The sequence below is a fragment of the Phoca vitulina genome, unplaced genomic scaffold (assembly GCF_004348235.1).
Source record: "Phoca vitulina isolate PV1807 unplaced genomic scaffold, GSC_HSeal_1.0 scaffold13, whole genome shotgun sequence".
NCBI lineage: Eukaryota > Metazoa > Chordata > Mammalia > Carnivora > Phocidae > Phoca > Phoca vitulina.
The window spans coordinates 30,398,567-30,470,655 of NW_022589716.1; the positions used below are offsets into that span (position 1 = coordinate 30,398,567).

The following is a 72,089-nucleotide window of genomic DNA, read 5'->3' on the forward strand; positions in this document are numbered from 1 at the left end:
GCCTGGTGATGGGTATTAAAGAGGGCACATTCTGCATGGAGCACTGGGTGTTATACGCAAACAATGAATCATGGAACACTACATCAAAAACTAATGATGTAAGGTATGGTGGTTAACGTAACATAATAAAAATAAATAAATAAATAAGAAATAAAACCAGACTGCCTAGGTTCAAATCCTCCTCTCACCATTTAATAGCATTACCAGTGGGGAGGATTGCTTAAGGATTTGAATGTTTCCATTTTCTTATCTATAAAATTGAGATAATAATAATAATAATAATACCTATTCCATGGGTTATGGCAAGGAACAAATGATCACTACATTTAAGAAGCTTAGGATAGTGATGGCTTTGTACATCCTACATTAGTGTTAACTTTTTCTTTGTTTTTGTCTTTGAGTGCAGTTTTGAGGTAGTCTTCAGGGTGAAAATCTTCACATCAATAGACCTTATATTCTAGTGAGAGGAGATAAGGCGGTACACAATACACATAGTACATCAGTAATTTGTAATAAAAATATACGAACCAGTAAGTAATAGAGTATATTCTCAAATGACACATGCTCTACGGAAAGAGCGACATTAGAAAAAAGACCTGGCTTGGAACACTGAGAATGCTGGTAACAAAGAGGGTTTTGCAATAGAGAAGTATTTAATTCTCACAGCAGACCCATGAGGTAGTTATTGTTATTCCCCAAAACACAGAGAGATTCAGCAGTGTCCCCAAGGTCACCAGCTAGTATGTGAATTCTGACTCCAGAAACCGTGATCATTGTCAGCTGGTGGGCCATGGTGCATCTCACAGAGGTTTGCCATTTGGAGGAGGTAGAATGACCAATGCACATCAGGAGGGAAAGCATACCAGGTGGAAGGGACAAGAAGGTGGGGCCATCATGGCATGTTGGAGGAAGTGAGGGGAGTCTGTTTTGACCAGAGTCAAGTTAAAGGGGGGGGGGGGGGGGGGTGCGGGGATGGGATAGTTGGGTCAGATAGATAATGAGATGATGCAATTCATGGAGATTATTGTAGGAATTTGGAGATGTGAGTTGTGATTTTTTAAATTGTTTTTAACAAATAATTATCATAGGAAAATATTCAAATATACTAAGTGTAAAAAGGGCACATGATAATATAAGCAATATAATTCTAGAAAATAAATTCTAGACAGAAATACGATAACATAGTAACAGTAATAAATATCCTGTGTTTAGAACATGGCTGGCTTTTATCTTTGCACAATTCAGTGTTTTACAAATTATATAAAACAGTGTGTATCCCGTTTGCAGTCAAAGAAATAGAAAATTCTAAAATATAGGTGGTAGCTAAGCAACTTGAAGTGAAATATTAACATCTGGTAATTTACTTATCAAGCACTTAGTCACTTTAGGCAATGTGTATACATTACTAATGGTCACCGAGGGAAACTTTTCAGTGAGTCAAGGCAACCTGATTAAGTGATAGAAATAAGTTTCCTTTACTCAATTACAAACAAATACTTTGCCTGTCTTATCTGGACAAATAGATTAATGCAGACCTGACTTCAGGACAGACATACTTCATTCCCTCTGTTATCAGAGGTATTTTTGTGTCTTGTTTATAAACCTGGGATTAAAACTTGTTCATTTTAAATTTAGTAGAGTTTTAGATAGTCTGTTATATTTCATGTGAAGTTGGGGAAATGATAAATTTAGTCTGAATTGATAAAATATTTTGTCCTGTAGGAAAAATGTTATAATTCTATTATATCTTTGAAATGTTAATTTCATGTTGGGATTTGGATAAACTATAATTATGTTATAATGATACTCAATTTTACAAGAAAATTATATGAATAGAAGGAGATTTAAGCATCTACTTTGCATATGCTTTTATAATTGTTCTCTTTCTAGACTGAATTCTTCTTTCTATACACATTATATATATAATATATATTATTATATTAATTATACACATAATCATTATTATTATTATTATATTCTTTCTATACACATTACAGAATTGCTGAGTGTTTCAGTTTGAACAAAAGAAACTTGCATTTTAAAAAATATATTTTCTCTATTTCCTGTCCTTTAAATTGAAATAAGTGATGATATATCCATTAAGAATCTCTCTGTGGTCAGAGGCTGATAACTCAATTCAAATTATATTAAGGAATCACTAATTATCAACACATAAAAAAAATACAAAGCTAGATTTTTCTTCAGGTGTAGTTGGGCCCCGGTACTGGGCCACGTCTTCAGAATATGTTTCCCTCTAGTAGTTTCCTCTACTTTCAACTTTGTTGAATTAAGTGTTGAATTAAGTGTTGGTAATTCTGGGCTTCTCTTATGTGGGCAAGATGTCTGCATAGCCTCAACTTCCCATTCTTCTAGTAAAAGACTAGGAGGAAACAGTAAAATTATTTTTTGGTAGGTCTTCCAAAAGTTCTGAAATGTTTTCTCATTGGCCCTTCTAAAATCATGCATCCATGGTGCAAATCAAATCACAGCACCCAGAGGAATGCCAACACCTGCTTCACCCCAGCACTTCTTGCTAAACTGTGTGGACTGAAGGTGGGTGTCCACTTGAAAATCAGGGAAACAAATGCTGGGGGGGTGGTAAGCATCAAACATCCACAGTATAAACATTGCTAGAGAAGTCTTTAGTAAGTGTAATAGTCAGTTTTTGCTGTAACAACCAACCTCAAAAATCTCATTGGCTTACAGCAACAAATATTTTTTCTGGTTTCCAAGTCTGTGGGTCAGCCCTACATGTCTCTAATTAATTAGTTAATAGCTGTGTGAGGCATATTTCTCTAATGGTAAGCAATGTAAAAACAAAAAAGTGAGCAGAATTATGAAATGCCTTCTATGGCTTCAACTTATAGCTCGGACTTGGTCACTTTAGCCCATATCCTATTGGGCAAAGCAAGTCATGTGTTTAAACCCAGCATCAGCTGAGTGAGGAAATATACTCACTCACATTGCAAGGTCATATGACAAAGGGCATAGCATCTATAATTCTAATATAGGACAGGAATGAAAAATTGAGAGCAATGATCCAACTTACCAGAGTGTGTTTCTAGTGCTTACTTGATGACAAAGTCAGCTATCAGATTTTTCTCCATTTCTCTTTGTAGAGTTTATTTTTAAGATCCAAAAAGGTAAATTTCTGTTCAAATTAAATTACACACTAATATTGGTATGTAATTTGTTTTATAATAGTAACAATGCAGTAACAAATTTAATTCATGTTTAAAATTATTACTGGCATTTTCCCATATTACAGTTTTTGAGTACCAAACTTTATTGAAATCTTTATAGTAGTTCTGAAAAAATTCAGATGTCAATTTTCAGTTTCCAGTTGAGGTTTTTATAATACCTTTGATTTATTTCCTTGGAGTATATTTTCTAAAACCCACAAAGGAAGTTTGGTCAAATCACCATTAATTCTGAGTATATGGGGTTTTGATTGGTTTAGTGTCATAACTGTAATATAAACTGTGTATTTTTATTCAGTAATTTGGTAAATCATCTCAGTAGATCCTAGCAAATTACCCACCTTTGTTCTGCCTGATAGATAATATGTTCTAGATGAGCAATTAGGTATTAGTTATACAGCATTGCGCTTGTTTGACAAATACCTTTAAGATCACCATTTCTCTCTCTCTTTGTGGATAAATTGGCAACATGCCTCATATAGGTCTTTATTGTACTGTTTTTATGTAGTTCCAGGCTGCTGGTCCAAAGGGTATTTGTACACTGTCATACATGTGTGTAATGCCATCTTTTAAAAGGAGGGCCAGTTTTCATTGAGCATTATACTTGGTGATACTGATATAATACATTATCTTTTTCTTTGAATCATCCCTATTTAATTTTTCCATTTAGGCTATCCTTCCCAACTTTGACAATTTAAGAATTATACTTCATGACTTTGCCAATAATGGTTGCCCATGTGTAATTAGTATGTTTGGAATATTGGTGACTATGTCATTGACTGAAATGCCAATGTGCCACATGGTGTTCCTCTGAAGCAGGATTTTTCCTGGGCACTAGTGACATTCTAGGCCAGAAGATTCTTTGGTGGGGGGACCATCCTCCATCCCGTGCACTGTGGGATGTGTAATAGCACCTCTTGGCCTCTGCCCACTAGATACTAGTAGCATTTTCCTCTGTCCCAGGTTGTGACAACCAAAATTATCTTCAGTCATTGCCAAATGTCCCTAGAGGGGCAAGATGATCCCCACTGAGTGTTACTGCTTTAGGGTGATTTGTAATGAATGGTGACATATATGATAGCAGCCCTCTCCCTCTGCCTGCTAATCTTACCTAAAATTGTGGGTCAGAAATTTGACAAAGAAATGGGGAAAAAGTGAAACTGATGTCTCCTATAACATAAGACTATGAATTTGAGAAATACTCAATCACATATTAGGAAAACATGTTCATATCCTTTTTTTAAAAAAAATTATTTGTTTGAGAGCAAAAAAGAGAGAGAGTGAGACAGAGAGAGAGCACGAGCAGGAGCAGAGGGAGAGGGAGAAGCAGATTCCCTGCTGAGTGTGGAGCCTGATGGGGGCTCGATCCCAGGACTCTGAGATCATGACCTGAGCCGAAGGCAGACGCTTAACAGACTGAGGAACCCAGGTGCCCCTGGTCATATCCTTTTATTCAGGTTTTTCATGTAAAGCTTTATAAGATAGGTAGGTTCAGGTCTACCAGGTCTCTCTGTTCCTTTTCTTAGAAAAGCTTCCCTCCCCCTATTGTTATTGTTGTTATTATTGTTCCCTTAATAGCTATTAATTTAAAAGATTGCATTTATTCATTGTCTTTGCTTTGCAAAATATTTTAAAACAGATGCTATTGTAAGTGAACTCCATTATGTCTCCAAAACTTACTCTGAGTAGGCAGTTTCAGAAAATTAGAAGGGTCTGGGGAGTAAGAATCCTTTATATTTGGAGAGAGAATGATTTTGGATTAATCGAACATAGTTATTAAATGATCTCACTGTTAGTGTACCTGTCAGCAGGGATAACAGATGAGGTTTCAAGATGTCATTTTCACTGCAAGAATACTTTGCCTTCTAAGTTCACAAGTTTTAGAATCTAAGACAATTTCATGGGTCTTATATTCTAGGGAAAAATACAGTCCAGCAGAAAGAATGTGAATTTTGATTAAATAGTAATTAGATTCCAGTTCTGGTCCCTATCTACTTGCTGTGCAACTTTGGCCAAGTTGTTAGAAATCTCTGAATCACTGCTTCTTCATCTGTAAATGGAGGTAATACATTTTAATGGTGGCGATTGGGGCAAGGGCGAGTTGGTGATGGGAAGGTAAATATATCTTGAAAGACTTGGCTGCATTTAGTCTCTACATTTCCTTTTATCCTGTTCTTCAAGTTTAGCACCAACTGTTTCACTGAAAACTGTTCTCGGAATCACCAAAGCCTACTTACTGATAAATCCAGAGGACACCTGATCCTTTTCTTGATCAACTGTGACTTTGCTTTAAACAAAGGATCGGCAAACACTTTCTATGAAGAGCCAGATAGTAGATATGTTTGATTTTGTGGGATAGAGGGTATCTGTCTCAATTAAACTCTGCTATCATAGGTAAAAATGGCCACAGACAATATATAAATAGATGGATGCAGCTGTGTTCCAATAATACTTTATTTACAATGGCAGGTAGTGGGCTGGATTTGGCTCACACGTGTAGTTTGCTGACCCCTACTCTAAACTCCTTGTTGGTTTCCTACTGCATTTGGTGGCCTTCAGCTTTTTGCCTACAAGGATTCGTTTACTGTCATTGACCACTCCTCCTCTGTCTCTTTCTTGGGTTTTCTTTTCCTGCTCACACATTAATTGTCTAAATTAAGATAGTGCCAGTTGGGAAGAAGAAGTAGGTATATTTCCAAATGAGACCATCATTTCTATCTCAAGCCTTTACCGTCTGGATGAAGGCCAAATCTCAACAAGGCACGCAAGGCCCTTTGTTATTTGATTTCTCCTCACCTTCCCATCTTCTCCTCCTCAAATTCCTCATTGTCTGCTAACATCCCAAGCTATTTGCATTTTCCCAGTTTGTCTGGTGCTCCCCTTTATTCCTGGGCATGGCAATGTGACTTCTTCTTGCAAGAGTTTTCTTTCATCTTTTCTCCTGAATGGGTTGTATTCATTCTTTATATTCCACCTAATTAGCTTCTTCTCTCAGTAGACTTCTTTAAATCCCCACTCAAGATTGAATTAGAAGCTTTGTCTACATGTTTTCTTTGAACCCTATCTTTATTTCTACCTTAGCATTCCTTTTTTTTTTTTTTAAATAGGCTCCATCTGGAGCTTGAACTCACGACCCTGAGATCAAGACCTGAGCTGAGATCAAGAGTCACACACTTAACTGACTGAGGCACCCGGTCGCCCCCTACCTTAGCATTTCTTATATTGTACTCTGATTAGTCTGTTTACATTATTTTTTGTTTTGTTTTGTTTTTTTAGCCAGAATGACTAAAAATAAACAATGGTGCCAACACCAAATGCTGAGAAGAATGCAGAGGAACCTGGAGCATTCATGCATTGCTAATGCGGATGTAAAATGATATGGCCACTCTAGAAAACAACTTCGCAGCTTCTTAAATACATAAATGAAACTACCATATGACCCAGCAAGTGCACTTTTGAGCATTTATTCCAGAGAATGAAAATTTAGGTTCATACAAAAACCTGCACATGAATGTTTATAGCAGTTTTATTCCTAGTAGTCAAAAACTGGAAATAACCCAGATGTCTTTCAAAAGGTGAATGATTAAACAAACAATAGTACAGCCATATTATTGGTACACATACAACCTGCATGACTTTCCAGGGAAACATGCTTAGTTAAAAAGCAATCCCAAAAGATTACATACTTCATTATCCATTTTTATATATCCACTTATGTATTATCTATACATGTATTTGTTATAAATATATAACAATATGTTATAGATATACTATATATTATATAGATGTATAATAAAATAGATACATAATATAATTGATTACAGTATTTGTATATTATCTATAATGTATCTATATATTACATATATGATGCTATATGTCCATTTATATAGCATTGAAATGACAAAATTATAGAAATGGAGTGGGAGAGAATGAAGATGTAGGTGGCATACAGATGTGGTTGGATGTATAAAGCATCCTTCTGTTGATGGAAATGTTCTACATCTTGACTGTATCAATGTCAACATTCTGGTTGTGATATTGTAGCATAGTAAGAGACTGCCATTGAAGGAAATTGAGTAAAGAGTACATGGGAGTTCTCTGTGTTATTTCTTATAACTGCATATGTATTTAAAATTATCTAAAAAAATTTAAAATATCAACTTGGTCTCTTCCATGATAGAGTTGCAGTTGGACTGCTATGGAGAGGAAGAGAAAGGGTACCATATGCCTTTTTTTTGGAGACCAAACTGCTGTCGAAAGCGTCAAAGGAAGTAATTTTTGAGTTGGGTCTTAAAGTTAGAGTAAATATCGCACCAAGAAACAGGAGAAGAATGTTCTGCCAAGGTGATGGAATGTCAAAAATCAAGACTGTGAGACACTGGGCAGGCCATGAAACAGTGCATTTTCTGGAAGACATTCGGTGATTCATGTCTCTATTCTCCACAGGAAAGCCTCACTCATATATGATGCTCAGTAAAGGTTTGTGGGTGGTCAGATGACAAGCTGGACTTCTTATTTTAAAGCAGGCATATATTTTTGATGAATCTTAATATATTCATCAATTAAGGTAATTTAAAACACATTGACCTTTAATTGCAGTACTCTGGGTGGAGATTCACAGATGTATGTATGGCCAGTCAGTCTCCCCTCCATCAGTACCCAACACACTGCACGGAGAAGGCCTCCATAAATAAGTCTCACATGAAAGAATAAACCTATGAACGTTGCAAGTAGGTGGCACTGGATAAAAGGCAGAGAGTAAATAATTTGCCAACCTCAATAACGTATATATGCAAGGCATAAAATAGGTCTTAAGTACTACTTGTTTATAACAAAATAATTACCTTTTAATCATAAAATGTATAAGCAACTAGAATATTAAGCAAATGAGAAATACAATAAAGAAAAATGATCATGCAAATCTTAAACTCTGAGTTAAGCCCTATAATAACATTCCATTTTAACTAAGGCAGTCAGGCAATATTCATCCTTTTCTCTTGACATTCATTCATTCATGCATTCAAAAAATAGCCGCAGAATGCTATTTATGCATAAAGCACTAATGCGGGCTTTCATTACCCTTCTGGTTAAAATCTGAAAACTTGGTATAGGCTATGCATATATTTACATACACACAGGATTATGAATACACATGTGCATGCACATACATGCATCCAGTTTCTTCACAAAATTGTCTGTTCAGGATGGGATTGTTTTCTCAACACCTGCAATTAGCATGACTCCTATGTGGTATATTCTTTGGTTGCATCTTGCAATGGCCTTGAATTTCAAGCTAAATTCTTCTAAAAGCTCTCAACATATTTATGCTGGGAATAAAGTTTATGGAAGAAAAATAGCATTTGAAAAGTATTTTTACTGCAGTGTGACCACAATCTAGGAAAAGAAAAAAGAGGAAAGCTGGATTTACTTGCAGATCTATTCTACTTTAATCTCAGTAGAGGAATTTAGAGATACAACTTATGGAGAATGTACACAGTTGTGCAGGTCCCTAGAGGGGTAGAACCAACTTCCCATTTCATTGGGGGGAACCATCTGTCCCTGCCCTATGGGCAGAGCCAGTTTCTTCTCCAGATGTCTCCCTGCTATTTCATGCCTCATGAACCTTGGCTGCATCCATTCAACTTTAAGGCAAAAAGATTAAATCTAGTTAAATATCTTGTGCTATATTTCCCAAAAGAATATTCTGAGAAAACAATGCATATCATATATTCATAACCTATTAAAGAATTTGTCACAGAATAGTTAGTTGCTGATTAAATGTTTTCTAAGAATGAAAGAATGCATTATAACTATATAAATACAGATGATTTGTCAAAATCCACAAATGAAGTGGGAAATCATCACTGTTTATAGACATTGAAAATACTGTGTAGCTATTGACAACTTCTTGATAATTCATAGGTCTCTCAGGTCTCGGGAAATAATAAGGGAGTACCTATAGTATGGTTCTGATTTGGGGTGATTTGAAAAATGAGAATGTTCTATCCCTGGTAGATGAAGTAGTGGGACTCTATGTCTAATGTCAAATAGTTCTGCCAACTAACTGTAGTCTCTCTGAAAAGAGAAATAATAGTTTCCTTAAAAGTTTTTAGTGAAATTTAAGGGAAACAAAGCAAGTAATGCACTTGCTTAAATTCTTATCACATTGTAGAATCTTTTGATATAAGAGAGATACTAAGATGAAATCATAAAATCAAAATCTAATAAAAATAAGTGTCCATCTTCCATCTCTGAGCATATTACAATTTTATTTCTAGTAATTTTTTTATAAAATAAATTTTTGCTAATGGTTATCATTTTTGCAGTGGTCTGCTACTCTAGAGATGTAATAGTAACTATATAATTGGAAAAAAAAAAGACAGTATTGGTTGTGGCCTTTTCTATGGCTGTTTCTTTACTTCAATCTCGAGACCCATGAAGAGTGAGAATAAGGAGCAAATAAAATCTCTAAAGTGTCAGTGTCATTAGCTCAAAGGTTTTCTGTTTTCATATATCCCTTCAGCACCCTAAGTGATCAGTGCTAGGGAGGGGGTCATGGTTGGGAAATGGATTATTTTTATGACTGTGGGGAGAAATTCATTTGAATTAAGCTATATAGCAGACTGATGAAAGGAATTCCTTGAATATGTGAATATTTACTGTATATATATATTTTGAACCATTCTTTTCTCTTTTCTTAATTTTAAAAGGAATGGTAAAATATCATGCTATGTTTTCTTTATTTCTTGTTCTAATCTTACCCTTTCTCACTTCTCACTTCCCACCACCCCATCACCATAAGCACACACATACACACACATACACACACAAAGAAGTCAGACTTTGTTACCATTGTCCAAGAAGGGAGTTAGTTATCACAACTTCTTTTCTTTTTATTGCACTACTAGTTATTTAAAATTTCTGTTGGAACCAGAGAGACTACTTTATTCTAGGATCTCCCCTAAGACAAAAACCCTGGTAACCATAGCAGCCTTGCCATCCAATCTCTTGAATCCACAACAAAATGCGGCTAGAAATGCTTAGCACAGTCTCCCAAGGCAAATACCGCTGTGATGAGTGACAAACTGAAACAATAGGAACTGCTCCTGTTGCCATGGAAACAGGCCTTTCCGTCTGAGCGGCTCCCAACCAGGATTCACAATCTAAAGCCTTGCAAAGGAATGCTGGTCTTAACTTCCCTACTGGTTAGCACTCACCAGCAGACTAACACTGCCTAGACAGAAAGTATGTAAGATCATTTAGAAAGGGGAAAGGTTGAACTCCTTCAGCTTACTGTCATTGAAGAGGTATTTACAGCGGATGGTATGCACGTGATCTTCAGATTTTATTTTTTAGTGTGTCGACAGTAGCAGCTCCTTCCCTCCTTTCCTTTTACTTCCCAGTATTACTGTTGCGAGTTGCAAGGAGCACTAGAGCAAACACCATCAAATGAGTAGAGTGAGGCATGTGGAAGTCAGCCTTGGTATTAATTAGGCAACTTTGAAGGCAAGGCAATGTGGAATGTGAAATGCAGCAAGTAGTAATTACTAGCCTTAATAAACATCAAACTTTAAGTTAGGAACTCAGGTGGTTTAAAGCCTGCAGGAGAGGCAATGAAAACATTTGTCCTTAACACACCTCCAAATAGTATGGAATAATACTAGAAAAAAAAAAAAATCTGTGTGTTCTGTTTTGATCTCTTTTTTTCCAACCTTATTTCCTGCTGTTTTTCTGAACACACTCTGATCTCACTACTCTTCAAAAATGCCCAGGCTTTGCTGCCTTTATTCCATTGTTTATGCTTTTTTATCACCAAAAATGCCAACCCTCCTGAAAAAAAAAAAATTGTTAAAATGTTACTTTTCTTTTAATGCCACTCTCAAAAGGTTGCTTCTTTATGAATGATCCTTGATACCCGCACTTGAGTGTGCTCTCCCCTGACTTTCTTGTAGCTCCTCAGATTTCACCTTGGAGTTCCAGAGTAAACTGTAGTGCACACAATGGGGAGACGCGGAGAGAGAAGGAAAGAGAGAAATCAGCAGAGAGAAGCTGAAGAAAAACCCACCATGTAAATTGTGTGGGTGATTCTGCCTACCATTTCAGCTGATAAGTGTATGAGCTAAAGGAGGCGGAGATGTGGGGTATCTGTTGCTCCCTAAAGTGATCAGGTTTCTTGCGTGTGTAGCTTGGTTTGACTATTCACCCTGTTGTATTTAATTCTAGTATTTAAGATAAATATATGTATCTTATATATTATATATATATATGTATGGAGAGAGAGAGAAAGATATGTGCACAGGGAAAGGAAATAAACATTGCACTTTAAAAGCACTGTATTGTTAAGTGGAAAATGCAATGTCTTAAATAAAACCGTATTTAAAACTGGCACCATAAAAAAAATAAATAAAAAATAGATATATCTATATATCTATATATTTATATCTATAGTTTACTACATGGCTCTCAAACTCAATGTAAATTGCACATAAAGTGTTCAGCTGAAAAACAGTGACTTCTGTGGTGGTCATTATTGTTCTTCCTGATGTTGGCTACGTTGGACTCAATGCTGATTTACTTTTAAAGCAAGCTGTTTTCAGGCTTTGGAGTTATTAAAAGACCTCTGAAAATATTTGAACCTTGAATTAAAATATATTGACTTCAAAATACAGTAAGGTGAAAAATTAAAAAGTCAATATTTAATTAAATACATGAACTCCTTTTTAAACTGTAAAATTAATATTTGTACTCAATTTTCAAATTGAAAATAATTTTATAATGCATTTTTATCTATTTGCAACAATTCCTGAATATGCACGATCCAAAAAAAAAACCCAAAGAAAATTTGAAATTTAATTAGTCACTTGTAGCCACATTCTACCAAATGCAAAAGTGCAATTTTTCTCATTTAAAAAATTTTCTCTCAAGATATTTAGTATGGAAATTGAGTGTTTTATAATGTCTTTGATAATCGGTGGGCTAGGGATTCTAGCAGCTAGAGTCTTAGAACTCGATAAGACATCCTTGAATTGTCCTTATTGAGAGATGACGCAGGAGCACCACAATGCCTTCCCAAGGATTTTTAGGAGTAAATTTGACTCCCCTTCATTTGCATCTCACTTGACTTTGTAAGACATGACTCAGCTCCTTCTCTCTTATGATATGCTTGTTTCTCCCACTATCAGTATTTGTTCACCATGACATTTTCATATCCTTTCCTTTTCCTCGTATTTCATTCCTCCTCTTATAAATTATGTTTACTTTTTGTACTTTAGATCCAGGTTGTTAGGCTTTTATCACTGTTACTGGATTGTAAAAGTGTACATACACTCAGGTGTGCACAAAAATCATAGCTAAATTATTTTATGTAACTTATCTAAACTTTTTCATAGATTGTTATCCTTCTAGGCGGTGGGGAGAAACATTTGTTTATCAGCAATATCTGAGCACCTTCCGGTTTAACAGTACCTTCCAGTTCTAAATAGACTCTCTCTGTTAAATATTTATCCAGGTTAGAAGTCAGGTTCCTATTAGGCCTGCTTCATCCAAGCTGAGATAACATGAATAGTACAAGCAAAGTAAAACTCAAATCTGTTTTCCTTTTTTATATTTTTATGAAGGTTGAGCTTACCAGATAATAAAGTTCTCTGCATTTAAATTACTTTTGCTTTCATTATCCCTAGTAAGTGTAGAAAAATGAGTTAATAGTGTATTTATGTTTTTAGCACCAAGTTTCTGGGTTGGAAAATGATCTGAGTCCAATAACTTTCCAGTTGTTGAACTCCCACCTACACATCTCTGTTAAATATTTGCCAGGACTATTCTTAAATTCCTTTGGAGACAAGGAATTGGAATCAGCACATTTTCTTTTCTAGCAGTATTTGATTCATGGCGACTCTTTCCTTTTGTTGAGTAGAAATATGCACTACGCAGGTTCTTTCCTTTGATATGAGTCCAATTCTGTGGAATTGGTAAGGTTTAAAGTTTAAAGATAGTTTTATTATTTCCTCCCTGATAGCTTTTCCAGTTTACTCATCCCAATTTTGAATGACAGATTTATAGTCAAGTTTTTAAACCTTAATCATTTGTGGGATATCTTCATAGTTTTTTCCATATCAACTGAACTACCATTTATTCAATAACTTCCTAATGTGACTCATCTTTTTACTTAAATAATTCTAGTTTTACCCTAAGCAGCAATAGACATTAAATATTAATTTGATTTTCTAGTGATATTTTTCTAGTAGGCATTTTAATAAGTAAATATTAAAATAAAAATGTTCATATTTAGCCTAAATAACTTGTACATCACATGTTGAGAAACACTACATAATAGTTTCCTATCAAGATTTTTGTCTGTCTGATTTTTCCAAAGAAGACATGAAAAACTCAGAAAAAATGCTCAACATCACTCATCATCAGGGAAATACAAATCAAAACCACAGTAAAATACCACTCACACCTGTCAGAATGGCTAAAATTAACAACAAAGGAAACAACAGATGTTGGTGAGGATGCAGAAGTGGAACCCTCTTACACTATTGGTGGGAATGCAAACTGGTGCCGCCACTCTAGAAAACAGTATGGAGTTGCCTCAAAAAGTTAAAAATAGAACTACCCTACAACCCAGTAATTGCGCTACTAAGTATTTACCCAAAGGATACAAAAATGCAGATTTGAAGGGACACATGCTCCCTGATGATTATAGCAGCATTATCTATAATATCCAATTATGGAAAGAGCCCAAATCAATTGATTGATGAATAGATAAAGATGTGGTATATACACACACACACACACACACACACACACACACACACACACAATGGAATATTACTTAGCCATCAAAAAGAATGAAATCTTGCCATTTGCAATAACGTGGATGGAGCTAGAGTGTATTATACTAAGCTAAATAAGTCAGTCAGAGAAAGACAAATACCATATGATTTTACTCATATGTGGAATTTAAGAAACAAAACAGATGAACATATGGGAAGGGGGAAAGAAAACAAACCAGAAAACAAATTCTTAACTGTGGAGAACAAACTGAGGGTTCCTGGGGGGGGGGGGGGGGGGGGGCATTAGGGAGGGCACTTGTGATGAGCACTGGGAGTTATATATAAGTGATGAATCACTAAATTCTACTCCTGAAACCAATATTACACTTTATGTTAACTAACTGGAATTTAAATAAAAACTCGTGAATAACTAACTAAATAAACCTTAAAAAATAATAAAAATTGCAAAAACAATGGAAAACCTTTCTACTTTCCATACAGACTATGTCAAAACCAGCTTTTCTGCCTGCCTGACTTCCTTCCTTCTTTCCTTCCTTCCACCTTCCCTTCCTTCCTTCCTTCCTTTCTTCCTTCCTTTTTGTGACAAGATAAATGAAACTTCATTTGACATGAAACTAAAAAGTGTAATGAGTTTGAATCTTTCCATTTAGAAATCTATTTTGTCTTTTAATTCCAGTATAGTTAACATACAGCATAATAGTGTAACATTAGTTTCAGGTGTACAATATAGTGATTCAACACTTCCATAGACACCCAGTGCTCCTCACAAGTGCACTCCTTAATCCCCATCACCTGTTTCACTCATCCCCGCCCTCCTCCCACGCACCTCCCCTGTGGTAACCGTTAGATTGTTCTCTATAGTTAAGTGTCTGTTTCTTGGTTTCTCTCTCTCTCTTCTATTTTTTTCCCTTTGCTCATTTGTTTTCTTTCTTAAATTCCACATGAGTGAGATCATATGGTATTTGTGTTTCTCTGACTGACTTATTTAGCTTCGCATAGCTCTCCAGATCCATCCATGTCATTGCAAATGGCAAGATTTCATTCTTTTTTATGGCCGAGTAACATTCCATTGTGTATATATACCATATCTTCTTTATCTCTTCATCAATTGATGGACACTGGGCTGCTTCCATAATTTGGCTATTGTAAATAATGCTGCTACAAACATTGGGGTGCATGTATCCCTTTGAATTGGTATTTAGAAATCTATTATTTCATCACAGATTATTTCTTCCCGGAGGTACCATAGTAAAACTCAGATTCTCTGTATCTGTTGAGGGATGTGCCCTTCAGGTCAGACATGAACATTTTTTTTTATTAAAAATTAAGAAGATAAGCAAGAAAAATTATTTTATCCATATATTATTTAAGTTAATGTAGGAATACCTCAATTGGAAGGATAGTTATTTTAATCATAGAAATTCATCCTACTTTTAATGACTATAAGAAGACAGACTTGATTACAGTTATTTTCTAGGAAAAATTTTTGGTTACATCAAGGCAATTAAATAAATCTTAATGTAATGTTTTTTAAATAAATATCACTGAACATTTTTAGTGTGAGATAAATGAGAAAATCATTCTCTGATGAGAAGTAATACACAGTAATGCAAAAAAGTTAAGAATTTTATAAAGACTGATAAATTGGCATAAAGTAAGGAAATTTTTTTTAAAAAATAGCTTTATATGAAAATTACAATATGCAGTTACAATGAAGAGAAAGAAACCTACATGAATAAACAGTGAATTGGTTTGGGTGCAAATATTTCAATTAGAGGACACAGTTTCTTAGATAAAAATATATTTGATCCTAATTTATACTCATTTTACAGGGGAGAATATTTGGATATAAAATAAATTGAGACAACTCATGTTCAGCTTATATAGTTAAGATACATGGATTAGCCTCAAATTTTTATTCCTTTCATCTAGATCTGTTGTGGAAGGTAAATAACTATTCACATGCCTGAATAATCAGATTTTAAGTCAACAGTTTCTTTTGATACCACTTATTCTCCAAAAGCCCAACCTGCTTATGAAATTTCAAAACAAAACAAAACCCTTAACACTTATAAGTTGCTAACACAAGGAAACTCTATGGAGTTTTTAAAGATGGAGGTAACATGGTTCATCATAAAAAGCAGATTCTTCAAATTACACATTATTTTTCATGATTGGTGTTTAAACTTAAGCTGTTGGCTTAGGTTGACTCGTGGGACAATCCCACCTTATCCTATTGGCTTTTATTTAAAGTAATACAAGAGATTTTCTGGTTGAATCTTGTTGGGTTTTTTTGTTGTTGTTGTTGTTGGATCTTGTTTTCGTAGGTCTAAATCCCCCCATTTAATCAATTTCACAGTAGCTTCTGTGTGCTGGTGAGAAACATGTGGTTTTTTTTTTTTCGCTCCTCTGTTTTCATTTGTCTCCCCTGTTTAAGTGAAGGATTTGTGAACCTTATTAAAGAAGGATTTATCCATTTGCCTCTGCTTTATTCAACTAAATTACCTATGCTACTTTGTGATATGGAATTTGCTTAGTTGCTCTTATACTTTGGATGCAAGTATCATATTTAAGATCATAGAAAGATGTGTTAAGCCATTTGCTTAGTGTTCCATGGAATAAATTCTCCTTCAAGAAATCAGAAATAAATGCAACTATTATCAGTATAAGTTCTCTGCCAAGAAACAGCAAAGATTTCTTGAATAAGAAACAAAATGTTTTGAGAAGGCCATATAACATGGACCTATGATACATATTCGTGCTGAATTAGAGGTTGCTGATGCTCTAAATCAAACAGGTTTTCAGCAGATCTAATATCTAAATTGCCTTTTTCTTTTCAATAATAAAGACTTATTTACATTGATTTCTTTATATTCTCTTATTAAATCATCCCAATGGCCATGATCTATACTTGAGAATCAAAGTTAAAAGTGAAAACATAAGCCAAAAAGTAAAACAGGAAGAGGAAAACTTATCTGTTACTTCATTAACCCCATGATAGAACCATCTAAGTTAAAGGTTTAAACATTATTACTAAGTTGGGCTTAAATTTCCCCTTTTGCTAAATCAGTTTCTTTCATGGCTTTTATCACAGTCTGTGCTTACTGTGTTAATTTATATGTTTATCTCTGTAGGATGTGTTGTTGGTCTTCTATAAGATAGTTTTCAAAAGGACATACACTTTGTCTCTTGTTTCTCTGATGCACCACTGACATTGAGCACAATGCCTGGCACCTGGCAAATGTTTGAGTGAGTGCCCAAATGGCCTAGAATAATTATGCTGTAAACCAAGCACTGTCTGTGTTTCCAGGCCATGTCCCAAAGTCTTAGTTTGGACAGACCTTTAAGCTCATCAGTCAAATTCCCAATGAAGAAATTCTACCCATTGCATAATCAATGTATTCTCATATAGTTTTTGCCACTTAGAACAACAGAAGTGAAGGTCTACCTCAACTGGTTGAAAATGACCATCACTAGTCTCCCTCTGTCTCCTATTTTCTCTCTGGACTAAGGCACTAAATAAAATGACAGTTTGCTCACTATCTCTTGAGATCTCTAATGTAATATTCTGGTGTTTCAGTGCTTGATTGTGAAGGGAAAAGAGGTAAGGGTTCTTGTTTTTGGATGCACTATGCGGCTACATTCAATTAATATAGGTGACTGGTTTGGAATTTCAAAGCAACTAAATCTAGCCAGTTTCAGACACGGAAAATCTTAAAAATCTTCAGCAAGTTTCCAGAATGGAGAAACACTAACTTTGAACCGCTTTAAAATGTTATAAATGCAGGTAATGGAAACAAAAGACATTATTAAAAGGAGTCACAGAAGTTTTCCATTTTTACCAAGACAATACTCTGGTTTCTCTTCAGATCGTATAAATCTTTCGCCTTTTACCAAGACATCTAAATTCCCAATTCCTTTGGCTCTCTGAAGAGGTTAGGAAAAGTGCTTCTTTACGTATTTATTTTAAAAATATGAATACGATTTGTCTATAAAGTTCTCATAGTTATTTGTAATTTGAAAGAAAAAAAGTATTTATTAATCCAAATGCATCTCTCTTTTTTTTTTCCTGAATGCCTCTCTTAATGGTTGACTTTTAGACTGAGAAAATTCCTCAAAAAATTAAAAATAGAACTACCATATGATCAAGCAATTCCACTTCTGGACATTTATCCAAGGAAAACAAAAACAGTAACTCAAGAAGATATCTGAACTCCCATGTAATGGCAGCATTATTTGCAATAGCCAAGATATGGAAGCAGCCCAGGTGTCCAGAAATGGATGAATGAATAAAGAAGATGTGGTCTAGGGGAGCCTGGGTGGCTCAGTTGGTTAAGCAGACGACTCTGAATTTCGATTCAGGTCATGATCCCAGGGTCCTGGGATTGAGCCCTGCCTCAGGCCCCGCACTCAGCATGGAGTTTGCTTGAGATTCTCTCTCTCCCTCTCCCTCTTCCCCTCCCCTGGCACGTGCACGCTCTCTCTCTCTCTCTGTCTCTTGCAAATAAATAAATAAATAAATCTTCAAAAAAAAAAAAAAAAGATGTGGTCTAGGTATACAATGGAATACAATTCAGCCATAAAAATAATTAAATCTTGCCATTTGCGACAACATGGATGGATCTTGAGGACATAAATCTAAGTGAACAATACGTTGGACAGAGAAACACTAATACCATATGTTGTAGATACAGAGAAAATATTAGTGGTTGCCAGAGGTAGGGTGTAGGGGTTGGGAGAAACAGGTGAAAAGGGTCAAAATGTGCAGACTTCTAATTACAAAATAAGTAAGTCAAGAGGATGTAATGTATAGCATGGGGACCATAGTGAATAATACTTAAAAATTCTCATCACAAGAAAAAAAATTGTAATTATGTATATGACAGATGTCAACTGGACTTATTGTGTTGATCATTTCACAATATATATACAAATAATGCATCATTATTTTGTATACCTGAAATTAATATAATGTGTGTCAACTATACCTCAATAAAAAAATGTCTTCAATAATTTTTTTTAAAAGACTGAAGAAAAAGTGAAAAATTAGGGAAATTAAGTTGGGGCAAGTAATTTAGAGAGAATGTACTTAGTGTTTTAAAGTAGGATACACAGGATGTAATAAGATTGATTTGCTTCTCAAAAAGGTAGTACAAAGTTTAGATAGACTAATTAGGAAGGCAAGGATGTTGTGGACTTTTATTTTTTTAAGTAAGAGGCAGGAGAGAGGAATTCATCTTGAAAAGTCATCTACTTAAGACAACTATAAGGAGTGAAAATAAACTTCTTTAAAGTAAATATGGTTAGGAGACAACAAATAAAAAATCCATCCAGAGATTATTTACGCTAATGATAGATCAGTCACCCAAGGGTAGTGGCTTCTAAATAAAATGTGGATGATGGTCCATGGTGGAATGTATTGTAGAATGCCAAAGAAGGTGTAAAGGAGAAAAAACAAAACAAAACAAAACATTGCATTTGGCAAGAAAACTAAATTACTTTGAGATTATACAACTATTGAGTATCGGAACCAGAATACGTTTTGAAAAAAACTTAAAATAGTGGGTGCGCACGAGTAGCTCAGTCAGTTAAGTGTCCAACTCTTGATTTTGGCTCAGGTCATGATCTCAGGGTCATGGGATTGAGTCCCATGTCATGCTGAGACTGCTTGGGATTCTCTCTCTCCCTCTCCCTCTGTCCTCTCTCTCCTCTCTCTGTCTCTCTCAAGTAAATAAATAAAATCTTTAAAAAAATGATAATTCAGTATGTGTGTGTAGAGGGGAGAGGGGACTGATCAGAATTTTTTAAGTAATAAAGAACAGTGATATGGATCTATAACCAGGAATGATTATAATTATTCCTATAACCAGGAATCACTATGATTATATACTGATCAAGTAGTGAGACATAAAAAGTAAGAGTTTACATTTATATTCAGCAAAAGAATGTAAGCTTGGTACTTCTTTCCTGAAATAGGCACATGGAACTTGACACTGGAATATCAGGCTGCTCTTCAAGTGCAGAGAAGGGAAAGAAATGAGAGTATACAAGTGGTCTAGGGAGGACAGTGAAACAACCCTGACTTGTTACCTACCTTGACCTATGTAGAAAGGTACTTCCACGAAAGACAGAGAAGAATCCAGAAAACATACTTTCTATCATACTTTTTGGGTCAGTGGTTCTCGAGGGTTAATACACCTATGAATCAACTGGAGAAATTGGTTAATAGATCACTTCTGATACAGTACATCTGGAATGGGGTCTGGAATTCTGTATATGCAATAGCTCCAAGGTGATACCTATACTGCTGATAGTGATCACAATTGGAGTAGCAATGTCTATAGAGCAGACATTCTCAAAGCCTAATGTGTATTTAAATCACCTGGAAGGCTGTTTCAAACAGGCAGCACTGCACTCCACCACCAGAGTTTCTGATTCAGGAGGTCAGGGGTTGGGCCTGCTAATTTGCCTTTTTTTTTTAAATTTAATTTTATTATGTTATGTTAATCACCATACATTACATCATTAGTTTTTGATATAGTGTTCTATAATTCATTGTTTGCGGATAACACCCAGTGCTCCATTCAGTACGTGCCCTCTTTAATACCCATCACCAGGCTAACCCATACCCCTCCCCTCTAGAACCCTCAGTTTGTTTCTCAGAGTCCATAGTCTCTCATGGTTCGTCTCCCCCTCCTATTTCCCCCCTCTTCATTTTTCCCTTCCTACTCTCTTCTTCTTTTTTTTTTTTTTAACATATAATGTATTACTTGTTTCAGAGGTCCAGGTCTGTGATTCAACAGTCTTACACAATTCACAGCGCTCACCATAGCACATACCCTCCCCAATGTCTATCACCCAGCCACCCCATCCCTCCCACCCCCCACCACTCCAGCAACCCTCAGTTTCTTTCCTGAGATTAAGAATTCCTCATATCAGTGAGATCATATGATACATGTCTTTCTCTGATTGACTTATTTCACTCAGCATAATACCCTCTAGTTCCATCCACATCGTTGCAAATGGCAAGATTTGGGGGTTTTTTGATGGCTGCATAATATTCCATTGTATATATATACCACATCTTCTTTATCCATTCATCTGTCAATGGACATCTTGGCTCTTTCCATAGTTTGGCTATTGTGGACATTGTTGCTATAAACATCGGGGTGAACGTACCCCTTCTGATCACTACATTTGTATCTTTGGGGTAAATACCCAGTAGTGCAATTGCTGGGTCGTAGGGTAGCTCTATTTTCAACTTTTTGAGGAACCTCCCTACTGTTTTCCAGAGTGGCTGCACCAACCTGCATTCCCACCAACAGCGTAAGAGGGTTCCCCTTTCTCCGCATCCTCGCCAGCATCTGTCATTTCCTGACTTGTTAATTTTAGCCATTCTGACTGGTGTGAGGTGGTATCTCATTGAGGTTTTGATTTGGATTTCCCTGATGCTGAGCGATGTTGAGCACTTTTTCATGTGTCTGTTGGCCGTTTGGTTGTCTTCTTTGGAAAAATGTCTGTTCATGTCTTCTGCCCATTTCTTGATTGGATCATTTGTTCTTTGGGTGTTGAGTTTGATAAGTTCTTTATAGATTTTGGATACTAGCCCTTTATCTGATATGTCATTTGCAAATATCTTTTCCCATTCTATCGGTTGTCTTTTGGTTTTTTTGACTGTTTCCTTTGGGTGCCTGGGTGGCTCAGTTGGTTAATTTGCTTTTCTAAGGAGTTCCTGGGTGAAGCTAATGCTGTTGGTCCAGGGACCACACTTTGAGAACCACTTGTGGAGACTATCATTTTGGACTGTGTTTTGTTTGTTTGTTTTGACTTAGAGAGTGGACCTTCTTTCATTTTTTTCTCCCTTGGTCTATTTGGTTTCTTGGCCAGGACTATCATCTAGGGTGGAACTTTCTAGAGCTGATTGCTCTAACTACATGAAATATTTGAAATTTAACACCAACTGTATACATATTAGTTGTGCTAAGTAAAATTTGATCTGTAGAAAAATGGGTTTAATCTTATACACTGCTTTTATTTTTTGTCTTTTGATTAAAATAAAACTACAACACAAAAGCAGTGCGCTCTCACTTACAGGGAAAATTTAAATATTTGCTATGCAATGTCTTCTGCTATCTTTTTAACCCCTTCCCCCCCTATATTTTTCCTTGCCAACACTAGTTAAACTGTTACACCTAGATTCCCCAAAAGAAATGGTTTCTTTTTCCATGACATCTCATTCTCCAAGTCCAATATTGCTTCTACCATCTTTCCAGGTCAAAATTATACACATCTTCAAAATTTATCTCAATTTTTTGCTTTAGAAAGATCCTTAAGTAGCTGGTTTCAAATATGCTTCATCTTTTCTCTGAATACTTTATATGTTACTGTGTCTGTTATTTACAACATTGTATGTGAAAATTTAAAATATTGGAATTAAGAGATGAGATATTAGAATATTTCATTTTCCCCAGGATACATAGCCCAGTGTCTTACAGTGTTCAAAGGAATGAGTTCAGGAATCAGACTATCTGGGTTCATATCTGTCACTCTCACATCTCTTCAGTTGGGGCCACAGACAGTGTCTCTAAACCACAGTGTTAATTTCTGAAATTGGGGTGTTGTGGCTACTCAGAGCTTTAATTAGCTTTTACATAAAATGTTTGGAATTGTACATACTTCATAGTACTCAATAAACAAAAACTGTTTAATGAACAAATATTGAGTAAATAACTTGGCATTGTGACCTAGGTAACTGGGTGTTTAAATTTGGACAAGAGAGTGCACATTGAAAACAATAGGATTTTGATAATGAATTTTGGGTAATCTGTGAATTAACGTATCTATAATGGCTATAGAGATAGAGGGACTATAAATTACAAGCTCCGAATTGAAGCAAGGCATGGAGGCCAAACCAGGTGCAGAACTTTTGAAATCGTGATGTCCTGGAAAATCAACAACATATGGACACTACATGCATAGCGTGAGTTCAGATTTATTGAATTAATGCCTTAAACACTGTTGGAAGCCTACTGAGAGTTAGTTGGACTACTCAGGTACACTAAATGTGTAGACTTAGTGATTTAAATATGACACTGTGGGAAATCATAAAATGCTATGCCAGAGTTTGAACACTTTTGCAATGAGGAAGAGAAGAGTGGCCCCGGACATCCAATAGTTGGCCTGGTACTATTAGCTCACATTTGGTATTATTACAAGCTGGCCTGATGCTCACAATCAGACATCACTGTTCCCTTGTTGAACATAAACAATCTCAGAGAAAGTCAACATCAGACAAGGCAAGTCTATGAGCATGATGGATCAAGACAAAAATAAGAACACTCTATAATCATGCCTGAACAGACTAAACATGAACATTATCCAAACCATTATATACCAAACACCCCTGTCTCCCATGTGGTATGAGTGCTGTTTTTTTACTCATTATCGCTAAAGGATCTAGTCTTCCCTACTTTTAGATAACATGTATTAATATATCCAGTAAAAGAGTTACGTTACCCCTATTTCCTGAGAGTAGTCAATACAGAGCAAAGCCCTGCTTCCTTGAACTCTCCCTCAAGTCACTTCACACAATCCCAAATATTATAACAAGTCCTTTCTAACACCCTCTTACTGAGCCATTCTGTGGTTCCTCATGACGGGTGTCATCCCTCACTGTCATCGCTGATAAACCCAACTTGTTCACTACAGCCATGATACTCATGTGCTTTGGCGGGGCGGGGTGGGGGTGTTTTGCACTGGGAGCAGATCCCTTTGGACAGTTTTGTGGATGATGGTGTAGGAGGTGGGGGTGAATAAACCTCTTACAATTTTTTAACTGACATTATCGTCCTAGATCACATTGAAAGATATTGGAGCATTTGTTTTGTCCAAGGGCTCCACACTTTAAGCAGATTTGGTAAGTGTAGAGGCAGATTTATGTAATAGTTAAAGCAGTTAAAGATTGTGTGTTACCTCCAAGGATTATTACTTCTGCAGTTCACTCTGGGAGAGTCCTTTAAATAACAAATTCTCCTAGTGCGTTTAAAGTGTGATTGATTATCAGAAATTTGATTTAGGAAGAATTTCTCATGAACACATTGAAAGTGGGATACAGCTGTAAGGGGAGATACTAGAACTTGTTGGTCTAGACAGTAATTTGATTTACATTCATTTTTTAGTTTCTAGGTACACTATTCTAAACTTAATTAAAGCCAACTGGGAAAAAATTTTGTTTGAAGAAAGGATGTTTCTTAAGGGCTCATATGAAGTATGAAAACATTTCTGGTTTTTCAGATGAACATTTTATCACCTGAGGTGGAGAGAAAAATGCACCTTTTCTATATTTTCCAGGGAATAAATTGGCACCAAACACTTTTAGTAATTCAATTTTTAAAAATAAATAGCTTCTATTTTCTTTACTATCTATCTTATTCTCTCCTTCTTTTTCAATGTTTTGTAACAATAAGATACTCTCCACAGCACATACCTTGTATGAACCCAGCTTTATTTCAAAAGCTTTATTAGATCTTTTTTTTTTTTTTGGCAAAGATTTCATTGGAAATATATATATTTTTAATATTGCTGAAAATGAATTATTGCTATGGAATGGTTCCCTTCCAAATCGTTCCCATTGTTTCTGGCAGAAAGTCACCAGCCAGAAGTAGCCACAATGATCCCTTTTTTGTTATTATATACCTGATAAGAAGTGCATTCTTAGGGAGTCTGTGTACCACTTGGTCATCAGATTTCATTCATTATAGGAATAAGACAAACTACATATTTTGGAGAGGAATGATGGGCAGATCTATTGTTTTAGAATTTTAATCATAATTTTTAACTGCCTTTAATGTCACATGAATAACCATACAGTTCATTTGGGTGAGCCTTTAGTGTGGGAATGGAAATAGCAAAGTGAAAACCCAAGTTTCAACTCTGTTTAGGGTCAGCCAGGTCAGTGCTGGGTTCTGAGGATGTGGCTGAAGGTAGTGAGGGAAGCCTGGGGTGGCCAGGATGGAGACATAATCTTTGCTAGAAGTAGCTGGTATGTGGTGCACAAATGCCTGATGGGAAGCATAACTTGGTTCTCACATACAAACATTTGTGCATTGAACCTTCTCTACCTTTTTAAGTCCTCATCTTTTTCAGATAAAGTGGTCTGATTTTTTTAAAAGTGAGTTAAACTAATGATTTAACTAAAATGATTAAGCTAGAGATTGAATCATATTACAACACCTGGATCTTATCATTTCCAGTTCATTTATTTCATCTTAAGAAAATGATGACAAATTTAATCTTAGTTTTGACGAACATGGTTTCTTAAAATGCTGTTTGGAAATGGATTCCTCAGATCAGCTAGCCCAATGTTTACAAAGTTCTTCTTTTTTTTAAAAAAACATTTTATTTATTTATTTTAGAGAGAGAGTGTGAGCAGGGGCCTAGGGGAAGAGGGAGAGAGAGAATCCTAAGCAGGCTCCGTGCCCAGCGCAGAGCCCATGGCGGGGCTCGATTTCACGACCCTGAGATCATGACCTGATTCGGAACCAAGAGCTGGATGTTCAACCAACTAAACTACCCTAGCCCCCTACAAAGTTGTTTTATGCACAGAACTGATTCTTCACATTAAATCTCACTCAGTATCCCAATATATAAAATATATAATATCAGAACTTATTTTATTAAAGTGGGAGAAGGAGGCAAAAGCTCTTCCTGCTCCAGTATCCCTTTCACCACCTTTCCCCTTCCCAAATGGGTGATCCTTGAGACACTGTGAAATCCTAAGGTCTTCAGGAGTGAGGATGGAAAACTTCAGAGGATCAAGCTCCCCATTGTATCAGGGAGGAGTTTCAGTTTCAGTTTTTGAGAACCGATTGCCATTGAATGATAAAGACTAAACAAGAATACAAATGCCTTCACTCCAAGCCCAGTTATTTTTTTATGAATGTCACTGTACTTTAGTGTGATCCTTTAATCATTAGGTTTTTTTTTTTTTTTTTTTTTTTTTTTTTGAGAAAATAAGATGCATGCCAGAAGGAATTGGAAAGTACTGGGGAAGAACCAGAGGTTTAAGTAGAAAAAGGAAAGTATGAGGCATAATGACTTATATCTTGCTCTTAAAATCTTATATTCCTTCTTAATATTGATTTCTATAATTACTTTGATAAACACCAAATAATCAGCTGCTCATATTACAGAATCATCTTGCTGAAGAGGCTTTGATTTGGAACCACAAAAATAAATTATATATATATAAAATAAAATTTTTATTTCTTGTCTCACCATAACTCTTACTGACATATTTAGTAAAGAAAATACTAAATGGGTCTCTGCATGGCCATTTCCTTCTCATCCCTCAGGGATCAAGTTAAATTTCATTTCCTCAGAGAGGATTTTCAGCAGGCTCTGCTTGTCATTTTCTTTCTTTTCTTTTCTTTTTTTTTTTTTTGTTTGTCATTTTCTAGGATGACACTTGTTTACCTCTTATAAATGAAATAATCCAGATTTGTCCTTTCTGTATTTATTTCTTTACAATTTCTGTTTCTGCACATCTGAACTGTAAGCTCCATCATGCCAGAGTTCATGTCCTTCTTTCTTGGTCACTATTGTATCTCTAGCAACTAGTACATTTGTCACATGGCAGGTGCTCCACATATAATTATTGGACAAATAAATGAATATATTCTATAAATAGCTATTTTAAGTATATCTCAGTATCAGTCATATATAAATACTTTCTAAGATGCATATCATAAATATTTATATAAACACATTCCTAAATTGATACTCAGTTCTGAAAAGTTAGACCTCTACATATTCCTACAATTGTTAATGGTAAGTATTGGGTGACATCTTGATGTGCATTTGTGGTGCTTATATTAGGTTGCGGAGTTCAGTGAGCAAACTTCATGAGGAAATATTTAGCCATATGCTTCTTCAGAATTGCAGTAAGAGTGTGACTAATCTCCGCAGGTTTTGCTTTCAATAATTTTGAATCTCCAAATGGTTAAGTTACTTTCATTTTAAGTTTCATCTTTGGCTTTCTCTCCAATTGGTACAAAATTAAAGTAAAAAATACAGGGAAAGATTAGACAACATAAATGGAATGTTTTCTATCCCCTAGAGTACTTATAACTTTGGATATAATAATGTACCGAAATTACTGAATTGTGTTTAATAAATAGCTTAGAGTATTCTAATCAATCAATAATCAATTGACCATCTCTTTAATGAGAGCCTAAGGCAGCATTGTGATACATATAAATATATAAGAAAAGGCCCATTCCTTTAGAGAATATAATGTCTATTAATGATGAAAATGTTACCCTGCAAACCAGTTATTTAATTGCTTAAACCAAGTAGCATTAATTATATATGTGATCAAGGTAACTAAGAAATGAATCACTGCGAGCGAGGATAATGATGGATGTTTAATGGAAGAGTTTGGATTTAATCTTAGTTTTGAGGAATAGGTAGTATTTACAGAGGTTATGGCATTTTTTAGGAGCCGGTGGAGGTTGGAGGGGCAGTGCACAAAAGTTCAGGCTTCAAAGGAGCAAGACAACTTAAAGACATTTGGTTGAACCTGGTAGAGCCAGACTTCTAAGAAGTAGAAAGAAATGAAGTATTGTTTTTTGGGTAAGAAAAGTTGATGGAAGACATAAGTTTGAAGCAGTTTCATGCAGTATGTAATATGGAAGCATCTTTTGTCCTTAAGTAATTCAATGGTGTGAGGCAACATGTATTTTTAGAAAAATTAATCTGGCAGTGATATGCAGAATTCATTTTTTTTTTAAGATTTTATTTATTTATTTGACAGAGAGAGACACAGCGAGAGAGGGAACACAAGCAGACGGAGTGGGAGAGGGAGAAGCAGGCTTCCTGCCGAGCAGGGAGCCCGATGTGGGGCTTGATCCCAGGACCCTGGGATCATGACCTGAGCCGAAGGCAGATGCTTAACAACTGAGCCACCGAGGCACCCCACAGAATTCATTTAAAAAGGAAAAAAAGAGTTAGGGAAAGGGAAGTAAAAACATATGTTTAACTCTTCTTTTCTCAAGGATTTCTAGCTTTTTAAAAACACTCTTATGTCATCTGAAACATAGTTTCCAACTAGAACAATACGTGAATCACTCATAGCTTAAGTATGACAAGGTGTGTACTAAATGCATGCCAAATTACAGATGTATGATTTAGAGACATTTTTGTTTATGAACATATATGCAGTTAAGCACTTCTTACTTACTGTTACATTGAAACAAAACACTCATAGGCATCTCTGTGACAGCTCCATGTAGATGAAATGTTTTCATTAGGTTTATGATAAACCAAACCCAGAACAAATTTATAGAGTGTGTGTAATGGTAGGAAATGAAATGAGAAGAAATTCATAATGATATCTCAATAGCATTCAAATTGATCAGTAGATAGTGAGTGCGTGATTACCATTGATCTATTTCATATGCACATACAACAGAGGTTATCTTTAAACACCTCCAAAAATATGTTTCATACTGAAATCCACAATCAATAGTCTTTGAAAAGACAGAAGACTTGAGATGGATGCCAGGAATGAAAAAAGCTGGCAGCATCTGGGACCATATCAGGAGAATCAGCATTTCCAGAGGTGATAAAAGACACACAGTTCAGTTTGTTCTTGAATTTAATTTCAGGATTTAAATGTAGTTTTTTGGTTTTGGTTTTGGTTTTGGTTTGTTTGTTTTTCAAAAAGCTATATTAGATTTAGCTGTATCAACAGCTAGAATGATTTTACTCCTAGAATTAACCTGTTAGTTATCTATCTGGTTGAGCAAGCCAGAAGCCTGGGAGTCATCTTTGATGTGTTCTTTATTAACATGGCCCCCACTTAATCCATGACCAAGTGCTGTTGATTTCACTCACTACATATCACTGTAGCAGCCAGCTCTTCATCATCTCCGCTGCCATCATCCTTGTTGAAAATGATATCACCTCTCCTGTGATTATGCACCCTGCATTCGGGCTGGCCCTTGTGCAGTCTATTTTCTACATAGCAGCCAGTATGATTTTTTCTGTACCTCTCCTCATCCCACATGCAAACCTTTCCATGACTTCTTATTCTTAGGAAACTATTCCAAATCCTTAATGACTAAAGGCCAAGTATGTCCTCATCGCTACCTATCTTTTAAGACTGATGGCATCACCCCCCCCAGGTCTTCCCGTAAGAGCCATTCTCTTCACCAGCATGTATTCAGTGCATATACTGCCTCTTAAGTCCGGAAGGCCCTCTGCTGCCTGTTTTCCTACTTAACTATTATTTGTTCCTTGAATATTAGCTTCAACTTGCTTCCTGAGGGAAGACTTCTTTGAACTACTAGTTTAGAGCCTGTGATACTGTCATATGGGGTCTTAGGATCATGTTCCTTTTATTCAGAGCACTCAAATCTTTTATAATTATAAACTCATCATTTTGACTTTTTATTTTATATTTGTCTCCATGTACTAGATTTTGTGTTCTGTGAAAGCAGAAGTCATGGCTCCTTTATCTTGCCATTTTTTTTAAATTTATTTTCTTATTTTGTTGGGGGGGAGTGGCAACGGGCAGAGGGCAAGAGAAAATCTTAGGCAAACTCAGTGCTCAGCGAGGCACCTAAGGGTCCATCTCATGACCCTGGGATCATGACCTGAGCCAAAATCAGGAGGTGGACACTTAACCGACTGAGCCACCCAGGCGCCCCTCTCTTGCCATTTTATCCTTAACACTGCACATGCTGGACACGTAGTGGGTTTTTGATCTTCTTTTACTCCCACACTTTTGACTAGTACTTCTTAGACCCATTGACAAGTCCCTTAACCACACAGGCCACTGGTTTCCCATCTGAAAAATGGTAATCACTAAGTTCCTTTTCCAGTAAAATATATTCCTTTTGGCAGTATTTCTTTAAACTACATAAATGCAGTTTGACTCAGAAATTCCCTAAGACCCTCTGACTCAGGAATTCCACTCAGTTCCACTCCTCAGTATAAACCCAACAGAAGTGCATATATACGTCTCCTAGAAAATAGGTATAGGAATGTTCATAGCAGCATTATCATAACAGCCAAATTCGGAAAACAACTCAAATTTGCATCAAGAACAGAATGAATAAATAAATCAGAACGCATTCATGCAATGAAATACTACCCACAATGAAAATGAAGAGAACGTAGTAGATGAACCTCACCAACATAATATCAAGCAAGAAAAGCCAGAAACAAAAGAGTAGATACTTTGTGCTTTCACTTTCATAAATTTGAAAAATATGGAAAACTAATTGCTCTCAATAGGAGTCAGAAAAGTGATTAATTTTAGGGGCTACTGACCAGGAAGTGGTGTGATAGGAGCCACCGGAGTGCTGGTAAAATTCTCTTTCTGGATCTGATTGATTGGTAGTTATATGGGGGTATTCACTCTAGAAAAATCAATGAGCTGAACACTTACCAATTTGTCCATTTTCTGCATGCGTATTATACTCTACTAAAAAGTTGGATGTATACATTCTATGACTATAAATAATTTCAAGTCCTGATATAATGATGAATATGAGAAAACAGGTTTTATCTAAGGTATGCCAGATGTATGTGAAGTTGTTTTAAAGTAATTTTGTCAAGAAGAAGATATGAGACTGAAAGGTTGATAAGATATTTGAAAAATAAACAAGTTATTGTTTCTGACAGAGTAGGTTATTTAAATTTTTGATCATTTTCATTTTGTTGTCTTGTGTTTACTAGAAAATGATAGTTTGTATTTTCAAGATATTCAGTTATGTACATCCTTCTGATTATTAACTGATGAGACAGATATTTTCATTATTCTGCATTTGGACATTGACTAAAGTCTGTAATAATATCTGACATTAAATGAGCACTTATTCTATGCCAGACACTAGGCCAAATACCTTATATATAATACAATAACTCATTTAATCTCCATAACAACCTTGTACACTTGATACTCTTATTTTCATCACCTTATGAATGAGGATGCTGAAGTTTGGAACTTAAAATGCCTTGAGGAAGGTCACAGGATGTATAAGTGACGGAGCACTGAATTGAACTGAAATTGAGAATTTTAGCCCCAAAGATGCTCAATAAATCCATTAATATTTGTTTAATATAAGAATTTAACAGAAAACATTTTTGCATAAGTCTATTTATTAATGATTTTCTAGTACTGCCTGAGACAAGGGCCTCACATTATAAATGTTCATATGATTAGGCCACATATGAATTTTAGGGAATTAATGTAATTTTTTGTTCATCCAGAATAGAATAGCTAGAGGGGGAAAGGTCTTTAAGAATATGGGCAAAGCTATAAATTAAACTCAATATTTTCTAAAAATGAAAAATAATATTTATCTGATTAAGGTTGTCACATTTTATGAACAGAATTAGATAATAAATTACATATTTAAATAAAGATAAAGTGTAATTTACCAAATTTCCTTATTTCTATAGACTGTTATAGAATTAATAGCCTAGTTTTCAAGGCAAGTACTTTATGTCAATGAATGTCCTCATTATATAAATGTTATATACTCCCATCAAAAAATTTTTATAAGGATACATTTGAAATATATAAAATATATAGTTAATACTCCTCAATAATTTTTACAGCTAAGGCAAACTATTTAAAATCTCTGTGTAATCTACAAGTGACTTTTGAAATGTATGGGTAGGAGACAACAAGACACAGAGCTGATAACACTGTTCCATTAGCAAAACATTTGTTAGCACTAACATTACAATCAGTCATATTTTTTATCCCGGGGAACATCCTAAAATAGAGTAAAATAATGAGTTAGGTTTTTAACTGTAAGTAGTCATTTATAACTGCTTGTATTAAAAAATAACTATAAATGATTTATTAAAAGGTGAAGACTGCCAACAGTTATAGTACAATGATCAGTGTTGATATAAATGCAAAGATAATAGTAGCTGGCTATTCAGTTGAAAGTTTTCTCCTGTAAATAGGAAAAAAAATCACATGAGCTAAAATAGTTACAGATAATGCCCTGCAGACATTGAAGGCAATAACAGTTAATGTGACTTTAAGAAACAAATCTCCTAAGTCTGATACTTCTCCAGTTTGCTATTGATCTAAACCCAGAAGTCCCCTTGGGTTTAATGAACAACCGGTATTCATGCTGAGAATCAACATATTTCTGTCATTATCTCTAAGAAGTGAACTAGCCCGATCATCCTTTCATTGATAATAGAATATATCATATATTCTATGTGTACATATATATGATATATTCTTCTGAAAAATTATTTCATTATTTCCTTGACTATATTAATAAATTAGGAAGCTAAACTCTTCAAACACAATGGCACTATTTTTATTTCATTATATTACAGGCTTGGTTTCATATCAGGGATAGTGTTACTCAGATTTTTGCTCTGGCAAAAACATTTCAATGAAATTATTTTTACTTTGCTTTAACTTACTTTCCTGGGATTGATGATGTCTGCTGGATGGTAAATACATTTCAGTGACCACAAGTTAAATGAATAAAATAAATGCTTCAAGAATTTATCAAAGGGAAATTGGGACAAGTATTGTAATCCCTAAAGAATGGGATAACCCATCATTCATCTATCTCCTAGGACAGAGACAAAACAAAGGGACAGTGTGTCCTGCCTTCTTTTTCTTCTTGTAGGTATTTTGTCTGGAAATAACCACCACGTTATTTGATCTAGCATCTCAATGTTAAAACAAAAAAATTCTTGTCATTGATTTACCTCATTCTGAGAGCTTACAGTAAAGAGGAAAGATTTTCTTCTGAGCATAGCAGTAGCTAGTAGAGAGGGTCTCCAGAGACCCCTGTTCTACCATTCTGGATCTGGCCAGTCCCTTCTTTCTTTTCTTTTTTTTTTTTTTTTTTTCAAGTTTTTACTTAAATTCCAGTTAGTTAACATACAGTGTAATACCCTTTAGTAGAAACTGAGCATAGCAGTAGCTAGTAGAGAGGGTCTCCAGAGACCCCTGTTCTGCCATTCTGGATCTGGCCAGTCCCTTCTTTTTTTTTTCAAGTTTTTACTTAAATTCCAGTTAGTTAACATACAGTGTAATATTAGTTTCGGGTGTAGAATTTAGAGATTCATCACTTACATACAATACCCAGTGCTCGTTACAAGTACCCTCCTTAACACCTATCACCTATTTAATCCATCCCCCCACCCACTTTCCATCCAGTAACCCTCAGTTTGTTCTCTATAGTTAGGAGTCTGTTTCCTGGTTTGCCTCTCTTTTTTCCTCCCTCTGTTCATCTGTTTTGTTTCTTAAATTCCACATATGAGTGAAATCATATGGTATTTGTCTATGTCTGACTGACTTATTTCACTTAGCATAATACACTCTAGTTCCATCCCATCTTTGCAAATGGCAAGATTTCATTCCTTTTGATGGCCGAGTGATATTCCATTATATATACACATACCCCCTCTTCTTTATTCATTTATCAGTTGATGGACATTTGGGCTCTTTCCATAATTTGGCTATTATTGATAATGCTTCTGTGAACATCAGGGTGCATATGTCTCTTCGAATCAGTGTTTTTGTATCCTTTGGGTAAATACCTAGTAGTGCTGGCCAGTCCCTTCTTATTCATTATATGACCTCAGTTAGCTGGAGACAATTTGCACAGGAGAGTCTTGGCCCTTATTATTTTTCCTCCTGGCATAACTGTAACCAGCTCCTATCCGCACATCTCTAGCTGATGCCTTTTTGCCCTGCTCCAAGCTCTCAGATCACATTTAGAGGAGTGTCTGCCAAAGGCTTCCATTCACCTTCTTGTTCACAGTATTGCCCTTGGGCAGTAGAAGCTGCTTTCCTGCCAGTAATTTGGGAACAAAGGCCCCCCCCAACCCCACCCACGCCCCCAGTTGACACAAAGCCAATGACTACTCAGAGCAAGAGATGCAAAGCTTAGCCATTTGCCTTACAGGCAAAAGAGATTTCATGTGTGATTTGTATTTCCTTGCTTCCTGTGGGAGCAGACTGAAGCTAGCCATCACTTGAAACCACATTATTACTTAGCTTCTCCTTTTCTCTGGAGAACACTCCCTTAATGAATTTCTTGCATGAAAATCCTCATCTTGGGCTTTGCTTTTAGGGAATCTGACCTAAGACAATACGTAAATTTTATTTGTATGTTTAAAACCCAGAACAAATGGTACTTTGTCAGCAAATCTTCCACTAATCTCAGAAAGAAATAATTGATTTCTCTCTCTGAACCCTGTACGCTCCTTAGGGTGTTTATTATTGCCTACCATGAATTAGAGCTATTAATATGTGGTTTTGCTCCTCACTAGCATGGATGCTTCTTGGAGTAAGAAATAGTTGGTATCACCTGTCCCGTGTTCACTTCTTCTGCCTCTTCTTTTCATGTATCTCAACCTCTTGGTCCCTCTGTTGGTCTCTCCTCCAGCCCCACTGCTCTCCTATAAATTCCTCAAGCTCTTTTCTGATTCTGGACCTTTGTTCTTGCTATTTCCTGTGGTTGGCATGCTTTTCCCCTCTGTCTTTGTCACAGTGCTGGTTATACTTCAGGTCTTGCCTTAAAAATCAACCTCTCATAGATGCACTTTCCCTGAACACCTGAACCTAACAGCACTTGCCACACTGATACTATGTTCATCAGTTCATTTCCTTCATGCCTTCTCTTTTCCATGACTGCTATAACAAGTACCATGAACTGGTGGCTTAAAACATCAGAAATTAATACTCTCACAGTTCTGGAACCTAGAACTCTCAAATCGAGGGGATGGCAGGGCTATGTTCCCCCCAAGGGAGAGTCCTTCCTTTGCCTCTTCCTGATGGCTAGCTTCTGGTGGCTGTTGGCAATCCTAGACAGTCCTTGGCTAGTGGACAAGTCACTCAAATCTCTGCCTCTGTCTTGCATGGTCTCCTTCCCTGTGTGTCTGTATCTCTTTATCCAAATTACTCTCTTTTTATAAAAAAATAGCAGAAATAGTGGATTTGGGGTCTACCCTAACCCAGTGTAATTAGGTTAGGTGCTGCTCAATCAGGTGTAAAGACCCCACTTCCAAATAAGATCACATTCATAGGTTCCAGATGGACATGAATTTATACTTTTCAACCCAGGATCTCTTCATAACATTTAACACAGTCTCTGTTTGTGGGGATTATTCTTTTGTTTAATTGTTTGTTGCTAGTCTCTTGGCTGTGTCCGCTATGTCCACAGCTGTTATCACTAGTCCCGAGATGAGTACCAGACCCATAGTAGGCAGTCAGTAAATGCCGATTGAATGAATGAAAGAAAACATTCTTCAAGCATCAAGCACAGATTCATGTTAAACATGCATGTAGTTGATAATTCCATGCCTTCGTAATGATGAATAACCTTATGCAGCATGAGTTTTGTCTACTAGCTTTTAGAGAAAGGAGGGTCAGTTTCAATCATAAAACACTGAAACTTAAATGATGTTTATGACTCATTTATCAGCTTACTGTTAAATCACATACAAAAAGGTGGATCTTTTGCTTGGAACTGAAGATTTTATTGCATGCATTAAGTACACTTATTTATATGTCTATATAGATAATGGGATTTAACCGGTAGAAGTAAAGACAGCTCAAATAATCAGAACTTGTATTCTGGATGGGTTATCAGACATGTGATTATTAGTTGCCCATAACCTTCATACTCAGTCTACTCTGGGTATGAACTTTTTTGGAGAATGTGTCTTTTTCTTTCGACACAGTGAATGATTTCATAATAGACAAGGGCTGTAATTCGCAAAAACAATGAGATGTATTCAGAAGCTCAATGAGGCTGGTACTAATGAGAGAGAAAAAAAACAAACGTAAACAAAAACCTTTGCATATAAATGATGTTTCAGATATTAATTTTAATTAACTTGCTAGCGTTCAATATATGGTACACTGGTCTCTTATGATTATTTTCTTTCTTTTTTTTTTAAAACAATTCTGACCCCAAAAGATATATTCAAGTTAGTACCATCAGGGTCATTGGGTATGTGCAACATGGAATTAGCCTGAATAAAATACTTTGGTTCTATTTACAGAGCCCAGGAGACCTACTGCATGAGTATTTTTTTGGTCCTTTGGAGTGATGGGACAGCTGTTCAGCTGCAGAACCCGGAGTACAGCCGTTGTGACCATTGACAAGTCACATCACCTCTAAGTCACTTTCTCCTTTTTCAAACTGGAAATAACAGTGGTATTTCCCTCATAGGGTTGTTGTGAGGTTTTAAAAAATCACTCCATGTAAAATACTAAAAGCTGTGCCAAGTAGTCGCCAGAGCACCAGAAGACTGTTTTAACCATTACATACATGGCAATGATGATAAACAGAATTAGAATTTATTTCCACAAGTGCAAAAATTTTCTGTCTCGAGGCAGAATAGCTTTTAGATGTCCATGTGGATAAGATCTTTCATTTACTTATAATTATTTTTCTTTTTTTTTTTCCCAACGAATTGACATTATTTCTCTTTAGTAAACATGATTTCAGACCGTTAGTCTGTTTTAGTCCTTGGTAAATAATGGTTTTCGTGGAGTGGGAGGAGTGAATAGTAACTGTTTTCCCTTCCTGGTATACAACTATCAAGAATTTGAGCTTTTTGAGGTTTGCTTGGGACACTGATGGAATATCAAATGACAGGATATGAGCTAGAAAACAAACGTGAAGGTTCAAATCTCATGCTGTGGATGGATGTGGCAGTATGCAATGAATACGATTTGAAGTGAGTGTATTTAGGAAGTTCTAAATCTGGAGCTTATTAATCTTTGTGAAAAACTTTTTTTTTTCTGAGTCACATTTCGTCTGCAGTGGCATGGGATATAATCCGTTTCTGACAATTCACCCTAAAACTTGGTGGCCAACCCTCTGTCCTCAGTGACATTATTCTGAGATTCCTCAACTCTGAGCAAGAGGCTTGGGAGGAAAGCAGAAAATATCTTACAGTGTGATCAGTTCTGTTCTCTCCATCTGGAGCTAGCCTACAGGTTGATTATATTTGAATATTTTTAACATAACATTAACATGGCACACATCATTTTGATTGGAAGTTTTACTCTTTTGCCAGCTATCATATTTACTCCTGTATTCTTCCCTTTTAGTTCTATTCTCTTCAGCTATAAAGATGAAATGTTTAATCCTAAATGTGGAAAACAATGAGTCATTATTAATCTATTTCTTCCTGCCCCCCATTGCTTTTCTTTTTTAAAAAAGTATTTTTGCATTTTCTTTTGCCTCTATTCTTGTAACAATATATTGTCCCTAAGCTCTAATGCCATGTTACATTGTCTGTCTTTATATCATTTTAGATTTGCTCCCAAGAACAAATTTACTTGTTTATTTTATGGCATTTGCAATAGCAACTTATTACATTTATCCATTCCATTTTTAAACAGTTCCTATTAGTGAAGAATTCTTAAACATAATCTTCATGTTTTGAGGAACTTCCGGGTCTGCTCACAATGCAGACTATCATAGACAAAGAAGTTAATTTATTTGACTCATCTAATGTAGAAAGCCAGGAATAGATCTCCTGCCTCCTGGCTAGAACCAGGTGCTGTAAGTGCTTCTTTCTTATTTTTTAAATCTGCTAAATTATTATTGGAGTCACATGGTCCTTAAAACAGACTCTTGAGTGCAAATCTGTTAAGAAAAAAGAGATTGCTGGAGCACCTGGGTGGCTCAGTCTGTTAAGCTACTGAATCTTGATTTCAGTTCAGGTCATGATCTCAGGGTTGTGAGGTGGAGGCCCCCACATCCGGCTCTCTGCTGGGTGTGGAGCCTGCTTGAGGTTCTTTCTCTCCCCCTCTGCCCCTCCCCCCTGCACATGTGCTCTATCTCTTCTCAAATAAATAAATAAATCTTAAAAAAAAAAAGTGAGAGAGAGAGAGACTGCTGTCTTCTCATCAGTTTGAACAAAGGCCTTAGACCTGACTTATTGGTGATATGCCTGGTAAGAGGTATAATTTGAATTGCTGCCTGGCATTTAAATATCTACTACAAAAGCTTCATCTTACAGATTATTTTGACTTTTCTTATTGAAGATGTGGGATTTCCAGCAGTTACTCATTAATTCTAGATGGGCTTTAAGTCCAGTGTATATAATATAATTATATAACTATAGTATATTATAATATGACTAAAATATATATTTTGTAATATGCTATACTATATTATTTCATGAATACCATGTGTCATTTGTACAGCCTAGTACTCTTTTTTATTATGGTCTCATATTTTGTATTTAATATGTTGTAAATGTATTTGTATTATTAATGATAATTTTAAGTTGTTTCTTGCTTGGCAAAAATAGTCCACTTATTTGTTTCATCATGATATATTCTATGAGAGTCTGAGTAATCTTTGGAGTCAGACTTTTGGGAGTCAACTTTAAGCTCTGTTAATCTTCCAAATATCCATTATTACAAAAATGGACAAAAGTTATTGGGATTAAATCACTAATTGAGATACTCAACAAAAAAGATCAGTGTGGTTTGTATTGCCATATTTCCCCATGACCATTTTCTCCATTTTGAAGATAGGTGTTCTTAATAGTAAGAATTGGTAACTGGTATGTATATCTAATGTACAAATTGGAACCAGGTCAAAAAGTTTACAATTTTGTAAGAATGTCAGTGGTTGAAGGTGCACATTTTTTTTTCTCTTAGTTGCTATCTTCTGTCTTATCCATTAAGCTTCTTTTATAGTATATTTTGTTCTGTTTTTTGTTTGAGTTTGCTGTTGATTGACGATTCTCCTTCTACATTTGAAACACTGTGGCTGGTAACTTAATAACTGAACAGGCCAGGTGCTGTTTTCTGTAATCCCCAATTCTAAAAACTGAGATTAACCTTTACCAAAGTTCCTAGTACTGGGTCAGTAGACCTCTTTATTTTTCACAAAAATGTCAGGGCTCTGAAATATTTCTTTCTCTAAGCACCTGTCAAAAGTCAATGAAGAAAAAGAGGATATAAAAACAGATGGTTGGATCATATTTGTAATCTTAATGACTTTGATAGTTTGCTGAAAAGTATCTTGCTCTTGGTAAAGATTGACAAGAAAGAGAGCACCAAATGCTAGACATCTGGAGGCCAATATAAAAGAAAAGAAAGACAAATACCCCTGGTAGGCTCTCTTGCCTTTTTAAGACACTGTTTGTTTCTTGTGAAAAGACCTGTAGTCCACGGGTCACTATTACACATGCACTGTAACTTTTATTTTCTTTTATTTGTGAAAAATGAAGTGAGGTCTGATAGTTTGCAGGCAGCCTCAATTTTCTGGTAAGATAGAATGATAAATTTTGCTGGCAGAAAAAGGGGAATAAAATAACATTCAAACACCCCAAAGATCTCTTCTGACTTTCATCCTTAGTCTTTCTTATTTTGTTATGGCATCAGACAGTTTTCAGAGAAATAATACTTTGGATTCATAGGTTTATTACATGATAATGGTAGATGTTGTTATCAGTAGTTACAACCAAAGATGTGAATAATAGTAATGCCCAAAGCTTAAAGAGTACTTCATTGCTTTTCAGGCTCTTTTAAAATCACAATATAATGGATATACCCTGCAAAACTGTAAGGGCTGTGGGGTGCACATTCTCCTGTTTTATAGATAAGAATACAAAAGCTAAAAGAGGTTAAGTGTTTAATCCAAGGTCATCCAGATAGTCAGTGGCTAGCTGGGAACAGAATCTGATTATTTTATTTCTTACTCAGTATTCTATTTTACTGCACTAGCTCTCAGAACATATAAAGTGACATCTATGTGGATGAATCCAAAGTGCATAAAAACAAAAATCCTAAGAAATTGTTTTCAAATCTGTAACAATCACTAGCCAATGTGAATATTGGCAAGGCACAATTTCTTTTTTGTTTAAATTTTTAGGAGGGGATTCTCATCATACTGACCCAATAGAAATCAGATTTAAGTTCATAGTACTGTGATTTCATTTATGTTTCCAAAAGCATGGTGAGCTTCACACAAAACAATTTTCCATCTTTTAAGTCTTGCTAATCCACTTTAAGCTAGGCAAGAGTCACGCATCATCTTGGCGGCTGTGATCACATACAAACCACCTCTGCTAATCTCTTCAAAGGGGATTTTCCTTTGCACAGGCATACCGCACAGCATGGGACTTACAAGCAGTTCCTTGCAAAGTTTCCCAGGTTCGTTTATAATTCAGCCTTTATCCTAAGACTGTAGCACGGAAGATCTCTTCCAAATAATTCAGGCCCTTTCACTGCTGCTTCTAGTTGTCTCCCTAGCTGTTTAATAACTGATGAAGTCAAGGATGCAGGCATTACAGCAAGGATTAACTATGATTCACATCGTTTATTTGCAAATGGAAATAGAAAACTACCCTGATATTTGACACATTGAGTTTCCAGGATGTATCAGAGAGTTTTGGCTGTTGAGTTTTCTTAGCTTAGTAAATTATATGCAAAAAATAGTTCTCTCTTGTATCTCTGAATGCAATTTCCATTTTAGATCAGGCATTTGAAAATCTGAAGCACGATTTAGTTAGCTTCTAGTACATAATGAATGGCATTATAAATAAATTTGAGTGAGCAAAATATAAGCACAATATTTCTTTAACAATTGGACAGAGAGCTAAAACTGAAAGAAGTTTATAAATCCTAGCTTGACACACTTCATCTTAAGACAAACAAACCTTTACACAATTTATATACGTTCCAGGAGAAAAAAAAAAAAAAAAAGACAAACGTTGAATTGGTGAATTTAAGGATATGAATGTAAAAGCTCATTTTGCTATAAGGTTTGTAATGATATTTTGCTAATATGTGACTTAGTTCTCCAAAACTGTAGTTCAAGAGATTTACTTTTATAGTCTTGTGTATTATAACTTTGGAAAAGTTTATCATTTAGAATCATCTTTATATTCAGTGTAGCATATCCCACATGACTGACTTCAATTCTAGTGGTAACTCGGTAAAGCATGCCACCAGTAACAGTATGATTGCACATCCTTTTGTTGTTGTTTGGCAAAATTTATAGGCTTCTAATTTTAATCTAGTCCTTCTGCTGAGAACTGATACTTGAAGTGCTAAAAAATAAGGCAGAAGGTCATGGAACATCCTTTCTAGAGGATGTAAAATCATATCATTGCAAGCTCTTATTTCTCTAATCCCTAAAGCTTTACCAACTTGAGGTGGGAGAAGCATGAATTCTTAGGTTGTTTTCTTTTTTAGAACATATCTTGACTATTCTAAGAACTATAATTGGATTAAAGAAAGGATAATGATTTGTCTTTATCAAAATTATTGATTGCAATATTTTTTAAAGACATCTGTCTATCTATGTATCTATCTGTCTGTCTGACCTATCTATGTATCTATCTGTCTGTCCACCTATCCAGTATCTCTAAGAAGAAAAGCGGAATCCCCACCTTAGCAAGAAAAAAAAAAAAGATAAATAACAATCATCTCATAATCTTAAATTCTTGATCCATCTTCCTTATGACCAGATTTTAAATATAGAATGTGGGCAATCAGAAATGCAGATTGTCTGAGACATTCTGTTAATAAGTGACACAAAATACCCTGATTTCTTTAAACCCAGGGCTTTCTAGAATGTGGGAGGAGAAATGGCAGAATTGCAGTTCAAGTCTTAATCATTCCCCTCCTGTTCATTTGTGGTCCAGACTTAGAATAAAAGACTTGGTACCTTCTGAAGTCCTTTCTAGCTCTGGGATGTTTTTCATTTTCAAATGTGATATGAGTCAAAAGAAGATAAACATGTCCTGCTTTTAACAGGTGCTTTGTGGTAAGTGCCACAGTGATTTTACCTCACTATCAATTCTCCTTGGCAATCCACACTGACCCACCTCCTTCCAGGAAGCACAAAAGTAATAAAATACGTAGTAACTTTGCTACTCTTCCTATGCTGTCCCTTTAAATTGTTACTCATATCAGCAAATAGCTCATTGGAAAGTGAGATTACCTTTTGGAAAAAATGGAGAAGAGAGTGATGTCAAAAACTCAGTTATTGCTTCCTTGGGCTGTAAGAATGGCTAGTAACTTTAGTTAGTTTCCTATATCATGTGTCTGTGTATTTATCACTAGTTCCTTTTTGTGAGGGAAAATATCTCTTAGTGGAACAGCAGTTCCTTAGAAAACCAGGTCAGGTTAGTTAGGTTAAATGACCAAATGACAGTGGAGGGGTGGCATAGGTTTTACCTCGATTCTTACTTCGTTGATAATCCTCCGGAGTTAGGCAACTAATCTCTTGATTTTGAGTGCATCTCTCTGGCTGTATCCCCCACATCTGTATTCTAAACTCCAAGCCCCATTAGCATGTAGAATACTAGGTACAGTCCTGATGAAAGTTTATTTGGCATAGTGTTCATCCTGTTATGCACAAGTGCATAGAATTAAAATAATAATTTCTAGTTGATTTCATGCTTCCATAGTTTAATGGTCTCCAATGCTACTAGTAGAGCCATTATACATATTTTTGTACAGAAAAGATGTACTGAAAGAAAATGTCAGCTTTTGAATAAACCTGTGTCCAAATTTACTCCAAAATGAAATTGAAAAGAAAATTGGAAATATGACTTTTAGAAGGATTTACTACTCTCTCCTTTCTGGGTAATTTGATACCACGGTATTCATAATGATCAGTGAAGTACTAAGGGCAATTTTGTGCTCATCTCTACACCAACCTGACATCTCCTGTTTTTACTTTAAGTGCAGTGAAATGTAATTAGCCAACAGCTTGGGGCTTGATTAAAATGTCACATTTTATAAATTTATGGTCATCTTCTGTGCCTTCCTGAAAGTGAAAGACTCAGAATTCAACTCAACCTACATGCCGGGTAAAGGTATTCATTCATTAAAGAAAAGGGAAATGAACTCCCTGGTGGTATTCAAGAGTTTCTATCCACTTCCTTATAAAGTACATGTAAATGATTTATAGAAACTAAACTTGAAAACCTTTGTGTGGATTTTGATTGCTAATTTTTTAAAACAAAGGCTACAGAACGCATCTCCTTAATTATTTAAAATCAATAATAATAATAAAACTAATAATAAAATTAGAACTGGTTTCTGACTGCTCTGAATCTCCTAATAAGCTTTGCCAGGAAACTTGGCAGAATCTTCCAGAAAGAGGTGGGGTAGTGTACCTTCCACTTCTTGACCTTTGGCTCTACCATGGGACTTTAGGCAGTGGGACCTAGACAAGTGACGGCCAGTTCTGAGGCTAGGCCTTATGAAGACTTGGGCATGTCTAATGGTTTCTCTGCAATCGAACGGAAAGATCTCCCCTGGGATCTGCCCTGTCACATGTAGCAGACCTGAATGAGGAGAAAATCTCAGACAGACCTACGCTTGTTGTAGAGCACTCAGATGGTCTCTCTCCAGATCAGCCAACCACTAATCAGCTGACCCACAGATGTGTAACAAATAATTGCTGATGGGTCCCACTGGCATTCCATGGTTGTGGGTTAGGCAGCAATAGTTAATTGATACCGAAATGTAGGAAAATGACAAGTAGGATCAACTAAATAGTGCTGTTCATGGATAAGAATTGTACTCTCCAGCACAAACAAGGAAATTTATTTCCATAAATTTACATTTATGGAGTGGGAAACAAATAAAACATTGGGGGATAGATGTTTTAATAATTTAGCAGATTTTTCTAAAAGTAATGCATTTACAGCCTAGGGGTGTTGAAAGCAGAAATTCCCTGCATCAAACGATATATTTTTATAGAAGTAAGCACTCTTGAGATACTAGTTATTAGTCTAATTGATAAACAGGACAACTTATTAAAGTGAGTACCAAATGACTTCATGATTTTCTTTTACCAGTACCATGTTATATTTGTCAAGGTTCTCCTTTGAAGATAATGCAATCCTTTCTTCCTAGATTCAGCACCAAGGGATTCATTGCGGGACTTAAATAGATGATGGAATCATTGGGAAGATTGAAGAAACAAACTCTATTGTGAGCTTCCAGGAACGAGTCTCAGAACTCATTACAATATTGGGCCCCCAAGGTAGCTGCTGCCTGAGCCCTGCCCAGGAAGGTGCTGCCCTACCGACCCCAGAACCACCCAGCTTAAGTGGTGAGCCACAGAGGTGACACAGTTGCCTTTCTCTCTACCTAACTCAGCATCAAATCGGAGTCTCCCTCTGGTGCATCTGATTCATAAAAAATAGAGCTAGAAGGAAGTCAGTAAATATTTGTAGAGTCACCAGAATGTCTACAATGTGCCAGTCCCTGGCTTAGTCAATGGAAAGACAGCAGGAAACAAAACAGAGACCCTTGTCCTAATGGACCTTACATTTATGGAGTGGGAAACAAATAAAAATATATAAAATATATAGTGTATTCATGGTGATAAGTACTGCAGGAAAATAAAGGAAGGAAGAGATGAGGAGGGAGCGCTGTCAGTGAAGGTATGAAACTTAAATATTTTTGTTTGAAAATGCCTCACTTTAAATGTAACAGCTGAGCGGAGTCCCAAAGGAGGCGAAGGAATAAGCCATACAGACATTTGGAAGAAGAGCATTCCAGGAAAAGAGAACAAGTTCAAAAGCCCTGGGGAATGGGGGAGAGCGGAGCTGAGTGTTTAAGAAATGGCAAAGAGGCTGATGTGAAATGAAAAATGCTGAGAGTAAGAACACAAGGGCCTCAGAAAAGTAATAGAGAATCAGATTGTGTGCCTTCTTACAGGGCACAGTAAGGATTTTGTCTTTTACCATGAGTGAAATAGGAAGTCATTGGAGAGTTTGACAAGATGAATGACTTGAACTGACATTTTTTGCCACTTAAAAAAAAAGGTGAAATCCACAGAATATAAAATTAGACATTTTGAAATGAACAATTCAGTGGGATTTACCACATTCACAATGTTTCATAACCACTACCTCTATCTAGTTCCAAAACTTTTTGTCACCCCAAAAGAAAACCCCATCCCTACTAAGAAGTCATTCCCCACTCCCCATCCCTCTAGACCTGGCAATCACCAATCTGCTTTCTGTCTCTATGGACTTACTTATTCTGGAAATTTCATGAAAATGGAACTGTATAATATGTGACCTTTTGTGTCTGGCTTCTTTTACTCAGCACATGTTTTCTAAGTTCATCTACGTTGTAATATGTATCGGCACTTCATTACTTTAATGACTCAATAATATCCCATGGTATGTATATACCACATTTTGTTTATCCATTCATCAGTTGAAGCATTCATCACTTGTTTCCACCTTCACCTACCAGTATTTGTTTGATTACCTTGTCTCTCAACTCTTTTGAGTACATACCTAGAAGTGGAATTTCTTGGTAATATGGAAATTCTGTATTAACTTTTTGAAGAACCACCAAACTTTTTTCAGTGCAGCCACATAATTTTATATCCTCAGGCTCAATGTATGAGGGGTCTAATTTTTCCATAGCCTCACCAACATTTGTTGGCTACCTTTTTGACAGTAGCCATCTCAGTGGATGTGAAATGGTATCTCATTTTGTTGCCATTTTTTTTCCCCAACAAAATCACCCTGGCTGTTCTCTTGAGAATTGACTGTATGAGGACCAGGGCAGAAGCTATAGTAATTGTAAGAGTATTCATTTCAGTAAAAACTACTGTGGTCGAATGGCAAATGAATTTTCTTTGTCTGTTGAAGAGCTGTATGAATGTCCAGAATGAAAAAACATGAAGCTATAGATTTCCCTACAGGGAAAGTCATGTGGAATGTTAAAAGAAAGAAAAGCAAAAGTCATAACACCCTCACAGAATGGTCACAGAATCTTGAACCGGGCATGTTTGAATGAGGTCACGCAGTTCCAGAAGATGAGGGCTATGCTTGGGAATGAATTTACAGCTTTTTATCAGTCCTTTTCCCTTTAGCTGTAAGAAACAGAGAAACTAAATGAAAACTGAGTCAAGTAATAATGGAATTGTCTCCTGCAACTGTTACACCAGGGGAGATCAAACTCAACTCAGAGAAGAGGCTTGAGTGATGTCACCCCAGGACCCAGTTTCTCAAGTTCATCTGCATCTACATCTCTTCAAGCATGCATATCACTGTAGTACTTGCAACGTTTCTTCTATCCCAGCTTTAAATACTTCAGGAAAGATGTGAGTTCTTCCCCAGATGTCCTAGTCAATGTGCCATGGCACCTCATTGACTCCAGCTGATCATGAACCAACCACACGGGCTGAGCTTGCATCATGGGCTCTCAGTATGAAGGTCCCACACCTAGTGCACAGACGACAAAAGGAGAAGAGATGGATTGCCAAATGACTGTTAATAGAACGGAGTATCTGAATATTTGTCCTCACTCTGGTAGTTTTTCATTCTCTAAATTTGGATGTGTTGATATCTCTGAATCTCAATGGCCTTATTTAACCATCAGGGATGGAATTCTTTATTCCATATGTTTACTGGGAAGATGAAATGAGATAAAACATGTATAATCCTTTGTGTATTATAGGCACTGAACAAATGACACCTGCTGTTCTTATTAATAAAAATGATTATAATAACCATAGTTAAATTGAATAACACTTAATATTTTATATGTCATCACCTATCCCTGTGTTTTGCCCATAATATAAATGAGTATGTACTATTGAATAGGAAGTCATCTGTCTTTACTTCTTTTAACTAACATTGACAATGATGATAAGTTTGTCTTGTGTATTCACTGAAGAGAGTTCAGAATCCTCTCTGTCTTACAGTAAATTCTTGTACTGTCCCTTGTTCTTATTATTACTTGTTATTATTATTCAGAAGACATGATCAGTTTATCAAATATCATAGATTTCATCCCATTAGTTTAGCTCATTCCTTGACTTTGGCATTTATTTCCAGGCCACTAAAATCATTTTCATTTGTATCACTACTTCATGGAGATCTTTTGCAGAGGATATGCTTTAGATTGGATTCCCCCAGAGGCAGAACCTGAGACAAGGACTTGAGTACAAGTGCATTCCTGGGAGATGATCCAAGGATGTGCTGAAAGAATGGAGCAGTGTAAAAGTGAAGAGAAGGCAGCTATAAATGGTGCATTTCAAGTCAGGTACCATGCAACTAAGGGCTTCTGTGGTAAGTGTGGGACACAGGAGGAAACACAAAGTTCTGAGTTATCCCACCCAATGGGCAAGGATTTATATACCAAGACTCATGTATTTATACAACAGATCTTATAAGTTATTGGGTGAAGGGTTGATTCTCCAACACTTCCAGTCTCTTATTCATGTTGCAAAATGGGCTCCGGTGGAAAGAAAAATTCCTCAAAAAGAAATGGAGGGGCTTATAGTTGTGGTTGTAAGAGTGTGAATATGGGTAGAGCACAGACAGCGTCTGTTCTGGATGTATCTTAGAAAATAAGAATGCATCCTTTTTTTGTGGTCATGTGCTTTACATACACCAAGGAGATATATAAGTGTCTCCTTGGTGTGTGTGTGTGTGTGTGTGTGTGTACATACATATATATATATATATACACACATACACTTGCATATATATATATAATACTTTACATGCACCAAGGATATGGTGCTTTACATACATGTGCTTTATATACACCAAGTTTGTGTGTGTGTGTTTGTGTGTGTGTATAAAACCTACTTGTCAATCCTAAGTAGTGGCAGATCTCAGGTACTATATGTGGTCTTGTTAAATGCAAATCCAATTTATACATTGTTAGGAAGTTTAGTGCAGAAAATACAGATCCCATTGAATATTAGAAGAAAAGTAACCGTCTATGATGAACAGCCACTGCCTCACTGTTTACATATTTTGGAAAATCATTTATTCTGAAAAGAGGACACACCTTTAATATATATCTGTAAAGACTGGTCCATCTGCTGAAATACAGTAGCAGGGACTTGCAAATTCAAGAATGGAGTCAAAGTCAAGTTTGAGAGAATGGGAAGAGTCAGGAAACAATGAGGAAAATTCATGTGAGTTTACTTAATCCTGTGGGGGAACATGGAAAGTGGGAATAGAAAAGATTGCTTGGATTGGGTTGCTCAGAGCCCCACAGATTTGGAATTATATAGGCTATAGGCTTAGAGGGTCAGAATAATGCAAGCTTTGAGGGTCATTTTATCTGAATCGATCCTGAAAACCTACTTGGTGGCTTGCCCTGTCACGAGGGTTCTTAACCAGCATTTTATGAAGCCCCTGAAATTGTATGCAAAATGTGCAGTGTGTCAATGCATTTTTATCTTTGAGGAGGGTTCACTGCTTTGATCATATTCCTAAGAGACATCCAAGCACCAAGAAAAGATAACAATTGCAAGTCTTTGGAAAAGTTAGAGAATTTATTCATGCTTGGGACTTGGAAGGGAAACCTCTTGTGACTTACTAAGCACAATGTAACAAGTGATGGATTACTTGTTACAAGTGAGGGAGAAGGTGCTGTTCTGTTGTACTGAGATTCAGACCAAGACAAGGACAAAACAGTGATCAATTGCCATAGAACAGATAACTGCAGACAGGACACCCCTGGAATCTCATTTACTCATTTTTTCAACAAGTTGAAGGTCAGTAAATTGAACCAACATAATTTGGATGTTATAATGTGTCCAGATTGTTCCAGCTTTGGGCTATCCAGTGCCAGAGCCAGTGGCCCTATGTGGCTATTGAGCATTTGAAATATGGCCAGTGCCACATAGAGAAGTGATAATATTTAAGGGATATATTACTATATAGTAGTATATGTAATAAATATATTTTACATTAATTTCACCAGTGGTCTTTTACTGATCTGATTAAGCTTCCAGAAAAATTTATAATATGTATGTGGCTCTCATCACATTTCTATTGGACAGCACTTCTAGATACTGACAAAGACTGTGTCCTGTTGGACGTTCAATTCTAATGGATAGAAGAGACAATTAACAGTAGACCTACTAAGTGAATTATATGGTATGGTAGAAGGTGATGAGGAGTTTGGGGGTGGGGAGGAAATAGCTGGAATAAGAGGGATCAAGTGCGATGGGGTGGTAGAATGTATTTTTCAAACTGAGTGTGAGGGCAGGTTGTTTAAGAAATTCGAACATTTGAACAAAGAACTCTGCCGTACGGAAGAAGAGTTTTGCAGGAAGTAGGAACAGTCAGTGCAAAGACCTTAATGTGGAAGCTTCCGTGACTTGTTTGAGGAACAACAAAGGGACCAAGGAGGCGGGAGTAGGGTGAGATTAAAGGGAGAGTAGTAAGGACTCAGGTCAGATTGGCAAGGGGTGTGCGAGGTGGGACAGATTATGGCATGTTTGAAGACGTAGACCTTTGAAGTCTTAGACTCAGAATGAAATGGGGATCCACTGGAGAGTTTTGAGAGGGGGAATAGCCCAATTTGACTTACATTTTAAATGGATTGCTCTGGCCGGTATCTTGTGATGGTGAATCAGGAGACCAGCTTGCAGGTTCTGCAGTATTCTAGGCGAGAGATAGAAATGGCTCAGACCAAGGGGCTGGCAGTATAGATCCTGAGAAAGGTCAGATCGCCAAACCATTCAACTCCCTCCCAAAATTATTTTCAAACTTAGGACAAATAAGGGAGATTTTAACGTTATTAGCAGGTTTCTCTGCCAAAACAATATAGAATTTACTTCTTGGTCCGCTTGTATACAGATTTGAGCTCTGTTCCTTTTATCCCCATGCAGGCTTTGAGTTATTTATATGTTACTTAAATAGGTTCAAGCTTTTCTCTGGGAAACAATTATCCTTAGGAGGTGGGAGCTTTGCATATTTGATTATCAGATATGCATTTCCTGTTCACTGTCTTTCTGGAAATTCTATTTTCTGTGAAACCTCAGATGGATGGTAATAATAAATGTTTGCTCAGCAGCAGCTGGTCCCAGATTGTTATCCTGTCGTGAACATATTTTATTTATTCATCGTCATCTTTTTTAACCTCTTTTGGTAGCCTTTGCTTTTCTCTAGGCATTATATGTGAAATAAAAATATGTAGTGCTTAATGTGTTCACTTTCAAGTTTCTCTCACTGAATTAAGTACAATTGTATTTATACTAAAAGCCTCACGTAACCTGCTGTGCATCACTGCGGATTTAAATAAGAACCTGAAAAATGAAGAAAAGATCTTCAAACATTGCATAATGTTAGGACAAGTGCCCCACTTTTTAAAGTGCTTTTGTAGGGAGGTCTTTAATGTTGACATTGTATTAAGAATGTTGTTTTCAAAATAATTTGCTAGTGTTAGATTTGACAGGGTTAGGGAGAGAATGGAAGAACCCATCCCCATAAAGTCTACTATAGCATCAATATACTTCTTATTTTGTACTAAGTGAAATGAAAAAAAAAAAAAATTTAATGGACCATAATGTTCTGTTTGTGCTGCTTTCAAATGGGTGACACACTTTATCTGATGATCATATTATCCAGATCAGTCTTAGATAATATTTAGTAACCCAAAACTGAATGAAAGTTATTTATTCTAATGCCTGTGTGACTTAGGGATTATTTTTTTTCCTGACTAGACTTATTTGATCTTAGTGTGAGTAACTCAATTATTCAAATCCATTAGAATTACCACCAGATAAACTGATAAATTAAAACGAGTTGTTCTTAACTCTGATAGCTTGCCTTTTGAAGGAAAAATTTGAACAGTTGGTAAGGCTATGGTCTTCAGTGGCAAACAGATCTGTATTCTGACCCCAACTCTCTGACTTACCAACTTTGCAACCTTGATCAATATAATCAATATTTCTGAGCCTCTGTTTTCTCAATACAGATACAGAAAGTTTACCTTATAGTGTTGCCATAAAGAGAAAGGGAAATACTGTTTGTGCATTAGCTTTTTTTTTTTTTTTTAAGATTTTATTTATTTATTTGACAGAGAGAGACACAGCGAGAGAGGGAACACAAGCAGGGGGAGTGGGAGAGGGAGAAGCAGGCTCCCCACTGAGCAGGGAGCCCGATGTGGGGCTCGATCCCAGGACCCTGGGATCATGACCTGAGCCGAAGGCAGACACTTAACCAACTGAGCCACACAGGCGCCCTTGTGCATTACCTTTCGATTGCTACCTCACAAGTTACTGCAAACTTAGTGTCTTAGCACAACACCCATTTTATTATCCCCTCACCTCCGTAAGTCAGGAGTTCAGGAAGGCTCAATGGGGTGGTCTGTTTAGGGTCCCACAAGGCTGAAATTAAGGTGTCAAGTGTCAGCTCACCTGGGCTCTTACCTGGAGAGGCTGGGTGAAAGTCTATTTCCAGGCTCATTGAGGTTGTTGCTAGACTGGTTCCGCGTAGTTGTAGGACTGCGATCCTCATTTCTTTGCCGGCTACTGGCTGCGAGATATCCTCAGCTTCTCAAGGCCACCTTTGTGCCCTGGTGTGTGCCCTGTTCATCTTCAAAGCCATAAACAGCATGTTGAACCTTTCTTGTACTCGGCATCTCTCTGCCTTCCCTTCTGCAGACTCTGCCTGATGCTCTTTTCTGTTTCTGCTTCTTAGAGCATGTGTGATGATTTTGGGCTCACCTGGATAAACCAGGCCACTATAGCTATTTTAAGGTTAACTGACTAGTAACCCTCATTACATCTGCCAAGTACATTTTGCCATGTAACGTGGTCTCGGAGGTAACACCAAGGGGCAGAGTCATGGGGGACAAAATTCTGCCTACCACATTTTGCAAAATACTTAGCATGCTTTGCTTGAAACAGAATGAATGCTGACGATTGGTTGTTTACAGCAACAATGAGGACAACACACCCATGCTGTGGGCATCTCTACATTCTAAACAAATGTGCTACGCTGAAGTAAATTCCAAGGCATGTTAGTTACTATGACTGTTTTTAACATGCCTTGTTATGAAGTTGGACAATACCAGAGTATTTCAATGACAACTTTATTCACCTAAAATGAGGAATGAAAATTAGAGAGGAGGTGTTAACCTTTATGCCTTTTCTGAGGTTTGTGGGAGCTGGGAACTGGACGGATTGATAATAAGACAATACATGTTGTGCTCACAGGGAAGGGAACCTGCTTTTCTGAAGGAGCCCTTACGTTAGAAATCATTGGATAAATGTGACAGGAAACATTGGGACGGTGACAGCAGTGTTAGCTGTATTCAGCAAGGAAAGGTAAGAGAAAGAGCATTCCAAGGAGAGTAGTCGAAGAGAGGAGAAAGAGGGAGGCTTAGAGGGTTTACCCAGAGTGAAAAGAAGTAAGGGTAACAGCAGTGTGTACATAGAAACTATGTTGATTAACCGGATGTTTATTAATGTTTACAATATTTAAAACACACAACAGCACTTGGAAGAAAATTAAACAAGCACACAAAAAGTGAAACTCATCATATGGGAGATGCTGTTGATGCCCACCCTTATTTCTTCATCACTCTCCATCCCCAGGATTTCTCAACCTTGGCACTGTTGACGTTTTGGGCCAGTTAAAAAAAATCTGTTGTGCGGGCGGGAGGGGGGTGGTGGTTCCGGATGTTGTAGGATGTATAGCCGAATCCCTAGCCTCACCCACTGGATGCCAGTAGTCCCATCCCCATCCCAGTTATGACAGCCAACAGTGTCTCCAGAAGTTGCCTGATTGCTCCTGGTTGGGAAGCACTGAGCTAGACCAGTGGTTCACACACTTGAGTGTACATCAGAATCACCTGGAGGGCTTGTTAAACCAGACTGCTGGGCCTGAGCCCTGAAGTTTCTGCTTCAGTCTTAGGTACTGCTTGAGAATTTATATTCCTAGTAAGTTCTCAGGTGATGCTGATGCTATTGGTCCAGTGACCACACTTTGAGAACCACTGCTGTAGATACCTAAAGCTTCCTGCTGCAATCACCTGATGCTGTCCCTGAGGGCTTTCTCTGGCAATCTGCCCCTTGAAACAGGCATGAAGTATTAGAGAATCAGTGACCTGGGAGTAGCCAGTAGGGGGTAGCAATTAGGGAGGGGAGTAGGTAAATACCTCATGTCTCTTACCTCTTAGGTAAGGTTCTTCACAGTTTCCCAGCGGTCTTCCCAATGGCATACAGCAATAATCTGTTCATTAACTCATCTCTACTGGCTTCTCCCTTTCTCTGTCTCACTTTTCTCCTCCTCTACTGGCACTTTCTGGTACCACCTCCCAAATGAACTACATTTGCTCAAACCCTTATATGGCAGTCGCCTTCTGGGAGAACCTAAATTAGGGCACATGTTATAACTATAATTTCTAGGTTTTTCTTTTTTCTTTTTGTTAAGGACTGTTAATTTTTCCTCCCTTTAGCTCAGAGGTTCTCAACTGGGAGCAGATTTGCCCCTCTTTGCCATCGGATATTGGCAATATCTGGAGACACTGTTGGTTGTTATGAAGGTGGATGATAGATAGGTGCCACTGGCATTTCGTGGATAGAGGCCAGGGATGCCGCTAAACATCCTACAAGAAAGAAATGTAGGGACGGGACAGCTCCTGCAAGAAAGAATTATCTGGTTCCAAATATTAGCAGTGCCAAAGTTGAGAAACCGATTTCTAGCCTAAAGGATCCAAGGAGGGTGCAAACCCAGAAGTATGCAGTTATCCTCTCTGGAATTACAAGCTTAGGTTCAAGTTCGGAGACAGTTTAGATTCTGAAGTTGTAGCCATTCATCTACCTGAGAAATAGTAGGCACATTCATTCCAAAGTATTTTTTCTTATTCTGTTAATTGGAGTATTCTTATTCCATAAGATCTTTGAACTTCTTAAAAAAATACTTTCTCACAAGTGTATGTTCAGTTTTCAGTAAATGCAATTTTATGAAGGATTAAAAAATGCAGTTAATATGTTAATAGATATTTTTGAAAGTCTTGCCTTTTCTGTTTTTCTTTCATTCTCCTTCTCCCCCTTAAGGAAAATACCAGCTGCTTGTTATGTGTGCTGAAGTGTATCCCAGGTCAATGTATTATGCAGCTCTATACGTGCATCTGAGCATCCTATAAGAGAAGGTGATCACCAGGTTGTTTCTATAGAAATATCAAATTAATTTTTCGCAGAAGATTGAATTGCCATTGCACTGCTGGAAATTGGTATATTTGGATAACTGCTTTCAAGTTTTCTCTTCTGCTTAAATTGTTACTATTCAAAGAAGTTTCTGGATACCTGACACATAGGGCATTTTCTCAGTGTAATCTTTTGAAATGTTGAATACTAATGAAAATGTTAAAGTCAATCAATGTAAAAAAAAAATAAACTAAGCTTGATAAATGTTTAGTAAAAGATAACGGAAGAAAAAAAACAGAATCACTGTATAGAAATAAGTGTTTCTTTTTAAATACAAAAACTCAAGATAAACTAATTTGTGAGCCATTGATTTGAAAAGGAGAGAAAAAATAGAAGTAGGACAAGGAGCTGAATTTAAATATATCCTCTGATAATAGTAATTTCTCAAAAACTTTTAAAAAGAAATGGATCACCTCAATTTTTGAAATTGATAGTGTATTATTTTCAAAAATCCAACTTTTATCAGTGTTACAATAGTCAAGATGAGTAGGTGTGACTGATTTTTAATCCCAATTATTTCTCAGAAGTCTGACATCAGTCATTAAAGTTTTAAAATTCAGATCAGTTTTTCTTTTTTTTTTAATATCACACAGCCTGAAATGTAGCTATTAAATAATTAGCTATAGGTAAGTTCTGTTTGCAGTAATTAAACCAAAAAAGCTATTTAATATCATTGGGTTGCAGATTAAAATAGAAGTCCATTTTATGTCACAGTATTTCATTCAACAACCTTCATACTTAAATCTAGCCATAAGACAGTCACCACTTTTAAAACCTTAGATTATTTGTGCTTCCATGTGGAAGACAATGTTTCATGTGACAGCTTTTCTAGAGAATATATGGTGAAGTAACATTGGGGATGGGGCAAAAGAGGAAGTTGGGAGAGAGAGAGATGATGAATGAAAGGTATGGTTTGGGGCATCTAAATAGGAACAAAGATTTTAGGGAATACATTTCTGCAAATTCCCTTTAAATACTAATTTTAATCTGTGGAAGATGTTACATTTTGTCTGTTTATATACAAAATAAAGTGATTATGTATCCGCTAAAATATGGGGACTATGGATAAATGATAGTAAGTCAGGCCCTCTTTACTAATTGAGGAGAATAAGTGAAAAGGTTGAAAATCTGTGTAATTAGGTGAATAGCAATTGCAAGTACCCATTTTGTTGTGATTTATTTTCTGTTCCTTACAATAAAAAGGTTTAATATCAAAAAACAAATTTCTGAGACTTTAAGATAGAAGGAGAATTAAAAACTAACATTCCGGGGTGCCTGGGTGGCTCAGTTGTTGAGCGTCTGCCTTCAGCTCAGGTCATGATCCCAGAGTCCTGGGATCGAGCCCCACATCGGGCTCCCTGCTCAATAGGAGGCCTGCTTCTCCCTCTCCCACTCCCCCTGCTTGTGTTCCCTCTCTTGTTGTGTCTCTCTCTGTCAAAAAATAAATAAAATCTTTATTAAAAAAAAAAACAACTAACATTCCTAGTGACAAAAAAGACCCTAAATATTCCTATTTGGAGGGTGCCTGGGTGGCTCAGTTTGTTAAACGACTGCCTTAGGCTCAGGTCATGATCCCGGAGTTCCTGGATGGAGTCCCGCATCGGGCTCCCTGCTCAGCAGGGAATCTACCTCTCCCTCTGACCCTCCCCCCTCTCATGCTCTCTCTCTCTCTCTCTGTCTCTCATTCTCTCTCTCAAATAAATAAATAAATAAAAATTCCTATTTGGACATCTCTTTTCACTTTTTGTATTGTTTCATCTTGAATACGATAAATTAGTACCCCAAGCTATTTGGGCATACTTTTCTCTAACTCCACCCAAAACCAAGAAGATGATGGCCATATTCATTGCTTTAGACAAACTGTCATGCAAGGTGATTGGTTTGGGAACAATCATACCTCCCTTGAGGATGTATAGTTGATGAATGGAACATAATGGAATTTAAATTCCCTTAAATACACAATGAAATTTCCAAAAAATCACAGCAAAATGTATTTGATATGATTTTTATGTCACTACATGAGCTCAGCTCATGGATTTGGGGCATGATTCAATACAGTTTATCATCTCTTGAAGGCTACTTTGAGAATCAGCATAGCACTGTCTATCTAGAACAGACTAAACAAATGCAAATATTTGCCCTACTTGAAAAACTATAGTCTTCAAGTGAATGGTGGGGATTCTGATCTCCTGAAGGGAAAATCAATTAGGTGAAGGGTGAGCTTTGTCTCAAAATAGCTGCGTTACCTAAGGTAAACCAAGCACCCATTCAGAGAAAGAATATTACCATCTGGAAAATGATACACTAACCAAAATTTAACATAAGGCTAACTTGTTAAACAAGCATGGTGAGATTCTCTGCTCCTCAGTGCTTATGTCAGCCCTTGGTAAAACACTTGCAGTGAGGTATACTACTTTAGCAGTAAAGCACTGTATAGTATTTGCTGCCTGCAAAACTAATTGGGAGCATTCAGTATCTTCTGGAGAACAAGGAGACACTGACTATAAGGCAATGGTTTCGACAGTGTGGAAAAGGATGCAAGGTGCTGCTGTTGTTTTTAATTATTGCTATCCATTAGAAGCTGCTATTATTGGATGAGGCTTATAGAAAAGTGAGACAAATTCAAAAAAGTGAAACTCTCATGTGAAGACTTTGACACAGTACTTGTCCACTCATATTTAATCTCCAAATTAGATGTAGTTATTGTTGGCTTTCTAACTTGTAGAACTATGTTTAATATGGCAGAAGCCATTGTTGAAATGTGTCTAGATTAGTAGCTAAGAATTATTTTGATTTGTTTTTCCTTTAAGGGTTCGGTGAGACAAAAGATTATGGATAAATAAGAGATTGGGGTGCATAGTGGCAAGGTAGAAATTAATTAATTAATTAATTAATTAATATGAAGCCAGTGGAGATGAATGGGAAAACTGGGATATATTTTGAATTGGTCTGTTTCTTTACTCATTATAGGAGTCATTATAGGACAGCTTCTTCAATGTCTAATAGTCCACTCCAGTCATATCTCTGTTTAAAGGGAATTGGAATGTGTAAGAGTGGATGAGATTATTTAACACATTGGGTAAAATGCCATCCAGTTGGATTATTTTTATAGTCCAATTAATTTTATAACTGTGGGGGAAGAAAAGTAATTTTCCTTCTATCCTTAGTTCTTGGCTGAGACCTCTGTAACAAAAAGACAGAATAACAAGTGATAAACAGTTTACTAATGCGAACCGCACACATCACATGGGAAAACCTAAACTGAGTCACTCAAAATGGCAACTTACAATTCCATCTTATAGAGCATCTTCACAAAGAATGATAAGTTTGTAGAGAAATGACATGACAAAAGAAACCAGTGTTTGGCTTTCAAGGGCAGCAAACCCTGGGTAAATATATGGTGGGAAACTAATGGAGTAATGTTTGTGCGCAGATTCCTTCGTTGATGTTTCTGGGCTGGTAAGAATGTCTTCTTTCTTCCTGCTACAAGAAGAATATCCTTTGTACGGGAGTTTTAGCTCCTGCTTTCAGCAAGAAAAAGGAAGGTCCAGAGTGTCCTTCTTACACCTGCTGTTTAAGTACTTTTAATTTGAAAAATCAATATGCCGATGTGGCATATTGTGGGATGACATGTCTGGTTTCCTTCAGTATCTAAGCCTTCATCTACGTGAAAAAAAACAATGCCAATAGCCATGGCTTTTTCAGATCTGTGTATTCAGAGAATTATAAAACATTCTTGTGCTTTACCTTTATGTCTTGCACTTTACTAGTTCCAGGCTGAAATAAGAGTGAAATTTTTGACATGTCAAGCCAAATTTTTGATGCTATTGTTCAATGAGTGGAACCAGAGGACTGAGATAAAAATATAATACTTTCTTTTCACATCTAAAGCATGAGACCCATTTTCAGTGTGAAGGATAAAACCAGCCCTTCTGGCTAGCAGATACCATGCAGCTTCATTTTTATTTCAGTCCTTTGGCTACAGACAAACAAACAGAAGCCCAATAATTTTATTTCCTTTTTGATTCTCTGCTTTGAGGGAAAGAGGGGATAAGGATATTAGAGGCAGTGTTTGGCCTTTTTTTTTTTTCCCTTACGAAAAAGACCCCAACATATTTCTGGCTAATAAGATGAATAAGGTTAGAATGAAAAGGGGAAGTATTTTTCAGTCATACAATTTGTGGGACAAACAAAGACAACCATATATGGGACACTGAGATCTTAGCCTGTGCAATCAGAGGCCATCAGAGCTCAATAGGTTAAAATTAATTTAAAGTGATGAGAATGTTCTATTCCCTAGGACTGGGCTTCTGTTTTCAGCTCCTCCTCTGCAACTACCAGTACACCTCTGTTTGTTCAGTTGTAAAACAAAGCATTCGAATCTATGAGACAAAACTGAAAAAGACACAACAAAAAGCCACGAGTCACATCTGTTACTGAGTGTAATGTGGCTCAAGCAATTGTTTAGGTAAATCCCAAATGATAAATAACATTGTATTTGACAGACTTTTTAGCAAAAAAAAAAAAAAAAAGCCCTCATTGATTTATATTTTAGTATGCTAACCCAGTTTTGGAAAATCCAAGGCATATTTAGTTGAAGCAAAGGAAAGTTAACTGCTATTTTAATTTTAAAGAAAATTGCAAAGGTTAGTGGTATATTTTTATGAGTATAACATGCACAATTATAGCAGGCATGACTGGCCAGAGTGGGTTGTATTTTACACATAATTAGTCTAGACACGTCCTGGAGCCACTAAGAAGAGGGCAGTTGGCTGGTTTTGCTACCATTGGCTTTGCTCCTGGCATACTCATAAAAAAAAAAAAAAGTATTTGCCTTTGGTTTTTCATAGTAAAGCAGTTTTTGTAATAATATTGGGTAAATAAATAGGTATCTTCCAAAGCTATATGTTATCCTAAGTAATCTAACTTGTTATTGATTTTTTTTCCTGCAATAAGAAAGTTAATAGTTGGAATTGTATGTAGTTGCTATAGTAACTCACACAAGTGTGTGTCTCTTGAAGAGGAAGCAGATGATTAATTTATCTTTTAACCTATTTTATTATGACAACACCCATGAAATGCAGGAATAGACATCTGTAGTTCTAATAATTTTATCTTTTTTACCTGAAACCCTCTAAATAGTATTTTCAGATTAAAAAATGTTAATTGGTAAAATTAGTTTGAACTTCAGGTAAGAGTAAGTATATCTCCATAAAAGAACATTTTAAAAAACTGCTAAAATATTCAGTCCTTTGTATTATTTTATGTTTTATGAAGTTCGTTAATGTTCTACCCAAACAAATTTTAAATCTATGAGTCTTTTATTACTTCACATAATGCTTTTAAAGTAAAAATAACATTCAACTTAAGATGACAAATGTACCGCTGCTTCAGAATATATTAACATATCTTATTTTAATATCATGTATTATTTGGCTTAAATTTGCATGTGCATGTGTCTCTATTTCTATTTAAATATATAGATTTCTCTCACAAATACTGCTTCCTGTAGTCTTCATAAACTTAATGTTAAGTAGTTCTCTGATGTTTTTTGATAATCTAATATTAATTTCTATTTTTAACCCAAGTTGCAAGTCTGAATGGCTATAGGAGCCAGCCAGGCACTGAAAGTGAGTGAAATGGTCAAGGTGGAAGACAATAAGGAGGAGTCAAGACTGGAGATCAGATGCCCAGTAGAAAGATGGCAGCTCCTTTTCATGCCCTGGTAAGTATTGATGTATGAAATGTGTATCAGTGTTTTTTCAATTTCCAAAGAAAAACCAGAATTCTGAGTGTTGATGGGAAACCTGTTTGCATCTAAATCTAGGAAACTAAAGTAATTTAAGTTTTGAAAAATGTACCATGAAGGGTCAAACCATCTGCTATTTTCATCTGGATCACCAGCTGTCATTTTGTGCATTCCACCTCCGGAACCCAAAACCATGAGCTGTAGATGCCTTTTGATCCACTGGAAAGTACCAGAATTTATCTTCTTGTTTTATAGATGCAGAAAGCAAAATTTGACTGATTGGCTGAAATCAACATCATATGTCAGCAGCAGTGTTAAAAGAATGGATTCCCTCTTGCTATTTTAAAACAAGTTATGATCTTTGATCTAATTATTAAAATTCTATGTTGCAATGAATGGAGGTCCCCATAGGGAAGAAAGATTTTGGAACAATAGAATGGCTTGGGTTTGGGCTATTGGGGCAGATGATTGAATTATGCACAGGTATTCGTTAGGTGAGGCCAGGTTGAGAGAAAGGACAGAGAGCGGTTGTTGGGGAGGAAGTAGAAGAGCTGGAGATGTGACTGGAGGAGTAATGGGGGCGAGTTGATTGAGGAAGATCAGTTTTACTATTATGAGTCTGGGTTAACTTCCTCCCAGTCTTCTAATAACACCTTCAATAACATCTAAATTGTATTTTATCACTTTCAGAGGTGGGTATCTGTTGGTACTGTTTATTTAATGTTGTTTTTGCTTGATATTAGAACATCCTGAAATTGGTCTCATGGTATAACCAGGCAACTTGAGAATGACCAGTATGACAGAGTTACCTTGGATCCTATCTTGTGCTATTTTATTAAATAAGACACTACTCAGAAAGCAATAGTTTTGAAATGAGAACTTATGGAGATACAAGGGTAGAGATTTGTTGTAGCAGCTGGATATATGGGGACGGAAGGAAGGGAAATGGAACGGAAAGTGTGGAGGGAGAACTGCCATATGGCTCAATTTTGGGAGTCACTGTGCTGGCCCGGGATGCAGGTGCATCTGCCTCTACTCTTTTTTTATTTCCATCTCATATGGTTTTCTTAAACCATGTTCCTTGCAACCTGATACTTTACTTCATAATAGAATTATGAAATAAGATCCGTGGGATCCCAACCTTTAGGGAGGCTGCCCTTTGCCCCCTCCCTTCATTCTAATAAGGCAGTGCAGTAGATGCAGACCTCTGACAACAAGAGAGAATGTGGCTGGTGATGAAATGGCATGAAGTCCTAGGATTGGGTGTCCCTGAATTTGCTAAGATCAAGGTGAAGTCTTTGTTTTTTAAGATTTTATTTATTTATTTGAGAGAGAGAGAGAGCATGAGCAAGAGAGAGCAGGGGAGGGGCTGAGGGAGAGGGAGAGAGAGGGAATTCCAAGCAGACTCCCCGCTGACTAGGGAGCCCCACATGGGGCTCAATCTCACGACGCTGAGATCATGACTGAGATCATGACCTGCATGGAAGTCAAAAGTCAAATGCTTAAACAAATGAGCCACCCAGGTGCCCCCCCCCTTTTAAAAGATTTTATTTATTTATTTGAGAAAGAGAGCATACAAGAGAGAGCATGAGCAGGGGGAAGGGCAGAGGGAGAGGGAGAAGCAGATGGCCCACTGACCAGGGAGCCTGGGGCTCGATCACAGGACCCCAGGATCATGACCTGAGCCAAAGGCAGATGCTTAACTGACTGAGCCACCTAGGCACCCCCAAGATGAAGTCTTTGTTAAAGCTATGTTAAAGTAGCCTCTTGGGAGAAACAGTGGTATCTCAGGAAGCACAATAAATGTGGACTTTGTAGTCATAGATTTGACTTGAAACTCTGTCTTTTTTTTTTTTTTTTTTTTTCTTTTCCTAACTTGGTGATCCAGGGCAAGTCACTTAACTTCTTTGTGCTTGTAGGGGAGGAAAATTTTCCTTGACCCTCTTAAGGTCCCTGACTGGATTTAAAATTAAACTAACAAAGACAGATGAACAGGAGAAAAGCATATACATTTTATTAATTTTTTATATGTACATGGAACCTTCACAAGAGAATGAATCCTGGAAGAAGTGGCCAGAGCTGGAAGCTGTTACACATTTTAGACCAAGAAATAATAAATATGTGAAGAATGACAAGACAAGGGGGTTTGGACTGGGGGTAGCAAATGGAGAAGACGGATTTATTTAACAAGGTTTATTTATACAGATTTCTCACCCCCAAATTCCCTGTCTCTGACGGCAGCAATGTCTTCCTTCCTCCTGGTACGGGAAGAATGCCTTTCATATGGGAGATTTATCTCTTGCTCTCGGGGAAGGGCAGGGCAAAGTTGGGATGAGGTCAGAGTGACCTTGCCATTTTCTCAGACTCTTTCAGCTTAAAGTCTTCAGTATGCCAAGGTGCCATATTTTGGAGTAGTGTGTCCTGAACCCCATCAAGCCCCTTCACAGTAACTATGTTTCTCAGGATGTACAGTCCATAAGTCTTGTGATTGTTTTGGAAGCATTATCTTCTTTCTTCTTTCATAAAAATAAAACCCTGTCTATTATGAAGAAAAGAGAACTTTGTTAGCAAATCTGAACTATTATGAGGATGAATACTACAAAGAATGATGCCACATTTCAACATTTTTTCAGGAATTGTTTCTTTAAAATACAAAAATTTTGTAGAAAAATAATTCACAGTGGCAAACCAGTCTGAAATAAACAAGTTTCCACACAAATAATACTCTGTAGCACAATAATTACTGAAGTGATTTAATGAAGTGAAACAGCTTCTAAAATAGTTAACATTCATAAACAAATTTTACTCTGTATACATAATATATATACTATATATACATAAAATCTAATGTATACTTTTTACATAAGACATGGCTCTAAAAAAGCCTTTTATCTTTGCAATAGTTTTAGGTTTATAAAATATAAGCAAAGAAATTGCAAAAATACTACATATATTTCCCACATACCTTTCACACAGCTTCCCCAAATGTTCCCTCACATAAGCTTAGTTCAATTTCTCAAAATAAGAAAATTAAAATTGATGCCGCATTATTAACTAATTTGCAGACCTTATTCAGATTTCTCCATTTGTTCCTCTAATATATTTTTTGTGCCCCAAACACAATTATCTCAAACAACTAGAGGTCTCATGTCTCCTTGTCACCTCCAGTCAAGAGTTCCTCAGTCTACCTTAGTATTTCTTTGGCTTTTAAGATACTTGCCCTTATTCTGTACAACGTCCCTCACTTCAGCTTGCCTGAGGGTTTGTTGTGATTTGATCAGTTGTCACTGGGAAGAATTCCACAGAAGGGCATGTGGTGTCCGTAGTATACTAGCTTTGGAGGTGCATGAAGTTGACATGCCTTACTACCAGTGATTTTAACTTTGCTCTCTTGCTAAGGTAACTTTTGTTTTTAACAAGCTAAAATAAATGATGAAATTATCCATGTTTTCAATCCTCTGTTTTAAAATTTTTTTGAGCAGTAGCTCTGTTTTCTAATTAGATGTTATCTTAAATTGAACCAATTGTAAAATATAATAATTAGCCCTCAGTAGATTCTAGATTATAATAAAGTACCATTTTATGCATTAAAATATAAATAAGGTACCATTTATACATTATGTGTACACATTATATGTATAAAATATATAATAAAGTATACAGTTTATATCCTTAGTAAAAGTTAATAACAGTATATAGCATATAATAAGAATAGTAATTCTTGACATACTTCGATGTTTTTGTTGATACTTTTCATGAGGGAATAGAAAAGAATGGTAGCTACATTATGGAAGAATCCAAATTTTATTTGTAAGTCTGAGTGTGGAGTTAGTAAAAGAATATAGTAACAAGGAACATATATTTGCAAGAACGTATATTTGTTGCTGCTTATTAAAACATTTTCTGAACTAGGATATTTATTTCATTGCTGAAATATGACTTAGTACTAGCACGTTTTTAGGTGTGTTGTAACAAATCTATAGTTAAATGACATTTTCTTCCATCTTCTTTTTTTTTTTTTTTTTTTAAGATTGAGGCCTGAGCCTTTTTTTTTTTCTTTTTTTAAGATTTTATTTATTTATTTGAGAGAGAATGAGAGACAGCACAAGAGGGAAGAGGGTCAGAGGGAGAAGCAGACTCCCTGCTGAGCAGGGAGCCCGATGTGGGACTCGATCCCGGGACTCCAGGATCATGACCTGAGCCGAAGGCAGTCGCTTAACCAACTGAGCCACCCAGGCGCCCTCTTCCATCTTCTTTGATTCTACTAGCATCTCTGATGATTTTCTCCAAAATTATAAAGTAAGTTCTCAGAAATTTTTCTGGGACAGTGTTAGAATATTCCTTAAAAGTGGTTCCTATGGTTTTAATTTGCAACAGTCTCATACACTTGTCAGGACTATGTCTCCTTCCCTGAATGGGGAGTATCTCCTCATCCTGTGGTTGGACAGATGGTACTTATTTTATCTAGAGAGAAATGGAGTAAAACAGTTTGTCTTTAAAAAAAAGAAAAAGCCTTTAAAGCCATTTTAATACTTGGCCTTTCAAGATAAGATAAGAAATTAAATGAAAAACAGTTTGTTACAGCCACTGAATTCCCATGTTGGCACAATCTCTTCTGTATCTTTCATAATAATTACTTATAAAGAATGGAGCCATTATGTGAAGGTCCAGCTGATTAAAGGGAACTGAGGTTGCATTTTTTTTTTTTTTTTGACATCGCTCCTAGATGACCAGTGAAGCAGTGATAGTCTAGCATGCCAGCTTGTTTGAGACTTCTCAAAGGCTAGTGCTGCTCATTGATGGTGTGTGGTAAGCATTCAGTAGACTATACCTACATACATAGTGGTAGGAGTTTGGGAATAAAATAAGACGGGTGTTTGTAGCACTTTACAAAGAAGTTTCATCTCCCCTCATCATGAATATCATGACACTAGCCCTTCGAACACCAATCAGGGGGAGGTATCCTTATTGATATATTACAGAACAGGGAACTAAATTTCTGAGTGAGAAGGTCATCAGCCAAAGATTACAGAATTACTTAACAAGCATATTGAGACTCGAACCCAGGTCTTCTAACACAAAATGCTGCCATCTTTCCATTATACTACCTTCCCTTTTGTGATTTTCATTGTCAAGTTACAACCGAGAGCTCTGAAGATTATTTTGAGTTTAGATCTTTTCAAATGGGATTGATATGTAGAAATTGATTAGGATATGTCAAATTACAACTGGGTCTTCATGTGGTTCATACATTTACATCTGCTCTTCAGATCTCTCTTCAGAGCTATAGAAATATATAATCAGTCACCTATCAGACATTTTTACTTGTATGTCTCAAAAACATCTCATAATTAGCATGCCCCAAATCTATCAATCCCAGTCCAAATCCTACCAAATTCCAGTCTCTTCTAGTTCTTCCTCTCTAAGTGAACATGAGAAATAGAGGGTACTGTTTAACACCTCCTTCTCCCTCTTTCTCCCTCCCCTCTCCATATCCAACATATTGTAAACATCTTGACAGTTTCTAACCCCTAAATATTTTTTTCGAGCAAATGCTCTTTGTATATCTCCATTTCTTTTTTCTTTCTTTTAAATTTTATTATGTTATGTTAGTCACCATACAATACATCATTAGTTTTTGATGTGGTGATCCACAATCCATTGTTTTCCTATAACACCCTGTGCTCCATGCAGTATGTACCCTCCTTAATACCCATCACCGGGCTACCCAATCCCCCCTCCCCCCTCCCCTCTAAAACCCTGTGTTTCTCAGAGTCCATAGTCTCTCATGGTTCATGCCTCCTTCCAATTTCCCCCCTTCATTTTTCCCTTCCTTCTCCTAATGTCCTCCATGCTATTCCTTATGTTCCACAAATAAGTGAAACCATATGATAATTGACATTCTCTGCTTGACTTATTTCACTTAGCATAACCTCCTCCAGTCCCATCCATGTTGATGTAAAAGTTGGGTATTCATCCTTTCTGATGGCTGAGTAATATTCCATTATATATATGGCCCACATCTTCTTTATCCATTCATCTGTTTAAAGGCATCTCTGCTCTTTCCCCAGTTTGGCTATTGCGGACATTGCTGCTATGAACATTGGGGTGCATATGGACCTTCTTTTCACTACATCTGTGTCTTTGGGGTAAATACCCAGGAGTGCAATTGCTGGGTCATAGGGTAGCTCTATTTTTTATTTTTTGAGGAACCTCCATACTGTTTTCCAAAGTGGCTGTACCAACTTGCATTCCCACCAACAGTGTAAGAGGGTTCCCCTTTCTCCACAACTTCTCCAACATTTGTTGTTTCTTTCCCAGTCCATTTTTGCCATTCTAACTGGTGTAAGGTGGTATCTCAATGTGGTTTTGATTTAAATTTCCCTGAATGATGATGAACATTTTATCATGTGTCTGTTAGCCATTTGTATGTCTTCTTCAGAGAAGTGTCTTTTCATGTCTTCTGCCCATTTTTTAACTTGATTATTTGTTTTTTGGGTTTTGAGTTTGAGAAGTTCTTTATAGATCTTGGATACCAGCCTTTTATCTGTAGTGTCACTTGCAAATATCTTTTCCCATTCTGTGGGTTGCCTCTTTGTTTTGTTGACTGTTTCCTTTGTTGTGCAGAAGCTTTTTATCTTGATGAAGTCCCAAAAGTTCATTTTTCTTTTGTTTTACTAGCTTTTGGAGATGTATCTTGAAAGAAGTTGCTGTGGCCGATGTCAAAGAGGTTACTGCCTATGTTCTCCTCTAGGATTTTGATGGATTCCTGTCTCACATTGAGGTCTTTCATCCATTTTGAGTTTATCTTTGTGTATGGTGTTAGAGAATGGTCGAGTTTCATTCTTCTGCATGTGGCTGTCCAATTTTCCCAACACCATTTATTGAAAAGACTGTCCTTTTTACATTGCATATTTTTTCCTGCTTTATCAAAGATTATTTGACCATAGAGTTGAGGGTCCATATCTGGGTTCTCTATTCTGTTCCATTGGTCTATATGTCGGTTTTGCCAGTACCATGCTGTCTTGGTGATCACAGCTTTGGAATATAGCTTGAAATCGGGCAACGTGATGCCCCCAGCTTTGTTTTTCTTTTTCAACATTTCCTTGGCAATTTGGGATCTTTTCTGATTCCATACAAATTTTAGGATTGTTTGTTCCAGCACTTTGAAAAATGTCATTGGAATTTTGATCGGGATGGCATTGAAGGTATAGATTGCTCTGGACAGCATAGACATTTTAACAATGCTTATTCTTCCAATCCATGAGCATGGAATATTTTTCCATCCATTTGTGTCTTCTTCAATTTCTTTCATGAGTGTTCTGTAGTTCTAGAGTATAGATACTTTACCTCTTTGGTTAGGTTTATTCCGAGGTATGTTATGGTTTTTGGTGCTATTGTAAATGGAATCATTTCTCTAATTTCTCTTCCTACAGTTGCATTGTTAGTGTATAAGAAAGCAACTGATTTCTGTGCATTGATTTTGTATCCTGCCACATTACTGAATTGCTGTATGAGTTCTAGTAATTTGGGGGTGGAGTCTTTTGGGTTTTCCACATAAAGTATCATGTCATCTGCGAAAAGAGAGAGTTTGACTTCTTTGCCAATTTGAATACCTTTTATTTCTTTTTGTTGTCTGATTGCTGTTGCTAGGACTTCTACTACTATGTTGAACAATAGTGGCAAGAGTGGGCATCCTTGACGTGTTCCTGATCTTAAGGGAAAGGCTCTCAACTTTTCCCGGTTGAGGATGATATTTGCTGTGGGTTTTTCATAGATGGATTTTATGAACTTGAGGAATGTTCCCTCTATCCCTATACTCTGAAGAGTTTTAATCAGGAAAGGATGTTGTATTTTGTCAAATGCTTTTTCTGCATCAATTGAGAGGACCATATGGTTCTTCTCCCTCCTCTCATTAATGTATTCTATCACATTGATTGATTGGCGAATGTTGAACCCCACCTTTGCAACCTGGAAATAAATCCCGCTTGGTCATGGTGGATGATCCTTTCAGTGTATTGTTGGATCCTACTAGCTAGGATTTTGTTGAGGATTTTGGAATCCATATTCCTCAGGGATATCGGTCTGAAATTCTCCTTTTTGATGGGGTCTTTGCCTGGTTTGGGGATTAAAGTAATGCTGGCCTCATAGAATGAGTTTGGAAGTTTTCCTTCTGTTTCTATTTTTTGAAACAGCTTCAGTAGAACAGGTATTATTTCTTCTTTGAATGTTTGGTAGAATTCCCCAGGGAATCCATCAGGCCCTGGACTCTTGTTTTTTGGAAGGTTTTTGATCACTGCTTCAATCTCGTTACTGGTTATTGGCCTATTCAGGTTGTCAGTTTCTTCCTGTTTCAGTCTTGGCAGCTTATAGGTTTCTAGGAAGGCCTCCATTTCATCCAGATTGCTCAGTTTATTGGCATACAGTTGTTGATAATAATTTCTAATAATTGTTTCTGTTTCCTTGGTGTTAGTCGTGATCTCTCCCCTTTCATTCATAATTTTATTAATTTGGATCCTTTCTCTTTTCTTTTGTATAAGTCTGGCCAGTGGTTTATCGATCTTATTAATTCTTTCAAAGAACCAACTTCTAGTTTTGTTGATCTGATCTACTGTGTTTCTGGTTTCTAATTCATTCATCTCTGCTCTAATCTTAATTATTTCTCTTCTAATGTGTGGCTTAGGCATCGTTTGTTGCTTTTTCTCTAGTTCTTTAAGATGTAGAGTTAGTTGGTGAATTCGGGATTTTTCTGTTTTTTTGAGTGAGGCTTGGATGGCTATGTATTTCCCCCTTAGGACCACCTTTGCAGTATCTCATAGGTTTTGGACCAATGTGTTTTCGTTCTCATTGATTTCCATGAATTGTTTAAGTTCTTTGATTTCTTGGTTGACCCAAACGTTCTTGAGCAGAGTGGTCTTTAGCTTCCAGGTGTTTGAATTTCTGCCAAATTTTTTCTTGTGATTGAGTTCCAGTTTTAAAGCATTGTGGTCTGAGAATATGCAGGGAATAATCTCAATCTTTTGGTATCGGTTGAGACCTGATTTGTGACCCAGTAGGTGGTCTATTCTGGAGAAAGTTCCATGTGCGCTTGAGAAGAATGAGTATTCTGTTGTTTTAGGGTGGAATGTTCTGTAAATATATATGAGGTCCATCTGGTGACAGTGTATCATTCAAAGCTCTTGTTTCTTTGTTGATTTTCTGCTTAGATGATCTGTCCATTGTTGAGAGTGGAGTATTGAGGTCTCCTACAATTAATGTATTGTTATCAAAATGACTCTTTATTTTGGTTAACAGTTGGCTTATGTAGATGGCTGCTCCCATGTTGGGGGCATAGATATTTACAATTGTTAGATCTTCTTGTTGGATAGACCCTTTAAGAATGATATAGTGTCCTTCTGTGTCTCTAACTACAGACTTTAGTTTAAAATCTAATTTGTCTGATATAAGAGTTGCTACCCCAGCTTTTTTTTGAGGTCCGCTGGCGTGGAAGATGGATCTCCATCTCTTCACTTTCAGTCTGGATGTATCTTTAGGTTCAAAATGAGTCTCTTGTAGACAGCATATGGATGGGCCCTGTCTTTTTATCCAGTCTGCAACCCTGTGCTGTTTTATGGGAGCGTTTAGGCCATTCATGTTGAGAGTGATTATTGAAAGATATGAATTAATTGTCATCATGTTGCCTGTGAAGACGTTGTTTTTATAGATTGTCCCTGTAAATTTCTGTTGTATATCACTCTTGGGGTCTTTCTCCTTTTATAGAACTCCCCTTAATATTTCTTGCAGGGCCGGCTTAGTGGTCACATATTCTTTCAGTTTCTGCCGGTTGTGGAAGCCCTGCATCTCTCCATCCATTCTAAATGAAAGCCTTGCCGGATAAAGTATTCTTGGCTGCATGTTCTTCTCATTTAGTACCCTGAATATGTCTTGCCAGGCCTTTCTGGCTTGCCAGGTCTCTGTGGATAGGTCTGATGTTATTCTGATGTTCCTCCCTCTGTACATAAGGAATCTCTTCCCCCTAACTGCCCTTAAGATGGTTTCCTTGGTTCTAAGATTTGCGAGTTTTACTATTACATGCTGGGGTGTTGGCCTGTTTTCCTTGATCTTGGGAGGGGTCCTCTCTGCCTCTAGGACTTGAATGTTTGTTTCATTCCCCAGATTAGGGAAGTTCTCAGCTACGATTTGCTCAAATATATCTTCTAGTCCTCTCTCGCTCCACTCCCTCCAGGATTCCAGTAATTCTGACATTGGAACCCTACATGGTGTCACTTATTTCTCTGATTCTATTTTCATGGATTCTGAGTTGTTTTTCCCTGGCCTCCTCTTTTCTCTTTTTATCTATTAAATTGTCTTCCAGGTCACTAATTCCTTCTTCTGCCTCACTTACCCTAGCTGTTAGATTATCTAGATTACATTGATAGCATTTTTAAGTTCTGCCAATTCAGCTTTCATTTCTGCCCTTAGAGACTCTATGTTGCCATTAATTGATTTCTCCATTCTAGCTATTGTCTTCACAATTGCTAGCCTGAGTTCCATCTCCGACATCTTGGTTATATCTGCATCCATTTGTAAATCTGCAGCATAAGTCATAATCTCTGAGTCTTTCCTATTTTGGGGATTCCTCCTCCTAGTCATTCTGTTGATGGGTGGTTGAGGGAATATATAGAGTCCAAATTATTAACCAGAACCCAAGCAAGATGCACCTGTTTTCTAGGGACCTCAGGGTTGCTGGCCTCTTGTTTTCCCAGCCTGTCTTCTGGGGGAGGGGCCTGCCGTGCTGTAACTCAGGCAACCCTATTTGGGCAGAGTTGCCCTGCCCCCCTGTGGTGGGGGATGGGCTCAGTGGGAACCAGTTTTTGGGGGCTTTTGTTCTCTGGCGGCTTTCCCTGGCGGCTTTCCGCGTCTCTTCTGAGAGTCAGAGCAGAAGAGACCGTTTCCAACCCTCTGCCTCAGAGCAGAGAGATCACAGCCTGTTCTTCAGTGAGCTCTCCAGACCACACTATCTCCGTCTCTGTCCGTGCTGCTATAAACTGCAGCGTCCTGGGTTGTGCGCCCCTCCTCAGTGCTCCCAGTCGTGCCTCCAGGTGGGGGCACGTCTCTGCCCTTTGTGCTTCTAAAACCGCCAGCCGCCCCCAGTTCACACGCACGACCCCACCGCTCCAGGTTTCCTTCCTGGGGGCTGCCCCAAGGTCCTTTCCTTGCCACTATTGGTCTGCGAGTCTGTGCCCTGTCCCCAGCGTGCGAGGCTGTCGCTCACTGGTGGTGTAGGATCCTCACAGCCAGGCTTCCTCCCACTGCCGTTTATCATCCGGTATCTGCCCTCGGAATCACGGCTCCCCGCTTCGTACCTCAAAACCAACCGCCTGCGATATTCTGTTTGTAGAGATCCAGATCTTCTTATATCTCACGCTGATTTCGTGGGTGCTCAGAGTAGTCTGGTAGTTATCCAGCTCATTCCGGGGACCAGTTGGAATAGGGTCCCCTACTCCTCTGCCATCTTTTTCCCCCTCCTGTATATCTCCATCTATCACCCGAACTTAAATAATCATCATCACTGCCTGGACTTATGCCATGGCTTCCTAGTTGAAACACTAGCTCCTATTCTGGCCTTTCTCCAACATATTTTGCACTCTGTAGAGAGAGGATCTTTTTTTTAAAATGCAAATCTGATCATGCTTAAAACACTTCATTGGCTTTTCATTATTCTTTGGATAAAGATCAAATTCTTAACATGGCTTATAAAATGCTGAGTTGTTTGGCACCTGCCTAATTTTCCAGCGTCATCTCATCCCAATCCAAAACAAATCCAGGGGTGCCTGGGTCGTTCAGTGGGTTAAGCATCTAATTCTTGGTTTCGGTTCAGGTCATGATCTCAGGGTCATGGGATCGAGCCCCACATCAGGCTCTGGCTCAGCAGGGAATCTGCTTGAGGTTCTCTCTCACCCTCTTCCTCTGCCCCTCCCCCTGCTTACATGAGCTCTCCCTCTCTAAAATAAATAAATACAATTAAAAAAAAAAAAAAAAGCAAATCCAAAATTCCCAGGCCTTCTTTCCAGTGCAGTCACTGCTCTTCAGCCTCCCTGGCTTTCTTCTCTTCCTTGAGCAGGTCAGTCTCCATTCCACCTCAGAGTTTTTACAAAACTTGCTCCTCTATTTGGTGCATTGTCCTTGGCCACCACTTACCTTACCTTTTACCTGTTTAATTTCTATTATTTCCTCCGATCCCATTGTAATTGTTCCTCCTTTAAGGTAGTCTTCCCTGACCTTGCAGACATGGTCAAATTCTCCCTGTCATAGTACAGTGACCTTCTATTTTGTAGCACTACTCACAGTTATAGTTTTCATTCCTTTGTGTGAG

At 36.9% G+C, this 72,089-nt stretch overlaps 1 long non-coding RNA gene across 1 annotated transcript; it reads right to left on the reverse strand.

Moving 5' to 3' along the window:
* Window positions 1-45,078: 45,078 nt before the first annotated feature.
* Window positions 45,079-51,485, reverse strand: LOC116637048. Its single transcript, XR_004300409.1, has 3 exons — window positions 51,202-51,485; window positions 49,359-49,432; window positions 45,079-46,243 (listed from the first exon to the last, which is right to left on the reverse strand). It is a non-coding gene; the product is annotated as an uncharacterized LOC116637048 (long non-coding RNA).
* Between the last annotated feature and the right edge of the window lie 20,604 nt (window positions 51,486-72,089).